Consider the following 72,089-nt stretch of genomic DNA (forward strand, 5'->3'; position numbering starts at 1 on the left):
CAAACCACAAACTCCCACAAAAAGCGATCCGTGTGCAGTATGTATATGGTCTGCAAGAACGGATGGTGTTTATGCAGTTCATCCTCGTTTATAAGACCAGTAGTTTGACTTCCGGTACATTTTGGTAGTGTTGACTAACATTAAGGCAGTATTGCAACTTGATAATTGACCTTTTGACAACTAAACAACTTTATTATTACAGAGTCGTTGATACAATATGGATATTCTTTTGAGAGCATGCTATAGATCTCATTCGTTTAAAATGTCTTAAGCAAGCTTACAACTTATCTAAATCCGCAATTATTGTAAACGTGCATGTATAATACTTGTATTATAGTTTCAGACAAAATATACTAAGCAGCATACGAAACAGTGTCTATACTATTAATTTCCTATTCATTTCGAGGGTTGCGTTCAACATAAGTAGTAACGATCTATAGCTAATGATCAGACATGTGTACATTTAACACTAATACCGATCGTGTGATTGATGCCCTACAGGCTTTTAATTATATCAGCTTACTCCTAGCTTCACGTTAATAGCATGAGAAATAGTATTGCTTTAATATAAAGCAAGTGTCTTACTCCACAGGAAAATACTAGTGTATCTTATTTGTATCCTGTTTAAATTTAAATGCAAAGTAAAACCTTGTCATTATGTTTTAATGGTAAATCCATGTATTGTTTCGATTGTATTTGCTTAAAAGATGAATACTACACATACATATATTCAACAAATTGCATACAGATGCGAATATTGTATATTATAATATAGTCTACCTCGGTGATAATTGGCACCACCACATACAACACCAGTGCCGTGACGAGCAACACCAACGCTACAGCACGTGCTCGGAACAACGTACACATTTGTTTGATCTTTGTTGGGTGACAAATTGTAATGAACGTCTCAACTGTTATGCACACCACATACCTGAAATATCAATTCAATCTTAATGCAATTCTTAATTAGAAACAATGTGCTAACAGTGATTTAATTTTCAAATATATGACCGAAAGTGTATTGCTCATTGTGGTATGTATAAATAAAAAGCAAACAAGCTATTTGCTTATTGAAATTATGTTAATATCAAATTTGTGTGTTTGTGTTGTGTAGTGCGTCACACAAATCTCCTTGGCATCTCCTGAAAAGACCGCATCACAACCAAAGAAGTCCGAAACAGAATCAGGAATTCCATCGGACCTAACCGAGAATCACCATGACAACATGAAAACGTATGTTGCATGGGCATGTCTCCCGATCATCGAGGCTTGCAAAGACAGTGGTACTAGGTACATTAAATGAAGAGAGGCAGACACAAGTGACGATGGGACGACAACATCACATAATTGACCGGATTACGGCTTAGCGAAGTATTGAGACCATGCTATAGACGGGAGGAATGGAGAGAGTATTTTGCTAAATTACCTGGTGTGGCCCAACGGTCGTCAACAGTGCGGGTTAAATAAAGTAAAGTTGGTTAAAGTGCAAACTGTATAAGTTTATTCATAACTTTACATTCACATGTTTACAAATAAAGACAGTAAGACTTTAAAATATGACTGTACAATCGTATTGGTCATATATTTGTTTTTGATATGTACTTGCATGTATGTATAATGATAGTATCATCATGTTACAAAAGATCGAATAAATTGTTGCAAGCACACACAACTTGCTTTAGTCTAAACATGTAGAAGAAGTGCGTAATACCATTCTAGATTTATTACATTTAATGTGATAATGTACTTATAATTTATAGTTTTAAAGACGCAATCAAGTTGTTAACATAAGTGCTGTAGAATGCGAGCCATATATCTTTTATCAAAGCTTCGCAAAATATCAGTGAAGCTTTTTGTTCGCGGTTTGCAAATTGTTATTAAGCATTAAACAAGACAATTGCATTTTATTGGATGCTATGCGATTGTTTGATTCTCTGACTAAATTTTCAATTAATGATCTATTTTCTAATACGCTCATGTGCTTCACCTCAATACTTTATTTAATTGATAATGGTGGGAAAAAAGATAGTAAGAATGAATCATTTGCCTTTCAAAGTCGTTGACCTCGGTTAAAATCTGTGATGAATGTTTACTGTTTGTGTTCTATGCATTGACTAGAATCTAATTTTACTGTTTGTGTTCTATGCATTGACTAGAATCTAATTTATTTGTCGATACTGTTAGACTTGTAAGTAAGAAGTATTTTTCTGTGTGACTGGAATCAATAACTATTCAATAAACATTGATACATGTTATGCAGTTCGAAAGAAATAAAACAATATTACAACAATATGTTTCCAAAATGTAAAACAACATTATCTGATGCAACTTTTTATTCGCGTCAGACTAGCTTAATAAAATGCACGTACTAGATCGCCGGCCCGTATAGGCAGGGTGAGGTAACCAAAACGTAAATGAATAATTGTTTTATACTCAGTTCAGAAAAGAGATCTTACCATATGGACAGGAATCCAAAGACGTATGTGAGATACACGTTGATGCGGCACACGGCGGGATGGTGATTTACGGGGTATCCAAGCGACTCAATCCATACCAGTAATAGGCTTATAAGCATCCCAGTATCCGCCGCCAGCACGGACGTTAGAAAAACACTGGATGATACTTTGCGCATCTGCTTGTCATACAGTATCAGGTATATGGACGTTAAGTTTCCGGCAAGTCCAACGAAAACTATTATTGAAAGCACATATTCATACATGAACTTGTACACCGTCCAGCTGCCTGTCTGATACGACGAATTTAGGTCCTTATTGGAGTAGCTGAAGTTGCTCGCGTTCATGATGAGGATATGATATTTCATATGAACCGGGTGCAGCTCGGTCGGTATATGACTGGCTAGAATATTGCTGAAATTGAAATACTGTACAATAGAAAATATACAACGAAGCTCTTCACTAGTCTATTCGTTTCATTTAAATCATTTTAAGTGGACAATCAAATACCTCATTCATAAATTTGTATCATATTCAATTGTATGCATGTCTTTATCAAATACAGACGTAAAACGGCAAGCGTATCAAACTAAATGCGTACAGTTATTTTCAGTAAATTAACAAAAGTACCAAGCATATAACAAAGCCCATGAGTGAATATATTGTCCCCGCTGTTTAGTCAATTAGTTCGGAAATTACGGAGCGAATCGTAAAAGAACACCGTCTTGGAGGTAGATTGAATAATTGTGGTTTCATGGCATGCGTTGAGTGCATTGATTGTTCAAAGTATAATTATTCGTTTAATAACGAAATGACTCGGAACATTTTAACACACTCCCAAAATGGTTTCCTCCACGGAAATATTAAATTGAAGCAGACCAAGTATAATGAGTTGGAATATACAGCTTGTGAACATAATAAGAACCACACATTTAACGGAATTCGCATGTATACAGTTTGTATAAACAACAAGTGACAAACCAGTCACGCTAGCAAAAGTTGCCTGTTGGCATTCTTAAGAGCTTAATTATTTTTATTAAGAACAATTGACCAAATATAAATAAACAATAAGGAAGCTAACACAATAAAGAAAAATTGGATTAACAAATTGGATTGAAAATTTAAAGTATTTAAGATTTACATCAGCATTAACATTTAAAATTATTAACCTTTAAATAAATAACGACAGCAACATAATTCAAATTGAAGAGCATTAAACGAGAATACTTTCAATTGAATATACATGTACATTTATTTATGACAAGCTTTGATAAAAAACATAAACTTCAGTGACGCAAATGCATTTTGCTGATGTCACTGAAATTATTGTGATACTTATATTGTAAACATGTTTTGTTTATATAAATAATACTGGTCACATGCATGCATTCGCACAAAGTTTTGGTCATATAATATATCATTTTAATTAATGACATAAAATATTTGAGGCAGAATTCCGTTAAGTATGTCTATTTACCACACACAATTAATATGGTCTCAATTTCCTTAATAATGTTGTGTACTTTTAAAGTGAAAACAACAACATATCCTTTTCATCACAGATAAGTGCAAAACATGTTCACACACTTATTTATCAAAAATAAATACAACAAAGCTGAATTGATGCTTGAACCATCAAATGAATCCTTAATAATGACAAAAAGCGCAAATCATCACTCTGATGTGTCACTTATTTGTAAAGCAGTTACAGAATATACATCGTTCAGTGTCGAATTCAAGTTGACACTGTAAAAATAATCTTCAGATAGTTAGTTCAATTGTCTATATTACAAACATATATCAACCGCACAAAGACACAATCTGCGAAGTCAAGACATTTTGACTAAAATGTACAATCTGCGATAATACAGCTTTGCACCGCACATGATTTTGCCTTGAAGCAATCCCAACTCGTATATATATATATATATATATATATATATATATATATATATATATATATATATATATATATATATATATATATATATATATATATATATATATTATTAATATATATGAACCATTACTGCTTTTATAAGAAATGGTTATTAAATAATAGTTGTATTTGTGGAGTATGCTACTTGTCGCTGCTATATGTTACATAATATATTTTATATAACACCCACTGCTTTTTGGTGAAGTACATTTCATTGTTACGAAACGTTCGGAATTTACATTTGTTTTCCATACACGTATACTGATTTTTTAATTACATGAAAAAGTTTAACTGTATAGAAAAGTTGCAAGTATAAACATTGATAAACAAATGTGTTTATATTTTAACATCAATGCAATTAAAAGTGTATGGTGAGTTGTTGTTAAGGAAGCAATGCTTAAGATAGCCCCTAGTCTAGCAAGTTTAACAATTGTTATGATATCGCTTAAACATTACCTCATACAAACATTACAATATACACATTATACTAGAAAAAAATGGTTAATATATCGATCTATTAATTTATTTGACTCTAGTCAAACGTTATAATTATGTACACGTTATATGTATATATGCATGGTGTTACAAGATTGAATTTAAGTTGTTATGCATATCTTAAGGAGGACATAACTAGCAAACAATTACACGTTGTGTTTTCCACAACGGTACCTGCAAAATTGAATGTTTATAGCTTTCAAGAAGAGCAGTGTTTGTCAATTTCCAAAGTTTAACAAAACGCGCGTTGATAGTAACAAGAAGATGAATACATTTTAATTATACAATTTAATAAATTTTGAATTCACACAAGTATGTATGGTTCAAGATCAGTTTTGTTCTCAATAACGCTATAAAAACAAAGACATTTGCATGAAAAATAAGTGCAAAGATTGGTTTCATTAAAAAACCTTTAAATGGGATTCAATTCTTATCTTTATTTAAAATTAATACCTGTATTAGTAGAGCTTTGGAGGTCAGTGAATATGCTATCAAATGTCCATCTATTGTAATTATACTGTTGTTTCAAATAATATACAAACGAAATAAAGTATCATTTTTGCACACCAATGTGTATTCTAGTGTACCAAAAATTATTTGGATTCTTGTTAAATCTCGTACCTAGGCAAACGTTATTGTCCAGTAAAAACTCCATACTTAATTCCGAACGTGTAAGCTCTTCAGTGAAAGATATCAACGAAATACTATGTACGCCTCCTTTCTGAATAACTAGTTACCAGTAACAAGAGCAGCAAACCAATGCGTTCCTAAGACCCGCTGTGCTTGTAATATTCCTATCACATTTACGGCTTTTCCAATACGCTCGTCTCTTTAACTTAAGCCGATTGAAATAATAAGCACGGCATCTTGTGAATATTTCAACATGCAGAGGTTAACGATTTGAGACAGTCTATATAAATATTATTTAATGTATTTAATATAAGAATTAAGTTATGTTGTTTGAACGAATTAAACTGTAATCACGTTTATTTTCGAAGAAATTTCTGAAACATTGCATCAAATTAACCATTCAATTCACACGGATATTTCATCTTTAAGTATTTTTAAGTTTTCTGTAAAACATTTGTGTTTGCTTAAACGTGTTTTAAGTCATTCACAATCCGCATGTAAGAGATGGCCATATTACTTTGAAAATTGTTTTATAACTCGTAATTTATCAAGCTTTGTATTCAGGCGTTTCCGCTGTTCAACTTAATTAAGGACCAAGCATTAAATGAATAAAACACAAACTGCACATATCTACATAATTTGTGTCAGCATAGCACGTGAATATGTTAGCAAATAATAAATATGTACCCATATGCAAATTAGATGTGTCTAAGACACTGATTAACCACATGAATTTAGACACACACACATGTATAAGACATTTAAACAGTAAATCGTTTCGCACAAAAAACGTCTGTATGTATGCTCATAACTCAAAAGGAGTACAATTGTGTCATAATATAATTAATCGTAATATTCTTGAGTTAACTTAAATTTAGACAAACACACATGTATAACGCACATTAACAGTAATGCCTTGCGCACAAAAACGTATGCATGCCCATAACATGCAAAATAACATGAATACAATGCTTTCATAATATAATTCATAGTTGTTTTGTTGAATCAATTTTAGCTTATTTCATTATAATCACAAATACATATAATTCGTACAAAACAACTTATAACTTAAGGTTTAAGTGGCTGGTGTATGTTTTCTTTTAATTAGTTTATGCGGTCTTACAACTCCTGAGACTGCATACCATGTTTTTCAGCATGCCTTACTAATACAATAGCTGCAAAAGGTTCACCACAATTTGGTAAAGCTATAGCTGCAAACCCGGCTATATATATATGTTTTATGAAATATATATGTCATTGTAATATGGTCAACCTGGATCGTCAATAAGTGATATGTAAATGTTGCTCAGCTGTACAACCTTTCACTGAAAATACACTGTTAATTTTAGTATTGGTAGAAAATGGATAATAAGAGAGTAAGTACAGTGTTTTACGTATAATATTCTGGGCCGAAATTTAAGAAATAATAAATTAAATCGTTTTAAAGACAACTACTTTTACCTTTATTGGAAGCAGGCACATGAGTAAATTGCGTCGAATACTACTTATTATAGCAACGACGGACCTCGATTTCAAACTTTAAAACTCAATATGTAATGAAACTTAGTGTATTTTATCTGTGCAAAATACATTATTTCTTTTGCGGAAAATATTGAAATAAAGAAATTGTATACTTATTCTGCTGACAGATCAATTATAAATGATTGCATCATTCCCGCTAAAATTTAAATTATGCCGCTTGAAAATTTAAGCAGAGCTTGATGTGACGCATTCATTTGACATTTCAATATGTAATTCCAGTTGAGATTTGTTCTATTGTGAAAACAACAAGTATATAGAGAATGTATCAAGCCACTTATTACGTTGTCTATCAAGTTTATAGCGACTAAAGATGTTTGCATCTGAAGATCACTACAACGATTGCTTTTTACAAACAGTCTCCTCTCCCTTCGGACCACACAAGAAGCTCCGGAGGCCGCCATATTTGCGCATGCCAAGACAAGTCGAACACACTCGTAGCGTTAAGCAACCATCTTTATGTCACATCTTACTTAAGGTGCATTTGATTAAACAATAACTTACGATAAGCAAACTACGGACGCTTGCGACTATACTGCGAGTTCATCCTACGATCTTGTGATAAAAGGCTTCCTTCTTACCATTGGCCATTGTATTATAATTATGTATGTATGCATCTATTGTTGTATTCAGTCCGTGGCATGTATGTACAAAATATAAATGCCCAATGTATGTACAAAATATAAATGCCCAAATAAAATAACACATGTAATTGACAAGTAGTTGAAAAAAAACAATTGTGTAAAATGTGCAAGGCACTGGGAGATATATAGCAAAGATCAAAATATGTCATAAAGACCTCGATAATACTGGGATTACTTCGTTCATCTGTTACTTTGAAGATACGACCCTTATTTAATTAAGTAAATGTTGCTTAATGTATACAATCACAAATTTATTTCAGTTTAACTTTCAATATGCATGTGACATATATATATATATATATATATATATATATATATATTACTGCACACTTTCATAGTGTACTTAAATAATATTTGAATATATCGGAAAGTCAAATGTCACAACCATATTTATAATCTCATAATCTCATAAGGAATAATACGATAGAAACAATTTGATTATAACTAAGTTGTTGTTAATGCAGGCGCGAGTATTAATGAGGTCACCACATGCTGGCGGAATGCGATAGTAATAGTAATGCCATATGTCATCGGTAGCATTCTTATTTACATAAAAAAGCACTTCAAAAAATAAGTATGTTATTCAATTTGTTATTTTTGGTTTCAAACCATTCAACAATTAATGTCAAGTAAGAACATCACAACTATTAATAGGTGTGTATGTTTGCACTTTCGTATATAACTATAAACGAGTCATTCACTACATAAAGTCATAATAACAATGTATTAGTATGTTATTTTAACACAAGCATAATTATTTTATTCAAACATAAATATAAAACAAAATTCTATTGATCTTAGTTTAGCTAAGTTTCAATATCAGCTAAAACTGTAATGTTTTTTAATTTGATACTTGATAAAAACAAATGTGTTTTTTCCATTTCATATTACGTGATGTATTGTGATCCTAATTATTTTAAAAATATTATTTTAATTAAACACGCGTGTTTCATTTATATTTAGATAGCTATCTTGACTTTTAATTGTGGTTAAATGCCCTATTTAAGAATAGGCAAAAGCATTCGACAGACGTATTCAAATTATTTTCATTCGTTCTTATACATTTAAGGAACATGCTCCCAAATTATTATTTTCCAACAAGTCTTATAATATATGTTAAACAAATCTACAAGGTTTAAGAAAGACTTAACCAATTACAATAACAAACAAAAGTTAAGATAAGGATATTAACTTACCCCCCCCCCCCCCCCCATGTAAATCCCAGACTTCCTGCAGCAATCGCTACGCGTGCTTTTGTGTTCCAGTACACATTATCAACGCTATGTCAGTTATAAATGTATGTTTCCAAATAATCAAAAAAAAACAATCATCACAAACGCTTCATAATTTAACCTATTTTGAGAAATTGATATCCATCTATGGAACAATAATGTTATTATCGTTCATATTCAAGAGTTTATGTTGCTTGTTTTCAAATATTGAATACCTTCTTGTTTTATACATATTGTTTTAGTCACAATTTTGCAAAACCCATTATTAAATACTTGAATCTCCGTCTTTATGTTTTCATAGTTATTAAGAGTAACCAACATTTCGAGCCAATAATGTCAGCAAATATATATATTAAAATCGCTTAAAAAGAAATATACATTTTTGTTAATTAAATATGCGTTTAGTCACATTAATTAACTATTTGTAGAATGTATGACATTTATACTAAATAACCAACTACCGGAGCGTTGCCATGAGACGTAGACTTTCATTTTGGAAATATTTTCAAGATTTGTAAAACGCATTTTATGATAACAAATCGACATCGCAACCATACATATGTGATCATGAGGATTTTTTTTATTTTGCTGAGAGCATTACGTTTGTTTACGGTTGTATTTTATCTAGTTCCTATCACTTTTCATGAAGACGGTTACGCAAATAACTGTATGAAATGAAAGTTAAAGAGGTTTGTAGCGATTTTGGTTGACTTGAGGTATGATTATGATAAATGCACATATTTCCTCTATAATCAGATGGTTTACACACACATTTCGTCTCAAGTTCAACGGATAACTAAATGCATACTAACACACTTTAAATGTTATATGTGTTTGATGACACTGTATGGATTTATTATATGTATAAAACCAGCATCAAATACGATATGCCATGCATTATGTCATCATACTAAGAACTAAAGATACACATAATCACACGTTTAAATATCTTAGCTTTTCTTTATCAGAACGATTATTCTTTCTTTGTGTATTTAACTAAACAATTCATTTATATAACCTGAAAGTGCATTTATAAATCTCATAACAGGTGGATTGCATTTCTAAATTTCTAGAGATAATTACCCTTTAAATTATTAAGGAGAATACAATCATAAGAAATGCATGTCATATCAATATTTATAACTAAGTACACTAAAACCATATTGGCACGAACGCAAGCAGTTTAATAGCATAAATGGCTTTTTTTCAGATGCATATACAGCAGGTCACCATCAATCATGAAGATTTATTGTTGCCACGCTGCAAAAGCAAGATGCTCACGGAGAGCGGGTGTTATTGTTTTCCCTGGTTTATGTCTGTAGAGGCGTTAGTTGTCAATATAACAATGCACAAGCGATGTTCTTCCGATGTATCTGTTACCGGTGTTTGATTTATTATAGTTTTTGTGAGAGATTTGGTTTTTCGAAGCGCAAACTTAAATTAAAAACGAATGAGACAAACAATAGGTTCCGAGAGAGTATTTTGTGTCTCAAAATAAATACGGAAAACAGAAAACACCACCAAATGGATTCTGGAAGCTACACTTTTCTCTGCTTATAGCACGGTATGGATTTGTTCACATGTGTTGCTTTTTGAATATCAAACCAATACCAAACAGAGATGAAGTCATGTATCGCCTAAAGTCGAAATGAATTTAATTTAAGGTGAAACATTCTACAAATATTTTATATGAGTAATGGGTTGGTACACACACTAATCAAGTATTTTCTGTTTGAAGTACATCATCTCAAATAGTGGAATGTTCCCTTTAGCGCAATATTGCACTTTGTTCTACAATATACTATCGTCAATTCACTAAAGTGCTTTTAAGCTAACATATTCAGCGACTTAGCCAAGAGAAAATTAAGGGGCATTTAAAAGAGTCATCTCCAGTTATCTCGACAAATAGAAATATTGATAAAAAGCCTTGACGGATTACCGTTTAAGTTGACCATTAATGGAAGTCGTATCTATGTATATATCTATATATATATATATATATATGTTTATATGTTTATCCTATGTGTAGCTTTAGAAATGACAAGAAACTCACTTATAAATAATGTTACTCAATAAGAGAATAACTACTTCTCAGATAGTCGTAATGATCATGATGATATTGTGTCTCTATTATTTTGGTCATTGTGTAGTTGTATGTTTTTGAACAGAAAATGTGTGTTTACATTTATTTCACAAAACACGTTGATTTGGTATTGCTTAATAAATCAGGTTGTATTAATAATAATGATCACCACCGATTTTGTACTGAATACTGTGTTTTTTAGTATTGTGACTAAACTTGCAAGACATTTATTAATTGGAAGAAAAAAAAATAACGCCGAAACAATGGCTAATAGTTAAATACCAGCTACATGAACACTTGTCGAGTGTTTCCATTGTTAACGTGTGATATATAAAATAAAAAACATTCAATTGAATGTACATTAATTTTACTGACGCTTTGTGTTTCGAATTTGCAAATGCCATAAATGTGTAAGCATCTGGTTACCAGTTCATATTTAAGAAAACAAATAATCATGATTTTTTTATCATAATTTTAGTAATCTGACACTGTTGCTTCTTTGGCTTCTTACATTTCTTGCTTACCTACAATTAGTAACAGGAACGCCATAAAAGCAATGTTCATATTGATTAGTTATTTGAGCAGATTTTTAATAAAATCTGTCTCGTATCCAGTCACTGCAGTGCTATGTAATGCATTATTTCTATACTTTCCTACAAACGATAAAACCTAAGAAACAATATTGTAACTCAAACTGCTGAAATGTGTGGGTAATATGCTGGTGATAAAGCTCTGACATTTTAATAAATATTAGCTTATGATAGGACTGAAGAAAACAAGCTTGCAAAATATATGACTAAAACCAAAACATGTAGTCGTAGTGACTAGTTTGGAAATTTCATTTTGAAGTTGTTTTGTCTATCGATAAATGAACAATATTTTAATTTTCTTATAATACAATCAAGTCGGTTGTCTCAGTATGTATTTAAAACTGTGTATTGTCTCTTAATGTTTTTAAGTTTGCTTGCCTATGGATATTGTAAAGTTTGTTTTTGGATATTTTTAAGTGTGTTTGTTTCTGGATGTTATTTAATGTGTTTTTCTCTGAATACAGTGCCCGATGCCATAACGCGCCAAGTGTTTAAGAGTGTTTCGACAGTCGCATTTTTGCTGTTAATTGTATTTCTGGTTAAATGAGAATTACCTTTTTGGTTTTAAATGTATGCTTTCATCACAATTTTCCATACAAAAACCTTTTCCGGCATAACGGTTATCTTATATATTGGCCATAAAATCAATGCGTCAGATGTAATTGTTCATTTGAATTTAGGGGCAAGGAACTTGCGCCTATGGAACAATGGACTTATTACATTTATGAGCAATTTAGTAAGTGTTCTTAAATGATGGATTCTGGAATAGTTCTAAATTAGAAAACAATAGTCTTAGAACACTAAATTAAAAGCAGTCTGCATTATAGACACTGATTCTGGAAATGTACACGCTCCACATTCCTTGATATTCGGTTACATTGGTGCAGGCAATTAGAGTGTTCTTAGAACAAACAAAATGTATTGTATACGCTGTCCATAATATACAGACGTTTTTGAGGCTTTAAACTGGTTTCAACACATGTCTAACGAAAGCCTCATCATGAAAAGGTTGCATGCGTTAAACAGGTTTGGTTTAAACCTATTTATTTTAGCTCGATTGCACAGAAAGCCTAAGGCTTATTTGAAGTGGCCTCGAGTCCGTTCCATGTGACTAGTAAATTTCAGCAATGTAAGCATCATTTGTTGAATTGTACTTGAAATAAAATAATACAATAAAGTAAACAGCTGTAACATTTACAGCACAACGATAATGATTCATTGATGAAATACGAGTGTGAGAATTTTTTTTTAAATATACATATATATGTGACGATCCTTTTTTGTATTATTAAGACGTGTTTATTCAGTATTATGATCACTCACAAGTTATCAACATATAGACAGACGAAATAAATTAAAAGTGTGTTTTAAATTAAAGCCGTGTCTAGCATTCTCAATCCTAATTTCGACGACGACACATCTGAAGTTAATGACAATAAAATTATTGATGCCAAATGCAATCAACTTTAAAAAACAAAAGTGCAGTTAACAATATCCTATAGTTATGAAATGTATTGACCAATATGTTTACACCGATCTATAGAAATACCGAAATTGGGCCGAAAACGCCTATTTATATAAGTATTTTTTTTGCCGAATGAGTCTGTTATTGGGACCGAATGAGCCTTATTCCACCGTTGCCGAAAAAGCCATGTGCCGAATATTCCGAATGCCAGAGGACGTTTTTATGATTATATATACAAATTATGTATTTTTTTTAAGTTTCCCTTCGTATTTATTATTGCAAAATTGCATACACCATGGACAAAACAACTGTAGAACCCATGGGTGTGAACGCCAAAGTACCTCTAAATGATATTAAATGCAAAATGAAAATCACTGGCTTAGAAGTTTCAGAAACGAAGATTGTACAAACTTTCCAATGAAACGTCCACGTTAAGCTGTTGACCCTTGGGACAGCGCAATTTGTACCTCATTACTTGATTTAAGGAATAGTTTTACAGACTCCTGAAGATGATGCTAGGCCTGTGGGGTTTCATATAAAGGTCTTTGGTTCAATGTTTGCAGTGTGTAAGTATTTGTAGAAATATTAACTCCTGACGCCTGATCAGTTTTTTAACAAACAGTTTCGTAGCATATCATGTTTAGACGTCATTTGTAAAATCAATATTTTTGCCTCCTGACCTAATTATGCATCAAACTGGAAACGTTTGGAAGATAACAACCCAATGAACATTTATGTAAGAAAGTTTCGACATCTGCCCAGCGTTTCAGATGAAGGTGTCGTTTAAAAAATAATTTGTCGAACGCACGCACGTCAAGAACTTTAATGACGGACGAACGACGGACAAATACAATGTGTTCATATCACATTTGTTTATTCGGAATGGTGCTAGACAAAAAATTATTTATGTCGAAGAAGAAAATCTCAAAAATAATTTCCGGTTTTAATTTTTATTATATCCACAAACGTCACATACATTGCGAGTCAATACCATAATTTTACAGGAGAGACTATTGTGTGCACGCAAGTGCAGATGTGCTGTGTAAATTATGTCAAGTAATCTCCTGAATCCAACTAGGGTGGATATAAAAACCATATGCTGGCGATCGGTTTTCTATGTCGGTTATCATTGGATCACGCTTTTGGTGTCAACGTTAAGGGAGGTACATATTTTCTTGGAATTGAATCGCATCGTTTGTAAACGAATCATCGGTTAGAGTTTATTTTAAGTCATGTACTTTAGTTATAATTGCCTCGCTGTTAAACACGTGACATTATCCCATTTATAGGAAAAATGATTTTCGTTTGAATACGATTGTTACTTAATGCTGAACAAACGCGATTACAATCAGTAAAGTAGTGCGCTTATGTAAGGAGGCAGATACAATTGAGGCAGTGATTAATCTTCATTGTATTTGCTGAAGAAATTGCGTAATGCATCAACGACACCAATAACCAATGAATAATTATTGTGTTCTGCCGAAATATTCATCATAGATAACGCACAACTATAATTGCCTTGTCCTTTTTTTAACCGAGATAGTCCCTTCTAGTTTTGAGAGTCTATGAAGATGTAACGTTATCATTAATATAAATAATTACAAATGAGTATCTGTGGTATGTGTTGAATATAATAGAAAAACAATGAAAACCCATAACTGTTATAAAGAGGCATTGCCAACAATATGTTTGTCTAATAGAAATGATTGCTAAAATAGGCATTACAATACAAGATGATAAATACTACGTGTATGTTACAGGCCAGCCAATCACTTTTACAGACACTTTCCAGAAGTTTGATGAATAACTTACAAGACCCTTTATAATACAGATCTAAAGATAAAAAATAAGCCATGCTATGGTGAACTTAAGTAAATTATTACTTTTTCAACTGCTAAGATAAAGATTAACAATATAGAAACCGATGTTTTCTGAACTAAAGCCGTGCTACCAATGGGGATACGTTGAATAATCAAAATACAGATTTATTGTTCAACCATAGTTTTCAATTTCCTGTCATAGTTGTATATTAGTTGAACAGAAATTACGTTGCATAAAGCAGTAGGTATCGACACCAGGCTTTTAATAAATGTGCCGTGGAGGATATAAAGAATAAAAAACAGCAGTTGGACACAATGTTGAAAAATATGAAACATATAACAACAACAGAAATTGCACATGTCGCCAAGGAATCGAAACTACAGGCGGAGAAAACGGATCTAAAATGCCGTAGTATGCGGGACAATCTTCTGTTTTGTAGAATCCCTGAAGAAAAAAAAAGAAAACTGTGAAAACAAAATTTTGGATTTTATTGTCACAAAACTACATATAGAAAATGCAAAAGAAGCCATTAAGATTCACAGGGCACACAGAGTGGGAGCTTTCAGACAAGACAAGGTGAGACCCATTGTGGCTAAGATTGCTTTTAACCCGAATAAGGAAAGGGTGCGGAAGGCAGCCAATCAGCTAAAAGGAACCCCGTTTGGGATCGCCGAACAATATCCTCCGGAAATAATGGAGAAACGAAGAAAGCTGGTTCCGATTATGAGGGCGGCACGATCAGAGGGCAAAGAAGCCTATATTAAGGTCGACATGTTGTTCATCAACAAACAGCTGTACGTTGAATAGGACAAGAGTGAGAGTGCCATAAAAGTTATCTCTTGGAATATTGAAGGGCTATCGTCTACAAAGAGCAGTGACAGCAAACTTTCGTCATTTTTGGCTTAACATGACATTATAAGTTTAATAGAGACCTGGACTAACACAAATTCAACAATTGACTTTAAAGGTTACAGCAATCCTATACACTCGTACAGTATACGCAAAGGTGTTTCTTTAGAAAGAAATACCATAGACTGTTTATTATGGCTTAAAATAGATAAAAAAAAACATTTCAATATTGAAAATGATATATATTTAGCTGTTATGTATATTTTACCTGAAAATTCATCAACGCATGATATGTATGATGTTAACATTTTTCAACTGTTAGAATCCGATATTAATTTTTTTAATAGTAATGGAATAGTATTTATCACTGGGGACGCAAATGCTAGAACCGGTCATAAAGCCGATTTTATTGACAACGACAGAAGCTTAGGTGACTTTGATTTATTTGAAATAGATAGAAATGAAAATTCACATTATGGTAAAAATTGTCTTCCTCTTCCTCCAATATTGCTTGTGTGTTTAAGCAGTCCTCATTACCAGTATATTTACACAGCTCAGTACATGCATGATTGTTTTGTCGACATGTTCACCTTCTTGCACATTTGCTGATACCACAGCTACATTATACTAGCTGTGCTAGAGTGTCAGTTGCAGCAATAGAATCAAAAGACAAAACAGGCCACACTTCATTATCAGACACTTCCCAACCACACTTCAATAGGTCTAAGTGTGCCCGCAATATGCGTTGATTCCAAGTTCTATATGTTGGTGGAATTTTATCAATACTTGTAACAGATGATAATCCAAGAAATGTTGTCCAACGTATTTCACCAGGACTCACGTTTGAACTGCTAAAAGAGCACAATTACCTCATACATTCATTCACTACATCAGATGATGGTAAATCACCCTCTCCGAGTCGAGCTAATACATCGAGAGCTTCATCAGAACAACCCAAAAGACATTTTAGTGCAGTTTTCTTGCCTACTCCGTGGATATGGCCCGTTGTGTCTGAACCGGTGAGTGTATGCATAGCTGGTAATGCTTTCGCTTTCTACCTATTGCGTTGTAAATGTTGGTTATAGAAATTTATCTCCTCGAGTCATTATGGTCAGTCAACATCCTTGGTTATGTCCCTAATATATCATGTCTTCTCAGTAAAAGAACCAACCAATCTGTGTCTTGGCTGAAGAAATCAACAGAGAATCCAGTTTGTACGATTTCTACTGCATGAATGATCAGGAGCGTGTCTGCCTCTTCCTGTGTACTTACTGGTGTAGTTTGATTAAATTCATTATTGTTTGACCAAACACCTTCCCTTGTTACTGTCACTATTATTGTTACTATTATAGTCATTAAGTTATTGTTCAACTTGTCTACATTATTATCTTGTCTTGGTTCATCCGACGTATTTAACTGGTGATGCTTTTTGGAGGATGTAGCTGTAATGCCAATCATGGTGTCTTTTACTTCTGAAATATTTGCCAACTCTGTTGCAGCAAGGCAGTATTTGAGCAGTGTGATAGGCTTAGTTGTGATTCCTGATATACCATCACCACCCTTTATTTTCTTATTCTGGTGTTCCTGTGCCTGACCAAGTCCTATAGAGGTAAATGGAATTGTATTCTGGGAGCTGTATGCAAAGTACCCCCACCAATAGGCTGATCTATATCTCTGTCTCTGTTTCCTTCGATTCGTACGACCTAGCAACAAATTCTAGTATGTTCTGTGCATAATATAAACGGTTAAACGCGAAGAAGTACGTGTATAGCCTTTCTAATAATGCTAAAACAGAAACAGTTGTTTATCTATAATGGACCTTTGAAATGCTAATAATGGCATAACTTGGCGGATATGTAACCTCTGTAGTAAGCATACATAGGCTGCTGTTCATTTTCTTTATCAAAATCTGCCAACTGATTGTCTAGGTTAATGGATTCAATTGTTATGTTCAGATCTTGGTGAGCTTTCTTTATTTCTTCATGTGAACCAGACTGCAAAACACACTAAAGATTGCTGAAGTCGGCAATTAATGCATCATATACTTTGTTGCGGCTTTCAAAGAAAGCTGACAGCCACAGGTCTGTAAATACTTGAAGTGTTGTCTTATGGGCTTCCATAGCCCTGTTATTGTGGTTTCCGTTGATGATTTGATTACAAACCACATCACTATAGAGTCCACTCTTCACCCACAGGTCATCGATACCACTGTTTTGCTATAGTCTTCCCAAGACAACGCTCAGCACACAAACTTGTGTGGAATGGCCCAGGGGCCAACCACCATTTTCCACCATAGTGATGGGGATCAATTTATTCTAGTTTTAATGCTCTATTATACAGATCCATATCAAAGGTAACTATTACTTTGCCTGAATCAGGGCATGCTATCTTATTAAGGTCATACAAGTTCTCTAGAACAGTCACTAAGGTTTTCAAACCTCTTGCACTAGAGTTAATGGTGGGTAATGCATAGTCCCTTGTCATTGATACTTGTGTTCAAGTCTCGAGATGTTATCAAAGAGTTGTATGCCCTCCATACTGGGATTGTTGTTCTGTTTTGGTCGTATCAACACGTCTATCTCCATTGTCAATCTGGCAAACCAGGCATAATGAGTAATCAGTTCTGGTACGTTTATCCGGTGGTGGAGAATCCATAATTATTCTCTGAAATATACATAGAATATTTAAAATCTTAGATACATTGACACATTTCATTCTTGTTTAATCAATGAAGTGCTATACAAAACTGTTCGTTTGAATTTAATGATAAATATAGCGGGAAAAGATAACATATCCCAGAACAGGTACCCAACATACCACTACAACACTTTAATTTTTTGGCCATGATGCATTTACAAAGAAAACAATATCATGAACTTTTGAATAAATGCTTTGCAAATTGTTATTCAAGGAGAATAATATAAAATCAATCCAATAAATTACCCTGGAATTATGTAAATGAGAAAAACAAAATGCTGTTTGCTAATTATATTTGGAAAATGTAATTGCGGAATATAACAAAGGGAAACAACTATGTATATTTTTATTGTATGAAAGCAACAATGGAAGAAACATATATATTTAACAAAAGTACTACCTTTGGATATAGATCTAATTTGAGAGCATGTTTCAAAAATAAATTTAACAAAATTAAGAGGAACTGAAGTAAAGACTTACCTTTCTTTGAAAGTTCTTTAAGCCTTTGACTCATCTTGTGCCAATTTTACTCATACAGATACTTCTTAAAGATGTTATGGCAATTGTTTTCATGTACGAATAATGCATTTTGACATCTACTTATATATACATTCTTAAAAGGGATACATATTCCAAATCAAACAATGGATAATAAAACCATGAGGAATTTATCATGATTTATAATGTATTAAGCCATTATCCGCACCTCGATCCCAACTTCCGAGATTACAGTCTGCTTTATATTATATCTTGTATAATGAGTTGTAACTTATGCCCCGTACACATCTATCTAGATATGTTAGTCTAGTTTCTTTGGTTCCAATAGTATCTAACCCTCCAAAGTATCAGAAATAAGCTTGAAAAATATCTTCGCTGTTTTTTTTTCCTTTAAAATGTTATGATTTTGTAATCATCAAATATTGATTTATATGCAAATGAGTACATTCAAATGTTTCATTTATAGAAATAATGTACGATATTATATTTAAGGAATCATTTTGACACCATTATGGTCATTTTATACCCATAAATGTCCAAGTAATGAGAAAGTTTCTTCCGTGCTACCATTTTCCGTGGCGGCCATTTTTAAATCCAAGATGGCCGCCAAAATATTGACATGAAAATTTGAGTTTGATAAAATTATTGAACTTAAAGGGTCATATAATGAAATAAACACAGTTTAAGAAAATCTAGGAAAAGTAAAATCTTTGACCTAAAAATTAACCATCTAAAACGGACTATAGTATGAAGTTATAACTGTTTTGTAATCATCTTTTTATTGCAGGTAAAAGCGTTATTTTAAATGACGCACGTTTCTGATATTAATCAATAATCTTAATATTGTGTAACTTATTCTTATCATACTAATAAAACATATCCCTCATGCATTTAAAAGCAACAGCATGCGCACTATTTTAAAGACCGGATCACCATATTGGTGCAATGTCTGTGTAGGTAAAACATGTCGTTTACATATATTTAAGGCTCAACATATAACTGAAGGCAACATCATGGAGACTGTCATAAACATCATTTTTCTCCAATATGCTATACACGTTGCTTGTGGTAACGTCTCATTCTTCCCCGTTTTTTTTAAAGTTTCCGTTGCTTTAGTTATGTAATGGCAATGATATAACGTGATTCAATATATAAACAAATGTTAAAACGTTTGTGAGATTACATATTATAACGTGTACATATTTCTCATAATTAAGTAGACCCCAGTTATTATCCAACGTAGATTGCGCGCCAAAGGACACTTAATGATAAATATGCATATGTGAGAAGTAAGTGTCGATTGTATTCGAAATACAAACATATATGATATGTCGAGACGGAATGAAGCACATCATATTGTATACATACACGTTTGTCATTTTAAGTTATACATCTTCATTACGAATGTATTCTAATTTGTTCATGTCAATTCAAAACATACAGTAATTTTTAAGAAGTGTTACCAATATAATAGCTAATCGATAATACTGAATGATGTCGCAATTTTTCAAATACACAAAAAACAATATTTAAACTATAATAAATATATTTAAGTTGTATTTCATTTCTAAAACAAATATTCATTTCGTTTACACCAGCAGTTTAATTGAACTGCTCAAAACACGTTATACAATATCATCCTGAACGATTGAAAGAGTGGACACGGGTACCGAAAACGGGACATAGCCATATTTTGGTTACGTGCTGACATAATTTTTAACAAAGGATTAACAAGCTCAACAATGTATATCTGATTAACACAAATTATCCATTTAGATGAAAGCATTATTCACGCTGCGTATGCATGACGAAGAACAAACACATTAATGAAAGCTAGTTGTACAGCGGCAAACATATATTGTACTCTCTATTATCAGAGATGTGTTTTTATTTAAATTCACTATCATGCAATAAAACACAACAGTATCAAGTGCTACAGTATCCATCATCGTTTCCGTGCAAACAAATGCGCGAACGAATCATTGACGGCCTGCTCAAATGATGTAAATCTGATAAACAACCATGAACATGCAAGTGAACCATTACAATTAATTATATATAATGAGCGGAATGGTAAAATACAATCAGCTGCATTCGCTGGATGTTTTGTCTGATGATGCGGGATTTCAATGATAATAATTGGACACGCGCGATAGCGGTCGGACACAAGGAAGCTATTAAAGCATTTACAACACAATATTGGTATCATGAACGTGTGATTTGGCATTGTAATGATTATACATAAGTTGTAACCAAGAGTGCATTAACACAAATTATAAGATTCAAAGAGCAATACAAATCGACATTAATTTCAGAAATATCTATCAACAATACCAATAATATAATAATAAGTATATTCTACGTATACTTATAGTACTAATGATGATAATAATAACAATACTATTACTCCGAATGATAATTCTTCTACTACGACTGTAACTTATACTAATACTACTCCTATCACTACGACTACTAGTATTAGGATTTCATGAACATTTTCCGTGGATTTAATTTGTTGCGGCAGTAACTCGCCCTACTAAAAGCCATAAAACTACAGCCGTCTTGTTTTAGGTCCTCGTAAATAGTGCACTAATAAAAGGCCATGGTCAAACATAATGAAAAAGCAGACAAGCTTTCGAGGACTAGTGGATCAAGTAAACGTATGATTCTTTAAATGCAAATCAGTGGAAAAATTTCGTTCAAAGAGATTTCTAAAACGGATTACGGATAAATGATTACCAGCCGTAATATAGGTTTAATCAGTACCCTAAAGGCATTGTCTGGTCGTCATCTTGGCCATCAAACGCACGTCAAGTCATGTACACATTTTGCAAATTCGACGATTATTAGATCTCAGCGTTTCACCTCGATGGTCAGCATTTGAAAGAGAACCTGTTTTCGTTTTAAAAAACTGGGCATGTTTAATCGTGCATTAGTAATTACACGTACATGCATATGTCTGGAGCAACACCATTGTATACTATATTATTACTTATAAAGCACATTTTAATTGTATCGTTTTGTTATTACTTGTTTAACTACGAATTTCATGGGCATATTGTTACTTACATGAGTATATATATATATTGTTTTTTCCCATTATCAATGTGAGATTGATAGTGAAGTTAACATATTTTACATTCAAATACAATGTACATTTTTGTATATTAAATCAAAATACTGTTTAAAGCGTTATTATTTTTGCCGGCGTATTTCGGCTTAAAATGATTATTGTTTATCGTATAGTAGGGTTTCACTCGTATCTACCCAAACTATTTTAATAAACCTAAACGAGGTCGCGGTGTATTGAATATTTTAAAAGACACGTGATTTTGTTTCCGGCTTAAATCGAACGTAAAATACATGATTGCAATAGTAATGTTTTTTTTTTATTTTCATCTCAGTTTAGATAATTTCAATATACGCTAACAATGTAATGTTTTTTAATTTGATCCTTTAAATTAATTTGTTAATGTCATTTACTATTACGTAACGTTTAGTGATTCTAATTATTTTTTAATTTTACTTTTAACTCAACACAATTATTGCTTTTATATTCAGATAACTATCTTGACCTTTCAAGGTGGTTAGATGCCTCGTTTAATAAAAGGCAAAAACATTCGACGTACGCATTCAAATTATATACATTCGTTCTAATACATTTAAGGGACTTGCTCACACATTATGCATTTCAAACAAATCTTATTTTATTATATTTAACAAATATATAAGGTTTGGGATAGACTTAACCAATTACAATAACAAACAAAAGTAAGAATATTAAGTGCCCCCGGATGTAAATCTGAGACATCTTGCAGCAATCGCTATGCGTGCTAATGTGTTAAAGTACACATTATTAACGTTATGTCAGTTATGAATGTATTTGTTTTAAATTATCGAAGACATACGCTTCATTATTTAACCTTTTTCGAACGATTGATATCCATTTATGGAACAATAATGTTTAAATTGTTCATATTCAAGTGTTTAATTTTAATAACGTACACCTTCTTGTTTTTATACATATTTTGTTAGTCACTATTTTACGAACCCACTTATTAAATACTTAGATCTCCGTCTATATGTTTTCATAGTTATTAAGAGTACCCAACATTTCGAGCTATGATTGTCAACGCATATATATTAAACTGCTTCAACAGAAATATGCATTTGGGTTAATTAAATATGTGTTACGTTCAATGAATGAACTATTTTTAGTATGTATTATATTAACACTAAATAATCTACTACTGTAGCTATAACATGGGACGTAGACTTTCATTATGGCAATCTGTTATGTAAAACGTCTTTCACAATAACAAGCCGACATTGCAAACAAACATATGTATGACCCCCGACGTTTCTAATATTTTGATGCGATCGCTGCGTTGCTTAAGAATGTATTTTCTCTAGTTACTATCATTCGCATGGAGAGAGTTACGAAGATGACGGTATGTTACAGTGCACTTAATCATTGTGGTCCATTCAAAAGTAGTGCCTATTTCTAAAGGGTTCCTTTTCTCTTCTTGAATAAAAGCCATTTAACAATGTGAGGCGTGTATTTTGTGGTTATTTGTAATATCCTGTTATGTATCTGGAGTTTTTTGATGCCTTGGATTGGACGCTTATTTAAAATACGAATTATTGTTGTTGGCGGGGTGGTGTTTTCTATTGTGTGGGGCATAAGTCGAAATTAGGCTTTCGAAACACGTTTTTCTATGGTGGGTGGCTTCGACAGCGATTTACTTTATTAGAATTTGTGATACGGTATGTTTTGATAGCAATTATTGAAAGACAGATCAATCTTTAAAATGATACCAGGTTCGGAAAAATTGATACGTCTGAAAGGCAAGAAAAATGCGTTAAACGTTGTCAGTTTTGTAATGGAACCCTATGGGAGTCGGAATGAGTGTAATACAACATGTATGAAATAAACGTTTAAGATTTTTTAGCGATTTTGGTTGACTTGAGGTATGATTTTGATACAAAGCACATATTTCCGCTATAATCAGCAATCTCTTGCACGACGGTCCCATTACATTCACCTCTGTGTTGGGCTCAGAACGGACTATTGTTATGAAAGCGTCTCATTCATGTCATGATCATTTCAAGCGTTTATCATTGAGGTTACAGTATACTAAACAATCTCTTGCACGACGGTTACATTGCATTAACTGCATTAAAGAAAACCATCTCATACCATGATATCTTATATCAGTCTTAATTCATTATTATATAAAATTGATATGTTTTTTTATGTTAAGAACCAACATACATACACACGTCGAAGCAATTCCTAACGTCACTCAATACAAAAGTATGTTCAATTGTTTACATTTGTGAAGTGCATGGAATGATTCCATCTGCGTAAATGAGCGATAAAATAGTTCCAAAGAGTTGCATTAAAACTCGCAAGTTTTTGCACGAATTATCGTACATTTAAAAGTCATATTTCTTAATTTAATGCATGCGATCTTAAATATCCACTCAAATATACATTGAATGCGTTTGTTCGGTTTTAGCTATTTGGTAGACAAAATGGCGTGCTGAGCCTTACGCAGAGTTGTATGTGATAGCAAGGAACGACAACTCTGCGTGGAGATTGTATAATCAGATGATTTACACACACACATTTGTCTCAAGTTCAACGGATAACTAAATGCATACTACTACACATCAAATGTTATATATGTTTGATGACACTGTATGAATGTATTATATGTATAAAACCCGCATCAAATACGATATGCCATGCATGATGTCAACATACTAAGAACAATAGAAACACATAAGTACACGTTTGAATATCTTAGTATCTGCTTGTATTTATCAGAACGATTATTCTTTATGTGTGTATTTAACCTAACAATTCTTTTATATAACATGACATTGCATTTATAAATCTCCTAACAGATGAATTGCAGGATCACATTTCTAGAGATAATTATCATTTACATTATGAAGGAGAATACAATCATGAGCACATAAAACATATTTCGGAACGAATATAAGCAGTTTAATTACATTCATGGATTTTTTGCAGATGCATATACAGCAGTTCACAATCAATCATAAATATTTATTGTTTCAAGGCTGCAAAAGCAAAATTTTCCCAGAGAGCTGGTGTTTTGTTGGCCCTGGTTCATGTCTAATGAGGCGTCAGTTTTCAATATAACAATACACAAGCGATGTGTTTTCCGACGTATATGTTACCGGTGTTTGATTAATTATAGTTTGTGCGAGAGATTTGGTATTTTGGAGCGCAACCTTAATTTAAAAACGAATAAATAAGTGACAAACAATAGGTTCCGAGAAAGTATTTAGTGTCTCAAAATAAATACGGAAAACAAAAACACCGCCAATGGATTCTGCAAGCTACACTATACTCTGCATAGCACGATATGGATTTGTCTTTCATTAGTAGCTTTTGTGAATATAAAACCGATACCAAACAGAAATGAAGACATGTATCGATACAATTCTGAAATACTCTACAAATATTTGATATGAGTCAGATCCGAAGATTGTAAAAGCTTTTCAATAAAACGTCTACGTTACGCTGTTAACTTCTGGGGACAAAGGCAATTTGTACCTCTTTTACATAAAATACGCTGTGCTCACATCACATTTGTTTATTCGGAACGGTGCTAAACAAAACATATTTATGTCGACGAAGTAAATCCCAAAAATAATGTCCGATTTTAATTTCTATTATATCCACAGACGTCACATACATTGCAAGTCACTACCATAATTTGTCCACGCAAGTGCAGATCTGTTGTGTCGATTATGTCAACTGATCTCCTGAATCCAACTATGGCATATATAAAAAACATGTTCTGTTGATTGGTTTTCTATAGCGGTTAGCATTGTATCGCTTTTGTTGTCACAGCACAAAGTGCGTACACGTTTGCGTGAAATCCGATCGAATTGGGTGTAAACAAATTATCAGTTTAAGCTTATTTTTGTCAGGCATTTTAATCATAGTTGTCATGCTGTTAAACAAGTGACACTATCGCATGTATAAGAAATATGATTTTCTTTTGAATACGATTGTAAATTAATTCTGAACAATAGTATTTACAATCAGATTAGTAGTGAACCTATGAAAGCAGACGGCTACAATTGAGGCAGTGATTAATGACAATTACATTTGCTGAAGCATTGTGCAATACATCAACGACACCAATAGCCTATGAATAATCATTTTGCTCTGCAGAAATATTCATCAAAGATAACGCAGATCTATAATTACCATGAGCACATTTTCACTAAGATAATCCCTTCCAATTTTAAAAGTCAATTAAGAAGTAACGTTATCATAAATATAGCTAATTATATTGGATTTTTGGGCAATATGATTTATCTGTGGTATGTGTAAAATATATAGGAAAACAATGACACCCAATAAACGTTATAAAAGTAGTACTGCCAACAATATGTGTTCCTCCATACAATGATTGTTAACAATTGGCATTACACTACAGGATAATAAATACTACATGTATGTACCAGGCCAGACACTGACTTTAACGGACGAACACTTTAATGTTTAATGAATAACTTAGCATTCTTGTTTTTTATAAAAACATTCAGCTAAACATAAATGATGCCATTCTATACGTAATTGAAGTATTACTTATTGAACAGTTTAGATAGTTAGAGTGCAACAATAGAAAAACCGATTTGTTTTCCGAATTGAAGCCGTTCGACCAATGGATATAATAAAAATAAAAACAAATTGAAAGTGTGTTCAAATATTTGTTTTAATTGTATACTAGTTGAAAACAAATTGTTTCACATTAAGAAATGTGTATTGAAACAAGACTTTAAATAGCTGGCGTGCTCCACAGTTCATGACATAGTGTCACATCAATTTGAAACGACATCATTTAAAGTTGTAAAATGTCGAATAGAACTATTTCGCGATTGTCAAAAAAAACAACATACGTATATAAATATAGTAAGTTGCCTAGCATATCAAATCATGTGTATTGAAACCGATCGTAAACGGCTCGAGATAATTAATGTCATCACAGGAATACAATAAATGTCTTATTACTGAATTAATGCGTGGAATAGGTGATGTCATTAAAGGAAATAAGGCTATGCGGTAATCTTTACTTAAGACACTGCACTCGTCGCATAATACCATCCCATCCCCGTATTTGAACATGTTATCCAGTTTATCAGTTGTGATCATCGATGAACTCATTGAAGATGCATATTGAATGTAGAGCGCTACATAATTATCTTGATTTCCCTTTAATTCGCAGCGTTTCGCAATTTTTAAAGATGAGTTATATTTATTAAGCATGAAGTAACTGTTCAAAGTTAATCTGTATCATATTTTAATCTTAAAAATAAATGTGTTCGCCATACAATTCAATCAAATTGTAATCTCTTGCCATATCAGTGTTATGAGATTGTAAGTTCTCTTTCAGCTCTATTGTTTCACAGCATAATAGTTGAAGAATAGACGCATTGATTATTGTCGTTTTAGCATTATTTAGGTCATGTGCTCACGTAGCAGTAAAATAGTGTGACAGAAAATTAAAACGGCTGTTCTTGGATTGAACAAATCAGTATCAATTAAAAAACGTTATTTTTGGATAACAAGTTTGTAATTTCAAAAGCAATATAGGTAACATTCCTGGGTAATGAATCATCTGATGTACCCAGCGATTATATACAAATAACATCTTATTTAACTTATTGGCTGCTTGGTGATCTTCAGATAGATTTTTGACGTTATATAATATGGTACAAACCAGTTGAAAAATTCATTTTTGTTTATATTTGAGCCGTGTTCAGAGACAACTAATAGGAAAAGTTTAATTTAATGTCAGCCTTCACTGGATTTTCGTTTAGAAGTTACCTTATTTAAACAATTTGATGAATGCGGAAAATATTGTCTTCGATTTATCCGAGGTGACACATTACTCAAATTCATCACGCATAGTTTTATGAGAACGAAGCCAAATAATTGTAATACACTGTGAACAAATAAACGTTAATAGCTAACATTTGAAATATGGAACGTTTATGTGAGGAATTAAGCATTGGTGAATTTACAGTATGTGGTATATTCACCCATATGGGTAGGAATATGCTCATTTGACTTAACAAAAACACAAACACAAACACACACAAAATTAGTTGAACAAAAGGAAACATTAACACATTATCGATGTGTTAATATACATATTCATTCTATATGATTCTCATTTAAAATATTAAAATGCCTTTTCACTTGGGTTTATCATGGTTCCGTTAGTAGGCACATAACATTGTCATAATACGCTAAAATGTATGGCATCGTTCTCTATATAAATAACAGTCATCGTGATGATAAAATCAACAAAAATGATGCTGATTGTTATAATCATCATTCGGGGATTGTATTAGATCAGCTGCTGCTGCTGTTGATGATGATTAAGAAGAAGAATATGTACATGTCATAAGCTTATTATTATGTAACATAGAGTAATATTGTTCAAAGGATTTTTAAGTATTATTATTCGTATATAATATTAGTAGAACATATGAAAGGCAGGACAACCCTTCCTAAGTTTGATTACTTTCGGTAGCACACAACAGACCAGACTGGAGGAGGATTACTATATCGTCGTTCCTTATGTCCCCCAAATGGACGGACGGTCAAGAGAATGATGATGCTGATGAGTAGATTACACTAGCACACATTAAAAATATCATTACAACTAAGGTTCGTATCAAAGATCTTAAACGTTCATGTTCAAAATAATAAACCAACGGATCAATTTTTCTTTGGTAGATGCTAGACATTTAGCGCCGTTGGGGTATACAAAACCAGTATTAATGGTAAAGCCCATAAGCAAAGTTGAATAACCTGTATGCTTGTCGATTATTTTATGTTCTTAATCTATCGGTGATGTTCTTCTGAATAATTTATGAAAACGATATCAAATGGATTCGTGTTAGCACAATTTATATATGAAGTTGAATAATTAAGTTTTAATTTACTTTTATATTTTATATCAATACTCTTACAACTATGTACACATTGTTCATATATAATTATTGGTATGGATTTTACCTTTCATATAGAACATACAAGATTTGAAAAGAATGACGATCAAATAAGACTGTCAGCAAAACCTTGCATTTATACCAAAGGATGCACGCAGCATTTTGGTTTCTATTTTTCAAAAAATACTGTTTCACAGTAAAAAACGGTCAGTGTATGCGAAATCACTGTATGTCTGTTCTGATTTGCAAATAAACAACCAGTTAAATATATTTTACAAAAAATAGCAAGTTAACAACAATACATTAAATATTATAAAATAAAGATAATTGTAGACATTTGCGACCCGCACAATGAACAATAAGAAAAAGGTAACAGTCAACAGAATGTACATAAAACCTTCTTTAACGTCAGTAATGTAATTTGAGTGGAATCGATATCATAAAAAGTAAGGCAATAGTTTTTCCGCGATAATTAAAAAAATCATTTCCGGGGATTTATTGTTTCCTTGTCATATATACGCTTGTATTAACCGCATGTATCGATGATAACATAATACCAAGTAAATGATCTGGTCACTTAATTAATGAACAATCATCAAACGAGGTTTGTCTTGGTCGTTATTAATCTTACTTAAGCCTGACTTAATATCGGTTTTGACATAATAAAATGGTTAAATGTAAGGTATTAAGACGAATTATCGGCGTACACGAACTGAGGCATTGAATGAGATAATTTTTTGCTATACAACGTCTTCTTATTTTGTATGTTATGTTCTGGTATATAAGCTATGTAACTGAAGTCTAGCCTTAAGACAAAAGGCATCAAAATTAATGAAATATAACATAAATTTCCACAATTTGCCTACGACTCTTCTTTAAGTCAAGTTTGTATTGGTACATCGGCACAATGCCTTGGACCATTGACAAATTCAAATTAATATATTATGGTCCAAGTGCATAAGTACAATACAAAAACATACATAATTATATACATAAACAACTATTTAAGGTATTCAAACATCATTTATAAAAGTAAATGAATTGACATTTATGTAAGAATAAATAAGTAGTAATTAACAATATATTAACGATTCCATACAATATTAATTTAAGAAGCAGCAAATGCTTCTATTTTTTTATCAAGGGGGTGTCATTGCCTCAATAATGAATATGGCAACATTGTTAAATACTGTAGTATTTTGACAATATAGTTTATTTTTAAATTTGACTAAGTTTGGCCAGATCTTTATAGATTGAGCAAGTATGAAAGAAGTGATATACCGATTCAACAGTGTTTGCGTTATTTAGTTTACATTTTCGTTCAACTCTGGGTATGTTATTATATCTACAAATCTCTATTTCTAATTTATTAGCGCTAACTCTAAATCTGGATAACTGTTGTATATTATTTCTATTATTAATGCAAACTTGATATTTTTATAAGCGAATTGAGTCCTCAACATTCTGTTGAACTCAAATTTCGGTTGGTTATTAATTGTATCGTGCCAATTTTGTATGAACTGATCTTTTATTCTCTGGTTAATTTCATAAGAATAATTTCAGTTGCCATTTAAATTATTGTAACCATGCCCAAATTGAGCTTATTGGTGTTTTACAAATGCACACCACATATTTGTGTTATTTTTATTATTCTCATTGTAAAGATAACATTGTTCGTTATAGACAGTGTGCATCAGACAGTCCAATGGATGTCTTTGCTGCAATCTCTCCATGAAACTTTAGATGCTTAGTCATACTGGGCATATAATTCAGGGTTCATAGTTATTTCAGTCAAGAAGGTAAGCGGTTTGGAAAGCTCTCAAACCGGTTTAAACCCGCATTGGCTTTACACTGACTTTTTTGAATAGATGATCTCCGTTTTAATAAGTTCGTGTTTATATTTGGGGTTCTGTTATTAAAGTAGTGGATAAAACAATTATTATTATACCTTAATGTAGTTTCTTGAATAAAATTGTTTTCAATATTTTAAAGTCAATACATAAGTTGTGTGTGTATTGTGTGGATGCTTTAGAACGTATTTAAATAAGAAATAATATCTAATGTTTGTTTGTTCAGAAGCTGTACACTGTAGACATACGGATAGACAGGTAAAATTTCATTAGGATATAAAGAAGTGAAACTCCAGCTGCTGAAGCAGTATTGCATTTTCATCACATACAATTAGTTGGTCCTTTATTTAAGACAAGAAACCAACTGCCAAACAGTACACAATAGCACAATACAAAACAACATAAACACATATAAGAATAAGGCTGGGGTAAACGCCTTGGAACAGTCAATGCAAAACATTGGGGTTTTAAACCGGTTTTAGAGCGCTCAACCTCACACTTGGCCCAGCAATATTCATGATACATATAAGTGTCAATAAAATTAAACCCCATAGCATTGCAACTAAAATAAAACAATAATAAAAGGGAATTAATACACATTCAATTTAATTACCATTCAATTACTCAATGGTAAGAAAGAGACCAGAGCAACAGAGTTACAACTCTGTAATGATGAATGATAAAATAAAACAAAGAATAAGTGCCCTTCTCTTTAGAAAGAAAAAGATTAAATAATATAGCATCATAAAGTTAATATTTCAGATCATCATCGCGCAAATACAGGAAGAGCAGCAATAATGGGTGTGAAAGATCCAAATTGCATAGCTTGGTTGTTTATGTGACTGCTAAAAAATAAATCAAACAAGAAACGCACGTCAGAGAGAAAAAAATATAATAAAATTGAACGCTATAAACCTGATGACCTATGCATGAAGATTAAAACAGTGAAAGCGTGTCGTATAAAGCAATATAGAAGCGATGACGTCACAAAAAATCAATGCAGCCAAGAACAGTGAAAGAGTATCGTATGACGCAATTGAGAAGCGATGACATGATGCCGTGAAAAAAATCCAGGGGCAGTCCTGTAAAATAAAATATAAAAATATTAATGGGGTAGAACTGTAAAATTCAATTACCAATAAAACCAGCTTAGGTGATTAAATATTTAAGAATCAAACATATAAAATGGTCATTCCATTAATTATTCCAAATTTTAAGAGAAGAAAGATATAGTGAATCGAAAACAAACAAGCATGTGTTTTTAAGTATGTTAGCATCATATCCTTTTGATAAGAATGAATTAATTAAACTGAAAATTTTAATATAAACATTTTCTTTCAGATATTTTAATTTGCGAACACGCTTCGAAACATCTCCATAAAATGATGGTTGGGAAATTATATTAGTTAAATGCCATTTGAAAGAAACATTATACTTTGAAATTAAATCACCATACTTTGAGTAAAATTTAGCGAATGTACTTCTTAGGTTATGATACAATAAACCTTCTTTTAACAATTTCTTCGTTAATATACGATTACCATCATAAAATCTTTAATACACGAACATGCTCTGGAATAACGTACCAACTAAAGTACAGATGTAAATACCTATTAGATACCATAATATATACATATCAGAAGACCTTTTAAATGAGAAATGATTAGAAACCATGAGCAAACGGAAACGCAAACACAAATTTATATTATTGTATAAAATGAAATTCAACCATTGTCCCAAACTGCATGTATCCTCTATTGCCTCCGAAAGTTAGTTCACGTAACAATTACTCTCTAAAACATTCGCATCTACAAACAATTGAATCTCGAGCATCACTCTATTCATATTATTTCGTACCATCTTTTGTTTCTGAATGAGATCATCTTCCCAACGACGTGTGAAACATGCTGAAACGCTCCATTTCTTCAAACACATAATTAACAGTGATCGACAGTGTGTTTACAAACAAATCTGTAGATGCTTCACTTTCATGATAGTGTTTATATGCTAGTATAGATGAACAATATATTTCTGTATAGTGACAGCTTAAAATCTTATTCCTATATAATTTTAATATATTTCCAATACAAGCGACACTAGAACACCTCAAGTGTGTTGTTTTTATTCGATTAACGCGTCACATTTTAGCATTTATGTTCCCAATAGTTTAATCCAATTTATTTAAGCTCGATTGCAAAAGAAGTACTTACTTCTTATTTGAAATGCTCTCGAGTCCATTTCATGGCCCTAGAACCAGTACTTGGTGTCTTTGGGGGAAATCAAAAGAACGCCCCACAGTGTGTACCGAACCCGTAACCTCCCGGTCGTAAGGCGGACATCATGTGCATTACACCACGGCGACTATGTTTCCGTTGCCTAAAGTCGTTATAATCGCAAGTTTGGTTTCTGATAAATTCTGGGGTAAGGTTCGAAGCTTGCCGTCAAACTGGATTTGAATCCAGTACTTTTTATTAGCCTTTATAAAACGGTGATCCTAGCTTGTGTTTATATTTTTATGTTTAAAGTTGGTGTTATTTTATGAAAAATGTGGACAATGACTCATCTTCTGCTTGAGATTCTAGAGGTTTATTGCTAGCTTTATTGTGACTTATACGACGTCGGAGTTGGATCCCATTATTAAATACTTTGAAATGGTAAAAATAGACGTGTTTAGCACTGCTGAGCCCATTATTACTTTCTGAAAATAAACGTAATCACAGTGCATCGTTGTTTGTAGTATTGAGTACTTGGTCCTTAATGGTTCGAGTTTCCCAAACCGAGTCACAACGAAAACATTAAGAATAAGTATGCATTTCTAGATCACAATTTATTAAGCAAGGCTATAACGGTTTTTCAATTTATTTTAGTGAGTATGCCTTAATAGTGTTTAGTTTTTATAGTTTCTTAATTTGAATGGGTGTGGTGGTTTGTGTATTCTTATTACTTATTACTTAAAGACTATGAAGCTTACTATATTTATTTGCTGTTAATTTAAACATATTCTGGATAGGAGTTTTGTCATTGTTTGCCCTAAATATGTTACTAAAAGTAATGCAAGTAAATTGTATCGCCCCATAGTGTCACTGAACGCAAGTTGATTCACTTATTTATGACTTACATTGTTTATAACGCATTTAAATCGTTTGTATAAGCCAATGGATATACATCCATTATTATGTTCTATCAAGGAAAGGGATGAAAACTGATTATATTTGTGCTATGGAAATATAAATATTTGATTCCACATGTCAATGTGATTCAATGAGCTCAGTGCTTGGCTATGCATACATATTATGCTTATATTTCGGGCATGCAATCATGCAATACAAATTGTTCTAGACGTGAATGTGTATGAGAATAGAACGAACGTAGCTTGTTTGATATGGAAAGGACAAGATCGCATACTGATAATGATAACAATAATTATGCTATTGGCATGTATCAAATACATGCCATTCAATTATATTGTTGTTTAGTGTTAGGAACATCATCAATCACAAGTGACATTATCGCATGTACATGTATAAGAAATATGATTTTCTTTTGAATACGATTGTAAATTAATTCTTAACAAAAGTATGTACAATCAGGTTAGTAGTGAACCTATGAAAGCAGGCGGCTACAATTTAGGCAGTGATTAATGAAAATTACATTTGCTGAAGCATTGTGTAATGCATCAACGACACCAATAGCCTATGAATAATCATTTTGCTCTGCAGAAATATTCATCAAAGATAACGCAGAACTATAATTACCCTGAGCACATTTTCACTAAGATAACCCCTTCCAATTTTAAAAGTCAATTAAGAAGTAACGTTATCATAGATATAGATAATTATATTGGATTTTTGGGCAATATGGTTTATCTGTGGTATGTGTAAAATATATAGGAAAACAATGACACCCAATAAACGTTATAAAGATAGCACTGCCAACAATATGTGTTCCTCCATACAATGATTGTTAACAATTGGCATTACACTACAGGATAATAAATACTACATGTATGTAACAGGCCAGACACTGACTTTTACGGACGATCACTTTAATGTTTAATGAATAACTTAGCATTCTTGTTTTTTATAAAAACATTCAGCTGAACATAAATGATGCCATTCTATACGTAATTGAAGTATTACTTATTGAACAGTTTAGATAGTAAGCGTGCAACAATAGAAAACCCGATTTGTTTTCCGAATTTAAGCCGTTCGACCAATTGATGTAATAAAAACAAAACAAATTGAAAGTGTGTTCAAATATTTGTTTTAGTTGTATACTAGTTGAAAACAAATTGTTTCACATTAAGAAATTTGTATCGAAACAAGACTTTAAATAGCTGGCGTGCTCCACAGTTCATGACATAGTCTCACATCAATTTGAACGACATCATTTAAAGTTGTAAAATGTCGAATAGAACTATTTCGCGATTGTAAAAAAAAACAACATACGTATATAAATATAGAAAGTTGCCTAGCGTATCAAATCTTGTGTATTGAAACCGATCGTAAAACGGCTTGAGATAATTAATGTCATCACAGGTTACAATAAATGTCTTATTACTGAATTAATGCGTGGAATATGTGATGTCATTAAAGGAAATAAGGCTATGCGGAAATCTTTACTTAAGACACTGTACTCGTCGCATAATACCATCCCATCCCCGTGTATGAAAATGTTATCCAGTTTATCAGTTGTGATCATCGATGAACTCATTGAAGATGCATATTGAATGTAGAGCGCTACATGGTTATCTGGATTTCCCTTTGATTCGCAGCGTTTCGCAATTTTTAAAGATGAGTTATATGTATAAAGCATGAAGTAACTGTTCAAAGTTAATCTGTATCATATTTAAATCTTAAAAATAAATGTGTTCGCCGTACAATTCAATCAAATTGTAATTTCTTGCCATATCAGTGTTATGAGATTTCTAGTTCTCTTTCAGCTCTAGTGTTTCACAGCATAATAGTTGAAGAACACACTGTTTATAACGCATTTAAATCGTTTGTATACTGCCAATTAATATACATCCTTTATTATGTTCTATCAAGGAAAGGGATGAAAACTGATAATATTTCTGCTATGGAAAATATAAATGTTTGATTCCACATGTCAATGTGATTCAATGAGCTCAGTGCTTGGCTATGAATACATATTAAGCTTATATTTCGGGCATGCAATCATACAATACAAATTGTTCTAGACGTGAATTTGTATGAGACATAGAACGAACGTAACTCGTTTGATATGGAAAGGATCGCATACTAATAATGATAAAAATAATTATGCTATTGTCATGTGTCAAATACATGCCATTCAATTATATTGTTGTTAAGTGTTATGACCATCATGAATCGTGTTATGTAAATACATAAATTAATCATGTATTGACCGTTAAATAATATCTTACATGCCTTCAGTTCAAACTGTATATTAAAATAATAATCGTGGATTTATGTTTCTTTGTCGATATATTGAAACAATGTCATTAGCGTCCTATCATGATTTTATAAGAATTAAAAGCCATACCGTGTGCACACCTTTACAAGTAAATGTGGTCTTTTTTTAATTGCGTAACGCAGTCGCTGACTGATATAAATCTTAATCTTCACGTACTTTAAATGTGTTTTTTGTAGATTGATATGTTAATATGCACATGATAAAACATATTCAATTCAAATTCAAACTTGCTTTCGATAGGACTCACGTGTGATTCTCTGTAACAAACACTTGACATATTTATGTTCGTATCGTTTATAAGAAATATAATTCACACATTTAATACATATAGTTCCCAGGTCTATTTAAATGACACGATCCTAGCATTTATCCAGTATTTGTTTAGTCATAAAGAAAGTAAAGTCGAAAGCACACGACATGAAACCCCATGAAAAATATCAATATCCAATCAAAAGTCGTCTGTGTTTGACATAATGATAGTGATGTTGCATTTGTTTATTAAATGACGTATGCTTTTGCAATATATGTTCTATCAGCCCAATTTATGGTTTTACATTATTTTACTTTCATGAAAAGCCCACCGGTATCGACACGCCTGAGTATGCCTTTGGAAAATCCGTGAGATTTTATGCCTCGCCAACAATACAGAACGCATAATGTGCATGTGTAAATACATATTAATTACAAGTGATTCCCGTTCGGTTTCATTCTATTTAAGCGTTTATGTTATATGTACTTGTCTTGGAAACAGTATGTGTGTTGCTTTGACATCTACAAAATACAGGCAGTTAAGACAGTTGATACTCTTAGATGGGATGAGTAATGCATTAAATAAACAAGCAATCAATTCATGAACATGATATGTTATGTTTATTTAGTGAGTTAACAATAATTTGTGGACGTTATGTAAGCTTTAATGAGTGAAGCAATAAGCTTATATATTTAAACTATGGATATCGCTATTGGCCTTTCATGTTATTGTTTTCGATATACATGGGCGCACATACAATAAACATTATCAGATATATGATTTAGGGTGTTTTCTGCAAACCCAATTTGTTTCCAAGAATCAAATTGCTATAACGTGTAACAATAAGATACCTATCAATAAACTTATGAAGTAGAACAGTATCAAGAGATATGCATGTCATAGCTATATTTATAGCTCACTAAAATTATCCAGGCAAAAAAAAGTATTATAACATATATGTCTCGTTCAGATGTATATACATAAGGGCGTCATAAATCTGGACAATTTAATGCTTGACCGCTGCGAAAGAAAATTAATCTCACAGACCTTTAATTATTGCTCTGGTCCTTGTTCATGTCTTAAGGGGCGTTAGTTGTCAATATGAAAATACACAACAGCCGTTTTTCAGGCAAAGCTATTACCGGTGTGTAATTAAGTATAGTTTGTGTGAGAGATGTGGCATTTTGGATCGAAACCTTAGACTCAAAACGAGTACATAAGTGACAAAAATAGGTTCAAAGACATACACACTAAAAATGAAAACACCGATTATGTATGATGGATCTTGGAAGGTTCAGTTTCTTTGCTTATAGCACGATATGGATTTCTTTACATACGTAGCTTTAAAATGAGTAACCTACAGATAAACATGGGGTTACGAGTTTAAGTTATTTCACACTCATAATCAAACTGCCGTGACGGATTACCGTCTAAGAGGACCATATACTGATATTGAAATGCATATGCAACAGTAAGTTTCAAATATGAACAATCTGCACCTTGCTGTTTATTTACTAATTGGTGTGTTGCTTTATGTGCGACAAGTGCAACTGAATAAACATTATCACAAGAGCACTACTTCTCCATTAAATATGAATTTTGATCATCCACTTAACTATATTTAAAAGAAATAGTAAAAGCCTTCTCTTACATACAACATTCTCACAGCAACCATATATTTTTTATAATTCATAAACCAAATTGTTGTTATTTTGACGCATGTGTATCTATTATTGCTTTATTGTTATTTTGACAATGAGCTGTATATGCTTAAGTCGTAAATAAACGAGATGTTCTTTTCTGTATTTTGCATTGCCATAAGCAGAATGGAAAACTGTCTTTTACGCACTAGTTGAAATTCTCAATAAAATAAATGGAAAAACGAAGTTATTTGAAAAAAGCACCACGTACCTGTGAGTTAACATCCATTAACGGTTTATAAGGAAACCCACCAAGTCATGTGATCATGCAGCCTAGGTTCTATCGACCACAGAGAAAGTAAAAGTTACAACAGCGAAGGTATGTATTTGTTTAAAAATACTCGTTTCTTCTTTGTGTATGGGTTTTACCGTGACTTGATTAATTGGCAAAATAAATAACAGTGATACAAAAGAAGGACGGTTAACACTATAAGTGAGAAAAAAATGTATCAAAACACGTAATCACGCTCATACGTATTTAACGTGTTAAAGTAATCGTAAATATAACCACATCTTTATGCGTATAATGAACTCGATACACAGTTTCGCTGAGCGACTACGTGTTAATGTTTTTCAAAGCATAACATTAAACAAGATGTGTTTTTGAAAATATTAAATATATAACCTTTCTCTAAAAATGAAGGTAAGATATTACCGTTTCTAAATAAATAAACGGAAACAATTCGTTTTGTTTTTCAGTTGTTAGTCGCTTATTTACCACACGAAACGGTTGTTGTGAAGTGTTTTGCATATTTATGTCAGCAATTATTTATTCATTTTGTACTTTCTATGCAAATACTCAGTACCCATAACTTGGCATGTGCACTTTTATACGAATATAGAAGGTTGTATTTGCAAAAAATAAGACAATTACAAATATTCATTGAATACATGTATATATATGTAATCGTATCTTCACACTGCACATTTATACATAGATATACATTTCACTATATCAGATACAAATATTTTGGTCTTCACAAGACATATTATGTGTTATCGTTAGTTTCTTTGCCCCCCCCCCCACCCGGTAGGGTGGTAAATAGCAGTTGAACTGTTCGTCAGTCTGTCCGTCAGTCAGTCTGTCCGTTCAAAAACTTTAATATTGCCCATAACTTTTGCAATATTAAAGATAGCAACTTGATATTTGGCAAGCATGTGTATCTCATAAAGCTGCACATTTTGAGTGGTGAAAAGTCAAGGTCATCTTTCAAGGTCAAAGTTCAAATGTATGGCTTCAAAGCGGCGCAGTAGGGGGCGTTGTGTTTCTGACAAACACATCTCTTGTTTAAGATTGTTCTCTATTTTACATTACTAGTTCATTCAGACGCAGATTTTATTCCTTAAATTCAAATTTAGCCGTTCTATTCCGTTGTAAAGAAAACAAACTAAACACACATTTTTATAGATAATAATCAGAGTTTGTTATTAATAGCAAACGGTCAGATGTCGATAGCCTTTTCTGGCTTACAGAGACGAATTCAATACATGCATAATTCTCAACGCGCACTGACCATGATATTATTAGTGTAAAAGATCACGTGTGTTTCATTTCATTTTAAGTATCACACGGTTATCATTTGATACACGCTTTTCAGCTGTGAGCCATACAATGACTTGTCGGCGAACTTCGATTTTCTTCTATTGTCTATATACTTGTAATTAATTTTGGTCCATATAATTCGAGAAACAAAACGTACAATCCATCTCGTGTAATTCATGTTGAGCATACCTGCTTTCCGAAAACGTATGATATAATTGACGTTCATGTTCATGTGTTGAACCTAGATAAGTGCTTATTACAAAGTATACACTTTCTTTTATACCTAATGATAAAATAAGACATTTCTGCAGTGAAATAACAGCAGTGAAACTAACCCAATTGTTATTTTCACCGCTGAAAATAACACATTTTCGAAACTACTTTTTCTAGTTTCAGATTTTCATATCAAGATTTACTTCCCTTGTTTGACCTACTTAATATATATTTTTTATGATCACCAGTGAATGAAAATCGGTAATCCACCGAATCCAACACATTTTCTTTTTATTTTATGCTTTTTTTCACCGTCGATTTACATTGTAAAAGAATTTAACTGGAGAATTTAGCTGGAATAATTCGGAGGATGATGCAAACACTAATTACGTCATTTTGTGTATTGAAATGTATTAAGGCACACCACGGGAGAAAGCGTAACTATTCAGCGGAAGGGAAACAGCTGTTAATTATTTTCTTGACAAGGGGGGCATAAAAGAAACTGAACATTTGTTCATGTCAGTGTAAGATCGTTTGCTATTTCACAAGTGATCATAGAAATATAATATTTTCACTCGTGGCAAACAGCTGTTAATTATTTTTTTGAAAAAGGGGCATAAATGAAACTAATACTTTTGTTCATGTCAGTGTAAGATCGTTTGTTATTTCACGAGTGATCATAGAAATATAATATTTTTACTCGTGGCTGCGCCACTCGTGAAAATATAGTTTTATGATCACTCGTGAAATAACAAACGATCGTACACTGATATGAACAAATATCCTCTATGTTTTGCGAAAAAAAATGATTTTTTTTAAATAACAGACATGACTGTAAGAAAATATGTGGCCAATCCAGTAGTCCTTATCCTTAGGATCTTTTAATTTATGATATTTTTTGCAAGTAGAAATCATTCAAAATAACCAAGTTAAGTTAAACAACAGCAATATTTGGGCATCTAGTAACACGGGGTTAACAATTCTAGTTATATGTAGCATTTTTGCAAACAGCATGTTTAAGCAGATAATACACACTTACACATGACGCACTAGCTACAATCATACACGTAACAAAACACACAACAACGTGACGTTATTTGAACTTGCTATAAGTAAACGTTTGTCACTGAGAAAATTTTAATATATGTTAAATTAGTTCAATCGTCAATTTGGACGTATTACACATTTGAATTAGGGGTTTATTTAATATGATAATTAACCTATTGTTTGACAACAATTTTCTATCTCTGCCTTTGACAGAATATTCATGATTGAGCTTATAGTCGAATTGTTTTGTTAGAGATTTAAATTCTGTTACTTCTGTTAAACACATTTTGTCCTATAAACCTCTTGTTCTCACACTTCTAGCTGTATTAGCGTAGATGAGTAGTTCCAGTTTTAACCTTTTTTAATATTCCATGAAATGTTGAGAAAAATATTGGCCGCAGGCTCGAATAGATTGAATTCTTATTTGAGATAAATCCCCTCAAACATTTGCTACCTATCTGTTACAGGATTAATCAAAAACAGGCTTTCACATGACTTTTCTTTTTATTTTACTTACTGATAGTATTTAAAAATGCTTGTTCTAATGTAAAGAAGTTGTTGACCCACAGATCTAATAATAAAAAATGCAAACCTTTTACCACTTTCATTCCCAAAAGAACGTAGATAAGGTTATTTTTTGAATGCCCATCTTATGTATTTGAAGTACAATCCTTTATACCATTGTACTCAAATGCCGCAGACAGAATATAAAATGATGTCCCTGTATCAGTTTAAAAAAAAAATGCCAAAGAATGGTTGTATATATCTGGAATCTGTTTACTGAATGTGCTTATATATATACATGCACAATTAAAAACCATTATTTTTTATTGTAAAAAGTGAACGCAAGTTATACATTATACTTTTATCTGAGATGATAATTGGCGATTGCATTTATTAATGATAGCGTCTGATACAGTGAATTTCCGTACGACCTTGGCGGTATACAACTGACGAACATATTTATTTTAGATACTTTCGAAAGAACATGCTAGTGTTGAAAAATATTTAATATTTTCATAATGATACCGTTGAAATCGTTATGTTTGATTAGAGGTCGCAACTAAAAGTTTACATTTGCCAAATACGCTGGTCTGTACGGCGGCGTTTATCTCCATTGTAAACAAGGTCCTATGTAGCATAAAACGTATTGAAGACAATATGGTATGTTTCAAAACTGAAGACATTGTTTCTTTTGCGGCATGATAGTTTATACAGCAAACTCCTGTCTTATACATTAACATGTTACTGAGACACGACTTCCCTTAAAATATTTTTTTACATAACGTTTTTATTGTTCTTTTGTGAAGGAACGCGACATTGACCGGAAATGGCTTTGGATTTCATTCTGATAAATATTTCCGTTCTAGCAAAATTCACTCCTAATTGCGAAATTTATACAATATACTTGATTAAAATGCGTTTCGAACGGGAGGTGAACATGACGATAGGAAAAGTTGTTTTGTTGTGCTCACATCCTTATTTAGTGAAATAATATTCTAAAATACGTGTATGTTAACGCCTAAAAGGCAGCCGTTCATCTGTTTTTTATGGTAAATCGCTATTGTTGTTTCAAATTGGAAATAGTTTCGCTTTTTTTTTGTCGAGCAAGCTGTATATAGCATTTCTACTGGTCGAGTGAATGTACATGAGTGTGACGAGCTTTTCCAGACAATTTCTGTGTCTTTCATCGTGCACTATTAAAATAGAAAACCACACACGTTCACCATCTTAAGACTCTTAAAGGTCGACTTATGCGGGAAAACAGATTATCTTAGCAGTAACTTGGTCATGTAATTTTTAATTTAAATTAATACTCGTAATCAGGGAATATTTCGCAAAATATGTCGTAAAATAAAGTGAACCCATAAACATCAGTGTTCCTTATACAATTACAACGCTAAATGAAGTATGGTAACATAGATTTAACGAGATATAAAATGCTCGTTTTATTGTGTGTTACATATTATATGCCTTTTAAATTTACCGCAACGATATCTATTTATACGACACACGAACACTAACATCGTACATGAACATGTGTTGAATATCTGTCACACTATCAACACAACGTTTCATGTTGTTACTTGTTAAATCTATGTTACCAGACCATATCTTTCTTTAAAAGTTTGGCTATTGCTATAAGGAACATTGTGTTTTTATGTGTTAGCTTTGTTTTGTTTTTAGATAGTGTACGAAATATTCGTTTATTTTGAGATTTCATGGGCTTTAAAAACATTGGCTCAAATAATAACCACTGAAGCGAAAACATGTTGCTTGTATCACCTGTCGTTCTTTCTCAAAGGCCAAAGTCGTACATAGAGGTCAAGTTCAAATTGTTGATAAAACAGCTCATTTAAAGATAACATCATCATACATAATGCACTTGAAACGTTTCTTTACCCAATGCATGCCGCGGGAAGACTATTTGTCCCATGTAACATTCAACTACCTACACAACAGGTCGCAGTAAGGTAAAAGTTCAAATTTGGTCATGAAATAGCTTGTCTTTAATGTCACTTCACATTTTCACCACGCAAAATGTTCTAAACATGTTCGCTATGTCGAGGCCGCGCGTTATGTTTAAAAACTGTCGCCCTGCCTTAAAGGTCAATTTCACAATTTAATATAAAGTCTTAAATGTTGTCATTAAACACATGTATTGACTGTAGCATCGTCTTCTAACATATGAGCCGCTAAGAAGATACTTTCTTAAAACGAAAAAAGCGGAAATAGACGTCTCCGACTAGCCTGTGCGGACATCGATAACACCAATGATTATTACTGTTATTCTTTATTCAAATAACAATTCAATCAATAATACCTTTTTTTAATAAATATAATGTAGCTGTAATGATAACTCTATGTTTTACATCCTCTCCTGTTCAAAGTCTTGCGCTATATATGTTTAAAGCACAATGAAGCATCGAGTATGTGGCCCCTAGATTGTGTAGTCTGTGCGTCGCCACTAGACCACGAATACAAAACATGATTATAGACAAGTGTGATCAGCCAGGTCACACCTCTTTATGCATTACATAAAGGTCTTTGTCATTATTTATAGCATCTCGTCATTGAATTTGTCTTAAACAAAAGCATTATAATAAAGACTGCGTTTAGTCTGTGAAAGCCTGCAGTAAAATGCAACTAGTTGTTGCGCTTAGGAAATTCCAATCAATTCAATCCCATGGTATAATTAATTAGGCGAACCAGCATGGCGGTGTAATGTGTACTTATATCCCAAATAGTAAGTCGTGGCGATACTTAAACGGGTATAAATGAATAACATGTGTTCATTAAAATAGTATCATATTAAGTTTGTACACTCAAGCGACCACGGAGATAGTAAGTGTCCTCCGTTACTGCGCTATTTTTCTGCCCGAAGCAGAACAAATATCATCCGCACTGTGTATTGTAATGCCGCTTAGTTTTAAAACTAAGTCTATTACATAGATGTGGTTTAATAGTCTACAGAGTACAATTATTAGCATGATAAGCATAATTATGACCTAACCGTTACAAAGAGTATGAGTTATCAAGTGTTCATATCATCTAAATGATACAATTAGGTTTTTCAATAAGTGTGTACGAATTTAGAATCGAACATTGTTTTGCTGAAACCTTAAACTAGTTTGTGAAACATGCTTCATTTTTTCTTCACATAAGCTTAATTTGAAAACAAAAACGTATGATCAGTTAGCAATAATGGCAAGCTTTAAAGGAATATGAAATTGTTCATAAAACAGCAACAGAAAATGCATTATGTCTCTACCAAAGGGTCCAAACTAGTGCTCAAATTGTCAGCTGAGTACATTCATTTTTAATATTGCAATCTGTATTAATATTACTGCAGTTTGCTTGACGTATATACAACACCAGCCACATTCGATTTTAAATATCATACAACTTTGGAAAATGGTTTTATTTAAATCTTAATAGAAACAACTAGAAATGCGTCCCAAACATCGATGTCCTCAACACATGTTTGAGCACAGACTAACTTAATATTCGACAGTGGAGAAAAAAGTCCATAATTCAATGAATTCCTTTCTGCGCAATAGTCGGTAAATTAGAGTCTTATAACAGTGCAAGTTGAAACGAGAGTAATCGCGCAGTTAAAAATGGAGAAAAAAACAACATTTGATGAATATTTACATATTTCTTATGTGGCAAAATGGACACATGCCCATTATTCTGCCGAAATTCGATGCAGCAAAATGTGTTGCGTTAAAATTATGTACAAAATCAGGTCATTCAACTATAAAATCTACAGCGAGGTCTACTCATTACTAAAAAAGGCGTTTAATACTCATTTGTTGACTTAAACGATATACTATCGTTGACTTAAACGATGTAATATGTACAAGTCTTGAATAAAATGTCTGTCTGTCTGTCTTAATATTCCATAGTAAAACAAACAACAAATAGCAACATTTATAACAGAAAAAATTCCGTTGTTCATGTTTATCTTAAAATGGTCATTAGACAGTGGAAGTTTGGACAAGATCCCTCCTGAAGCTTGTTTTGAAAACAAGCTTTATAACGTACGAGAGTGGAGTAATACGCACATAGGTACTTACGTACGAACGAACTTCGTGATGTACTGAAATAATTTCCTTATTTTTACCCAATGTAAAAATGGTCGCAATAAGGTCATACGACAACGAATGAACAAATACGTAACGTTGATACGTTGGGCATCCTAGAACAAAACATAGCATGGTGGATATCAGGATGAATAAACAGACCATGTAACTTATGCATTTTGTTTTTTTTTATTTTACGTTTGCCTTATTATGTGAATCGCATGCACTTAAGCAGATACATTGAAAATAAATGATTGGTGCCGAGATGGAGAAAGTTTATTCGGTGAGGCTTAGAAAAAGAAAATAGGGCGAGCTTTAGCGAGCCCTATTTTTCTTTTTCGGGCCGAACCGGATTAACTTTCTCCATCTCGGCACAAACCATGTATTCTATGTATCCTGCTTCATGCCATTGACACATTTGATCAAAGACAAATGATAAATTGACATAACAATATAATTATTCTTGTCGAGCCTACTAAATGTACATAACATTCCAGAAGACCGAATAACTACCGATTGTGTCACGTAAAAAATAGTTCCACTAAACTGTTTATTTTTATACATTCTTATTGACAAAATAAGAAGAAATAAAAAACGAATCGAGATTGTGATATTTGTCTTGATTAAAAAAGAAAAAACAACATGCAGCAGCAAAACAAAAACTAAATTTTATTAAGATCTACCTTAATGACAACTTTAATCCATTGCTTAAAACAATACATTTACGAAATCGTAATCCGGCCGTAGCGAATTATTTTATTCCTATTGAAGTTAACAATTATGAATGACAAACACACAATCCGAAATACGTTTATGATTCGTTCGATGCTTTAACAATACTTTTAAAAAATACTGTTAAAACCACCATGTCAAAATCAGTGGCATAGCTGCTATTAGGCACAGCAGGCCCGGGCCTACAAATTTTTTCTACATGTAAATATACTTGTCTCCCTTTCAACACTACTGTAAGTTGTAATCGATTATCGTCGGATTTTTTTAGAAACATTCAGAATGATGTTTATGACCGCGGAAAATTAAAATGGAACACTTGCCCCCGTATCCCGATCTATTGACTGAATTCGGGTCGGTTCGGTCCCTTGATGCCGAACAAAAACATGCCATTATAGACATGCAGACAGTATTATTGGAAAGAATTCACATGGTTTGACTTGTAAATAAGTGGTGTGTTACACTTTTGAATGTTTCTCTGTTCCATATTGTTTTAAAATTTTGTTTTCTGGTGTAAAGATAATGCAGTAAAATTTAGTTATCTGACATTGAGATAAAACAGTAAAATATCCAAAAAAAACAGGCCAAAGTCTTTTATTTTCTTATCTCATTATTTGTCTAGATATGCTTTAAATCTCTACACAGGCGTTATAGGATTTAAAAAAATTTAGGGGAGAATACCCCAGGACCCCCCGTTTTTAAGTATTACATCCGGGCCTACAGCTAAAAATGCTAGCTACGCCCCTGAAAATGGTTGTCCCTAAAATCCTGAGAGAAACTAGATAGTATGTTTCGTCTGAGAAATTACCTCACACTTGATACGTCATAAATTGCGTAATCAAGTAAATGAAAATGTTAATGCTGGTTAGGTAATATATTTTAAAGAGGAAAAAAGGATGATATATACTAACGCGAAAGCATTCATGATGCGTCCCAATACATTTTAAAGGTCAAATATTAGAACATATTAATCGTCACAGCGTGCGTAGGAATATACTACTTCCTGTTGACCGGATATAGGACAATTTTTTCGACTCTGCTTTATTTGGTCAATGTTTGCAACACAGGCAGGATAAATAAATATATGAAACTTCATACAACATTATTGCTTTTAATAATCCTGGTTAATAAATATATGCGGTATATTTATCTTAATTAAAAGTTGTTTAATGTTACCATTTGTATCCTACGTTAATATAGGGCTTAACTTTTTATTTTTTATGTTGATTTAATTACAATAAATAATGAGGCAATAATTCATGTAGCTATACACCACATAAGCAAGTAGCAAAAACAAAGTGTTTGTGATGTATATTATCTATCCAGTCTTAATTAAATCCAACAGAAACATTTGACCGTGGACTGTTTTCACTATTTCCATTTTCAATTTATTCTAACGTTCGTATATACTATGCTTATTTTGATTACCTGCTTAAGCACTTTTTGTGTCATTAGAAACTCAATTAACAACAAACCATGTATATCCATTATAGTCGTAATCCTGTGTTTGTTTGTGTCTCATGAACAAATAAAAAATAAAGCCAATCTATTTCATTTTATTGTCATCTATGTCTTCACACAAACGTTTGTGAACAGTTCCTAGAAATCTTCCAGCCACACGTAAAACATCTTTACCAGACGTATTTTCATCGTCATGATCATCGTCTTCATCTACTACTTCGGCAACAATATCTCTTAAACATCCGATTCCTGTTCTTAATAAACGACTCTTAAGGGATGCTCTCGGACGAACTGAATCCTTATCGCTCGCATTACATTCGGGCAAATATGTCGTATCGTTATTTGCACAATGTGCATTGATCATACATGTATCCGTGTTGTAAATGTTCGCATCTGAATCCGAAGTGCATGAACTTGCACGTGCTTCTGTTCGGCTATAATTATAATCCTCTCTCGAGTATATCACCTGAACGTCCACGTATGCAGGTTTTGCACACTCTCCTCCTAATGTGCTATTATTATAAACGTTTATCGGCTGTTTGGACTTTGTGTTCAAGTTTTCTGATGTTGAATATGCTTTATTTTGAGGCATTGAAAACCAAGTCTCGATTGCCGATTCTAAACCAGTAAATGCAACTCTCTCCATCCAAGATACACAATTATCTGGTTTATTTATGTACTCTCTTTTAACGATTTCAACTAAATTTTGAAGGTTATCGGGAAACCTCCTGGCTATGGAATCAAACGCATCATTTTCGCAGTCATTGTCATTCGTAACCACAGACGACCACAGTCTGTATAACATTGCCAGTGATATTCTCTACTAAAGTTTGTTGATTTTCCGCACGTACAAAATCTCTTATTTTGTCTTTCGACACAGGGTACACATCAGGTGTTGGTGGATCTTCTACAAAATTCAACAAGTAAGCATATGGAGCCTTTCGAATTTCAATAACCATGTTCAGCGTTTTTACGACTAAATCCTCGCGACATCCACTTATAAGGTTTTCTTTCCGTACGAAGTATCCAGGTAGAAAACGGTCCAATAAACATGTGATCATGAAGTCTAAAGCTTTTGATACACAATTCAAAAAGTTTCTTTCCGACCAAAACTCGTCATCCGTTTCTTCTCTGATCCAAAAAAGCACAGTCTTCCAATGATATGAAGTTAGTACAGGTGGTTCGTTGCGCAGGAACGATTTCTGATATGCTTTCAAAGTCCTCCAGCATAAAAGCTGTATCTCTGAAAACTGCTTTGCTAAGGCGAGTTCACACTGTGAAAATGACAGCCTGAAACAATCATCGTATTCATCGGCTTCCGATGAATGATCTTCGTTTTTTCTGTCGCCATTTAGTTCCGGATACAACGGTCGCTTTGCAACAATTTGACAGCCTATGTGTACGACGTCTTGTACTAATTCATTTGTTGGCCATCTCCGAGCTCGTGTGATCCATTCCTCCGCCACCCTTGGCCAGCCGCGAACAGAAAATGCAGGAACCATATCAGCAGTCATGAGCTTTGGAAGTTCAATTGTTTCCCCAACTATTTGTAATGATTCAGCTATATCATAATGTATCGGTACTGTAAACGGCTCTGGTTCGTGTCTTTCCTGTCTTTTGAAACATTCTTTTTTGGTCTCATAACCATCCGTCAAATGGACCATTTTTATTACAGCACTGGCAACACATTCGACTAAATTTAAAAATGACGCTTGCGACTGAGAATCTGGGAAATCATGTGGATCTTCTTTAAGAGCGAGTGCTTCGAGTGAGTCCAGTGCATTGTGAATGAGTTTCATACCAACTTTAAATTTTCCAATACGTATGTCTGGAACTTGATTGATTTGTACGGCAGTTAACGCAGATTCTCCATCTAGCGCCGCCACTTCAAAACCAACGGCGGATTCACGAAAGGTGTTATATATTCTCCCGCAATCGGAAATACCGGGCCGCGTAGCGATACTGATGTAAAACCTCAAAAGGCCATATAATCGGTGTTCTAAATTCTTCAGAACGTTCACTGGGAGGTACACATCATCGATTAAACGTTTCCGTTTCAAGAATTTTTCATGCTCCTCAATGCCCCAAACTCGCGCATATGCGGGAAAACGGCTGTCGTATTCCAATAAGTCCTCGTCTAGTACAACTGCCTTCGATATAAGTAAGATATCAACATCCCCACCGTCACCGGGGACATTGACTTTTGATCCATCTTGGGAACTGCCCACTGGTACAAGCTCTTCAACATCAAAGAACTGAAAATACGTTTCACAAACTCGCAACAGAAATGTAAGAAACTAATGGCATAAATCAAAACAAGATTAAAATAATGAATTAGACAATAGCAGCGGAACTACTGCTTATATCTTAATGAGCAATGGAAGGGATTTAAAAGCTCCCTTTCGGTATCATTGGTCATCAGAGTGAAGTAATTACCATCCCCCCTCCCACTCGGAGTGGACTTACTGTTCGTGTGTCAATCTTTCAGTAAATTTCTGTATCATATGATGGCCCATACAGTAACTAAGCAATGCTGATGATCTTCGATGTTTGGAAAAAAAACACGTATTGAAAATGAACACGTTATGTCACTATTTTTGAGGCTGCTATGTCTACAATAATAAGTGAAAAACTGTCCCAAAATCAGGATCCTTAAATACCTCAAAAGGAGCTAAGGCTACATATAGATTGATTAAGCTTGCTGTGAATACTAAGTCATAATGAAAATGTGTATGATATTTTACAAAAATGGTCATATACAAATGTTTGTGGGTATTGTCAGAAAAACGTGAAAACTGTTAAATAAACATGAACCCTTTCATAGTTCAAAATGTTCTTCAGCTGACATAGTGACACAGCAGGTGGATTGAGAGCAGTATATGAAATTGGCACGTAATTTCAGTTGTTTACATAGGCGAATACTTGTGAATGCTAAGGTAACAGCAACATGTGACAAATAAACCTGGATCATTGGAAAACTCAGAAAGTACGTAAGCTTATGTGATTAAACTCGTTATGTGGATTAAGGGTCGGATGGGAAATATAATAATATTTTAGTTATGCTATTAGCTAAATTGTTGTGTTGCAATTGGATAGAGGGTCATATGAAGAAGTGCATGTTATTTCATGGTTATTGTATTAAAAACACCACAATTTCGCTCGCTATAATCCTGCAATAACAAAAAGTATTTTGTAAACTTTTCTAGAGTTAGAAACAGCTAAAAATCTAACATTAAATATGTTATCCTCGAAAAATCATAAGCGGTGCCGTATCAATTACTCAAAATTTAATGATAAGCCATTCACACCATCTGTAAATGTTGCAAAACAAAGATACTTCGTAAGTATAACAGTGAAATAAAAACTTAATTATATGAACTCGCTTGTTTTGAAAAGCTTCATAAATCCAATAACTATTAACATTCTTTAATACTTACTTTTAAAAATGCATTGAAGATTCTGACATTTGAAAGTAATGATGTTATGCGTGAGTCCAAAGTGGAATCAATCTGACCAGCAAGCTGGAACAGTTCAGTCGAATCTTCATTGACCCTTTGCTCTTCACTTGTAGATTCCATTTGTACATATCCTAATATACACAATGATTTAGGTGACTGTTATTGAGAATAGTATTTCAACATGTACATTAATGTTATCTTAACGTTTAAGACAGCACAGTGTCATATATATCCAATTATGGTATCAAACTTCCAGACATCATGTCAAGCCTGTTGAACTGATTGATAATTCTCTTAAACATTTAAGAACATCAATACAAACAATTAAAGAGCGCACTCGTTTCTTTCACATTTACAATAGTATTTTCCTGTTTTGTTTAAAATTTACTTACAGGAAGTGTTAACCGGTTTAAAAATATACCACTGATAAACCGGTCAACAATATGCGCACAGATAAAATCGACCGTTATCTAGTAACATCATGCGACATTCCAAATTGCAAGGCTCATATCTGCCCTACATTTATAATCAGTATCGAAGTCTACACACTAACATGTATTTGTTAAATAACGTTAGTTCGACATTTGAAAAAGGACGAAGCCATACAGTGTATGTTGCGTTGAAATGGTTTCTCCAATAAATAAATGACAATACAATTTTTCAAGATAACGACCTCGTGGTTCGTAACGACATAAACATACTAGGTACGTCCTGCTATCGACATAGCTAATTCGTGGGACCGATATCATTAACACATAGTTTGCAATGACATAATTTACCAATTGCAATTTACTTTAATCTGATGGATTTGTATGTATGGAAATCATGTAAGTCTACCTTGAATCCCTCATTTTGAAACGTGCGACTTACAACGTGTATTCTGAGTTGCTTATTGTGTGAAATAGGAAGTTATGCTCAATTGTTGATTGTCGGCTCGGGTACATCTTAAATATACCCCGGGTGTTCTTAAGTATACTGAAATGTACCCCGGGTACGGAAAATATACTTACACCTACCCGGCAAATTAAGACTATACCAGAGTTTTATTTCCGCCCCTAATCCGACATCCTCAAACGCGCTACGGAATATGAAACTAAATGTTCATGGAACAAAACCTGCCTCAACATGCGTTTTTGGTAGGAGTTTCGATAATATTGAGGTCATTTTACAGAATATTAACATAAATATGAACATAATTAATTTTGAAAAACAATAAGTAAAAAAACGACCAATTCAGCGTTAGAATCACCAGTGCTTTTCAATATATTTTCAGTAACCGGAGTACATTTAAGTATAAATGTACTTAAGAGTACCCAGGAAACATGTGCGTTGTCCCCGAGCCGCCAATGAACAATCGACCGGAAATTAGTGTTTTTGTACATGTACACGTGTTTCTTGCCTTGTGAAATTGTTTTTTATACTCACTGTTTGGGAATTTGAACATTGACAAGAAATGAAAGATTCAATGCATAATAAATGCTTTCTCTTCTATCCTTGAAGCTGAAACTTCACGTAATGCATATTTGGTAACGACGTAAAATTTAACATACATGCTGCTGAACAAATGTGTGTCGCTCGTTGAAAGGTTTGTTGTTAAATATTGTAATAATTTGAGTCCTTCCTGTTCTTGTAGTTAGCAAATCTAATACGTATATTTTGTATGCAATCATAATGTATATGACGGCTTATGGTCTGTTGTTTACGTTGAGATTGCACCCAAATTGTAATTTCGTTGTGTTTCTTTTTAGCCCTGATTATTGTTTATATTAGGTATTTATACTTATAGGCATGTTCTAGTATCAATACACAAGGAGCAGTTGTCGGTTAAAAGCGTAACAATGAGAATTTTAAAGTGGGGAACAAGCTGAACAAGGAAAATTGTGAATTGGCGTTAATACTTTTAAATCAGCTTGAAATAGCCTGAACTACCAAATATAAACCACTGTGCAAGGTTGACATGACTATTTCTTATTTGTGTTATAGATTTAGATGTTAATGTATTAATCAAAATGTAAAAGTGTCTAACAAAGTAAAATAACATTAAGAAGTTAAGTATACAACGTTAAGACAGGAAAATAACCACGCAAATATGGTATCAAGAGTTATAACTCTTGTGCTCTGTACCTAACTTCTATGAAATATATTTTACGTATGAAGTTTGAAAGTTGTGTTATTGACAAGCCACCAGAAGGCTGCATGAACAGCAACGAGATTCAAAACAAGCTTCTATTTAAAACCCACTTACATGTTTCGTTAGCTTGAGTAAAATATCAACACAATTTTAAGAAGTAAAGAACCACTTGGTTCGTGTGTTTTATATTGGTATAATACATGAAATGTTCGCGTTTTCTATAAAAATGGATTTTCGGACAAAGTCCTTTTTCTTCTTTTCCATTAAGTTCAAGAGCATCGACGCACTTTAAATTTTTAAGCAGTCCTGTGTCCTTGGTGATCGAAAGAACGCATCACAGTGGGGATAGAACTCGCGACCGCCCTTTCGCTAGGCGGACACCACAACCACTACGCCAATTCGTTCTGACTATTTTTAACAGCAAGCAAACACATAACATTAAACGTAATGAAAACACTGTTATGTGCATAGACATTAACATGGCTGCGTTTTAGTTATTTGATATTTAAAATTCAGTTTAGTTACCTTTTTGTGCCATAATGATAAGAATTACAAATGTGCGGGGCATTTAAACTCACAGTTATTAACTAGTCCACAATGAAGTATGAACCTTTGTATACAGTAACATATATTTTAGGTCATGGTAAACCTTAAAGATGTAATCACAAGCCCTATGGATGAGGTTATAACGTTTTGAAAGAAAACCACATCGGCAGTTAGACGAATCGAGGCGTAAATTTCGAGCGTGAAAAATCATTAGGATTTCAGGTTAGAAACTAGTATGCCAATTTAGTGAAAGAACATGGCTTGATCTGATTCCTTACATACAAACATTCAAATTCATGCCAAACGACATATTAGAAAATGTAGTTCTATGCATCATGCCCTTAATCTGATAACCTGTTATCTTCCTGTCAATACTTCCGGTGTGCGCATTCTGTTAAACCGGTTAAACTGTTAAAGTTACATTCCACTTCATCATTGTGTTTCCATCATTGGTTGCAGGTATAGAATATATGTAAAGAATTCGTTTTCTTCTTCTTATATTATGCAATTTAGTAATCGCATCCAAACATCTGTACTTAATTTCTGTATCCTTTGTGTTATGTCAGCATTTTAGTTATTCATTTAATATTTCCAAACGTGGACAATAACAGCCATTACGTAATTACGTTACACACAGATGTATGAAATGTAGATTCGTTAAAAGTTAAACAATAAAATAATATTTTATAAATCGGTGGACAAAAGTAATGTAAAATGCAATTATTCTCAATATTCTTACTAGAGGAAATAGTATCCGCATTTGTTTAACGGGTATGTTTCCTTAAATTGTATACATAAATATCAAAATATATAAAAGTATTATAAAATATGTTTCAAATAGCTAATAAACTGTGCAAATAATTATGTGCCGTCCTTACACAGACAATTTGTGCCGACCACAAGTATCGTATGCGCAGTTTAATTTTATGATAAACATGATATACAGGCCCAGTGAAATAACGAATTATAAATCTTAACATTCGTCATTACATATATGTTTAAATGTCCTAGGGAACCACCGGTCGCATATATAACACATAGTCTATTTTTCTCCTTCATTATTTCTTTTGCAACATGATTACAGCTGTACGTTTCGTTTTGGTTACTTTACATTTACATTTGCTCCCGCCCCTGCGTCATTTAATGGCCCTATTCCACTACGAAAATAAGCTCACGACTCGCTACGATTTCTCACATTTATTGAATCGGGACGACTCGTGACAGTCTGCGATTAAAGCACTAAACGCCATATCGTCATTTAAGTTTTGTAAGTTTGATAAAGACGAAGACACAGTTCTTTTTGTTTTCTTACTATATAAAAACTACAGACAAAGTGTGAAGTAAGGCTAGAAATTAAACCAGTTTAATCACCTATATACTTTGCATTTTCCGTTGATATGCTCTGATCTCACTACCACTAGTGTTAAATGTATTTCATAATAGTTATAATACCAATAGCTGACGATAACAAGAGCCATTGTCCTGAAAAGGTTTCTGGAATTTCATTAATATCATACTAAATGCATGCTTCAGAAATTTGGTACTTGAAACGTTTACTGTCATATTACACAAACATTAAAACAAATAAAAAACAAAAGTATACCCTAAAAATCGCCAGACAATACAGAACATATTGAAGTAAAGATTGGATAATCTCAACGCTATTGCAGAGTTGTTATGTCCGGGGTTTTTTCAGTAATCGCCAAGATTTGTAAAGCATACAAACTTTGTGATATGTATTGTTTGTTTATTTGAAGTCAGGCACTTTAATCAGTATAGCCTTGCTGTTTAACACGTTTAATTATTTCATGTTGTCAAATAATAACTCTGTTTTACGAGACAATCGTACTTAGGATAAATTCATTATGTTTGTCTTATTGATAACACCAATGCATCATGCCAGATACAATTAAGACAGTGATTTAAGCAAATTGCATTAATTGTATCGTTAGGAAATGTATCAACGACACAGACAAGAAATGAATAAGTATTGCCTTAAGCAGAACTATTCATCAAAGATAACGCTAACCATTACCATCTGCACATTTTCACTGAAATAATTCCTGCTAATTTTGAAGTCGGTTAAGAAGAAATGCTACCATAAATATGGCTAATAAAATAGAATGACTCATCATTTATAAACGGTTTATTTATGGTATGTATTATATATAAGGAAACAATGAAATTCTTTCAATATCATACATAGAGCGCTCCCAACAATGTTTCTTGCTTCAAGTAAATAATTGTCAATAGTTGGCTTTACAAGACAGGATAATAATTCAACAATATGTTATAAAGAACAAAAGCTGAGTTATAGAGACACTCACTTGATAACCTTAGATTTCTCTTTATAATGAAAACTTTCCGATTAAACTTAATTAAGGATTAACTAAACTAAACTTTAAGGATTAGGTTAAAATAAATATCAAGTAATCGATATAATCTTTCAATCTTATAATCATAAGCATAAATACATGCGCCATACAATGCAACCATGTAGACATTTCTTGCAGTATCAGGGTTATGGGATTTTTAGTCATTTCTTATCTAGATGTATTCAAGAAACATAATATTTGAAGAAAAGACCTGTTTCATAAAGTCGTTTATGCAATTTTTAGTTCATCGGCCCTCGTAAGAGTGAACTAGTGTGACAGTAAATGAATGTCGCAGTTCTTTCATTTTAACAAACAAGCAGGAATTGTAACGTATTCTTTTTTTATAAAACGTGTCTGTATTTTCAAAAGTATGAAATGCGTTGGTAAAATGAAACATATGAAGCAGGGGTGGAGAAATCAAATGTCCGAGTTGCCCGATTCGTACATTTGCTTGTCTGGGCAACTGATTTTTTTCAATTAAGTTGTCCGTGGACAACAAGTTTTTAAAAGTCGCGTCCAGGTATACAAAAATACATTGTATTAAAGCCGTAATTAATTTTTACAAAACCGGATGTTGACATGCGATTACATTGTCAGTGCTATTTGCGGAGCAATCAAGCTAAAATACATGCACTTTCCTGAGCAGTGATCTCCCTTATTCTAAAAGAGACTGGGAGCATGCCGCATTTTCAACATTCGGCCCGACTGTTAGACAGTGTACAGACTGGTTTCTTTATTTTTACAATCAGACGGAAATACAAAGTAGCAATCTAAGATAATCAAAACACGGTCTACCTTGTTATTTAAGACGACTTTAATGGTAAAGATGAAACTTTTTTTTAATCTTCAACATCGGACCAGAAACCCGAAGATTTGAGCAGCCCACCTCCCAAAAAACTACGAAAGATTATGATAAAAAATATGATCTAAGTAAACGCACCAGAACTTTTAAAGAAACTTGGCTAACAGATTTTCAATGGTTACCAGTTTATATAATCAAATTGCTACCAGTAGCGTAGCCTCAGTCTGATGAGGTCCACATAATGGACTAGTTTAATTTGTTAAGATTACAATGTATAACACTAGCTTCGCAAGATTTAAAGTTTGAGAAAGTCTTTATATTGTTTATAATATACTGCTATAATGAATGTACCATTGAAATACAATTATAAACAAAACAAGCAAATCATACTCATTTTTATATATTCCACATTATTTAACATTAATCAATAAATGCGTTTAAAATTTATATAGACATTAACGGAAAAGTGTAGTTCAGCAACGGACAAGTTAAATTTCCTAAGTGGTTGTCCGTGGACAAGTATAGATTTTTGAGATTTCGCCACCCCTGAATATGAAGTATAAATTTATATACAATACAATGGCGGCTTTATTCGGTTATGGTAGTAAAACTGTAAACACATTTTAATATATATGATATAATTGTATTTATGTGGAGTTTTTTGTTAATACAATCCTGAAGATTGGGAAATATTCATTCTTTTTACTAACGATAGAACAAACAGTGCGGCAAATGATTAAGGCGGAACGTGTCGTTCCTGATCAATATTGGATGACAATTTACGCACATTCATTTAATTCTTTCAAATCGTTGTTCATAATTATATATGGTTCATGTTCATTCGCGTATGAGTGTTTTTACCGTATTACATAAATGCGACACAGATATTTAAATTGCAAATATTCATATTTTATACTCATGTTCTTTCTAAGTTTCTTGTTGATTACATTTTTGAAACTATCATTTGTTCTGTTTTCAAAGGGAGTTGTAACGTTAACCATAACGTTAAGTGCAAGAAAAAACAAGGACGATAGTTAAAATCGAGCTGAGTTGGGCTCGTTGAAGATGTTTGCGGAGGATATTCGTTATAATGTGATTTTGGTGATACAGTGATCGTGATGTTAGTAACGACGACGATGTGGATAATTATGAGGTTGCTTCTGCTGCTGGCGATGATGATTAATTGATGAATGTAATAATGATAGTAATAAGACTGCTGCTAATGATGATAATACAAACATATTAATGTTTTATGATTTTTCTGATGTAAAAATTGTGCAAACTTAAAATAATATAATAATTCTAGTCAAAATGATAATATAGTCGACACAATTGTTGTTGATTATTCTAATGATAGTTCGGTGATGGAAATAGTTGCGAATGTTGATTATTATTAAAATACTGATATTGATCATTAACACGTTTTAAACTATTGTGAAGCACCGAGTACTATGAGCACAGGATTATTAAGGATTATTTTAATATTATTAGTAGAGAACACCACCGCCCATTATCAAGGTCATAAACACTGAGTCTGGCATCCAATCTGAAAAAAATTCCTTTTAAAAGTAATAAACCAAAGAATCAACTTTTCTTTGATGGATACTGGACATTGAGCGCCACCAGGGGACTCAATACACAGCATTTACTGCAAAACCCATTAGCACAGGTTCGATGACCTGTACGCTTGTCTGTTATTTTATGTTCCTTATACTCTCGTTGATGTTTGTCTGTATACTTCAACGAACAGATTTTCGAATGCATTCGTTTTAGCACAAATTATATTGAAAGTAAGAAATTAAATGATTATGTATAAATTGACTTTAATGATATAAAACAGGACACATTGAAAATAAACTAATTATTCATATATAATTATTGTAATTGAATTGCACTTACATATCGAACATAAAGGATTCTAAACGAATGGCGATAAATTTATTCAATTCTATCATCAAATCGTTACATTTCTATTATATGGTGAACTTAGTATTTTGGTTTTCTATTAAATGTGTTTTTACTGTAACCACGGTTGCGCGATAAGTGTTTGTCTGTTTGGATATTCAAATAAAAACGGTTAAATCCATTTATAAAAATTACGAAAAAAAATTGAATTTAATGATGTTAATAGAATTCATTAAAACAGATTGTGTCCCCAAAAAATAAACAAAAAGAAAAATATGTAAGCCCGCAAATGTACAAAAACCTTCCTAGCCCGTGATTTTGACGACAATAATGCCCAAACAACACTTGATATATCAATACTATTGAAGGTATTCGTTTCGCAAAGAGGTTCGTTTTTTTAAATGATAAATATCTTCAGCATGAATATGGAGGGGATTCATGACATAAAAAACGTTTTGTTATCGATCTGAATTAATTACCTATGATTGCTGTTTTCCTTTTATCATCGCTTGTATTACCAGCATTTCTCGATGTTAGCATTTACCAAGTTTCCGATCCTGCCACTGGATCCTCTTTAATCATGTTTTTACAATTTACCTATAAGGCATGGCAATAAAAGCATAGGAATATTATATAAGATGATGTACACCACGTACACTCTCTTCACAAAATATACAAGAAACGATCCTACAATACATGGCCCTCGTTTATAATTTGGATAACATTTCTGACAAAACCGTTTAAGAAATACAATTCACGATTAACGAGCCAAATATCCTCGATTCTTTACTTATAGAAATAAGAAGCAAAACAATGTCATACAGTTCCTTAATGGAAAAATCGACTAGCAATCGTAAAAAGCAACTTTAACTTCAATGCAAACAAATATATTAAACTGAACTTAAAAGCATACATAAAGATAAATTAAAACGGTCCGTTGTTAGGTCGAAAGTTTAGTGGAAAAAAAAATAAAAAATCGAACATATTGTGTAATCTTAAAAAGACAAAAAATATGGCCATTATGATTAATTTTAATGTAATTATATTTAATAATCATTATGAATTTTTTGCGCTGAAAATTCAAATTATTTTGTTTAATAAATAGAAGTACTCCAAATATCAAGTGATCAGTTACATTAATTAAAGGGACAAATCACAATCAATAAGTCTTACATATTTCTTTAAAATAATGCCCATCGTTATTAATCTGACTGTATAATGGTTTATTATCGGTTCTGACATTATACAATGGGTTAGTGTATGGCATAAAGACGGATTTTCCGCGGTCACGCAATGTGGCTTTCAATTATATGTTTTGCCTTTACAACATGGTTGCAAATAAGGACATCAGTTTTTGCATGTTAACAGTGTACTAACTATGTACTAATTAAACTACGGTCTAATCTTAAGATGAAGGGAATCACATGTTATGAAATAGAATATGCATTTCACCAATTTGCCGACGATTCTCCTTTAATCTTGGATATCTCTGCTGCATCTCTCAACGAATCTTGAGATGTTGTTTCATATGGCATATTCTAATCAGGATTTAAAAAGGTACTTAAGTCAAGTTACTTTTGTCATTATAAAAAAGTCGGAATAGGCAAAATAAGATTTGCTTTTTGAAAAGTCAACTTTTCCGGTGATACATTTTCGAGTAATTTTCGGGCCTAATCCAACACATAATGCGTTGGTATAAATCAAAGAACGTGTTTTTGTTATTTATTCAGGAATGGTTAGCCATGAGTGAGCATAACTATTTTAAGAATACCATATGCTGAACGAGGTCTAAATATAAATTTTCTTTTTTTATTAAGTACTAACGGATCCGTAGCAGTAATCACTTAAATGGAAAATGCATAAACATTGTTAATAGAACGATTGATTTTCAAAATCTCAGCACTTGCGGCATTCATTATCATGAAAACGTAATTAACAATATACAAAATAAATTTCGAGAAGCTGCATTGAAATTATTTGCTAAATTGTGTTAAAAAATATTCAAAATCTAAGTTTGACACACACTAAAATTTCTTTTAAAGGCTTCTTATTTACATTGCAAAACTAACATTGTCTCGACGGAATAGGAGACTAGTCAACATAATGTTTTGTAATGTGTATATGTTACGAATTTGTTCCGAACTGTTTTCTGGATGTTGTAATTTCTTTCGTCTGTATTATGCTCTTAATTAAGCTACGACGTGTACATACATTTTTCCTTAACAAATAACGACTGTTTTGATAAACGTTTTATTATTATTGTAAAACGAATCAAATTAAACCCACATTGGAAATCAGCATATTCGTACTTGATCCTTCATTGAAAAGTGATCCATGTCAATACTTTGTAAACGACTACTGCTTATATTGTTAAGTAAAAGATATTGATGGTAAAATAAATAAAAAGTATTATAATTGACATATATATATTGTGCTAATAGACCTTCATTTCATTGTTGGTTTTTATATGTATATTTGATTAACATTGGTTTAAGACAACGTTTATTATTAACATCGCGAAAAATAAGCACTTCTTGATAAATATAAACCTAATTTCAATATGCGTGCCAAATTACAGATCGATCTTTCACGTAGAAATGCTTGAAAATGCATTTTATGATAACGCCTGGTAAGCCATCTGGCTTTCGCGGTCGGCGCTTTGATTTATAAAAGGCGATCAGGAGCAAAAAGACTGCCCTAAATAATAACAATCAGTCAAAATATTGGAACATTGTTACAAGCTACCTCCATAAAGAAGTAAACGACCATAAAAACGGGTTTTGAGGTCCTTTCAGCAAAAATTGTTGCGATTTGAGATGCTCAATGCATGTTTTTTTACGAATTTTTATTATTTTTCTCTGAAAAAGCATTTTTTTTCGTAAAAACTCACAATGCTCCTTAAACTCATGAAACAAACGCATTTATTCCGTGAAAATTGCCAAAAAGCGTAATACCCCACCCCAAAAAAAAATGTGATTTTATGTAAAATACAGCCCCTTCGTGAATGGGCCTGGTGTAGGTTTAGGTCACAATATACTAAATAGTTCCCTATATAATTCAATGTAAAAGCGACATCTTTAAGCGAAAATAAACGCAACGTTTTGCACATAGAGACCCCATAACCATACATTTTCTTAAAGGCCATTCTAAGCGGAGTCGATTTGTGCAATAAATAAATATGTCATGCACGAACCAAAAAAGAACTTGTCAAAAGTCAAAATCGACTGTTTTTGCAACTTTGTTTCCAGCCGTTTTATAGTGAATTGTAACCTTTTTCAGTGCAATGTTTTACTTTAGTCTATCAGTTTATCATATTTCAGGGATTTAGTAGTGAGCACCTATTCATGCCCTACTACTTTCTCAAAAAGATAAAGCAAGAAGAATAGTTTAAAGTGTACAACATGCCTTCGAACAAACTATGATATTTTTTTAGAGAGTACAGCACTACATGAAACGGTTATTTAGTATACTGTAACCTTTAGGCACTCGGTTGGTTTGTGATTATTTCTTAGGTAGTCTTTATACTGGTTAAAACCCGCTCTACTTTGCACTAACCGTTCTAAAGAGGTGTTCCCCGTTTCAATCAGTTTATGTTTATATTTGGTGTTCTGTTATTCAAGTACTGGGTAAGAGCAATAATTAATATCTTGATATAGTTTATGGGGTAGAATCATTTGCTATATTACTATTTCACAAATTGTATTTGCAAAGTGCGGATGCTTTAAAACGTTTTCCTGTATTCAATTATGTCAAATGCATGTATTAAGCAGCTGTTCGCATAAAGTACATTAGAAAGTAGTAAGAACTATGTTTTGTTATGTTTATAAAATATATTTACGATCGTTCTTACAGTACATTTGCTTAAATGCACTATGGATACATGGCTAGTCTTCGAGTTTAGCGTCATGTTTGGCTATTCATGTTTGAATTGTCTTGCCGCATTTGACTAAAATATCGAGGGTATGAGGTTCGGCGGTCACACAACTCGGTGTAAAATTCAGTTCTTCGTATTGCTTTTTCGAAAGCGGCGATCCTAGTGTAAATGGTTTGATGTGTTTAGTTGGTGTTCTTTTGTAAAATTAGTTGATAAAGCCAACAATTGTTTTCTAATAGAGCATGGTAATTTAATTGTTTGCTGTACGGCTTGGAGTGGGATCCTAAAATAAAATATATTGAACAAGTTAACTACATATTATTTAAGAAATACTGAGCCCAATATAACTTATTTAAATGGAAAGTAATTTTATGAATTATTTTATTGCAGCATCCATGACACTGGCTCCTTAATGGCTCAATTTTTCCTAACAGTGCAATACCAAAATACATTTCTGAATAAGTAACCAGCGTAATTTCTTAAACATGGATATAGTGCTGTCTCAATATAGTGTAGTAGGTTTCCCTGCATAGTGTTAGATACACACTGTGCATTTATTTACAGCTTCTTAATTTGAATATATTTTTTGTGTGTACTTGTATTGCTTATTATTCACATAAAACGAATGTTACTATATTCAGTTGTTTTCAAGTTAATTTACGAGAACATGCAATTTATTTATGTCATAATTCGCTCTAAATGTGATCATAAAATGTATCAAAGTCAAGTGTATCGCTCCATATTGTCACTGAAAGCATATTGATGCATTTATTCATGACACACTTTGTTTATAACGCATTTCAATCGTGTCGATACTGCCAATAAAAGTACATCCTTTATGAAGTTCAATCAAGAAAGAGGATTGAAATGTATATATTTCTGCCATATAAGGTATACATGTTTGACAACATCTGTCAACGTGGTTTAAGGTGCTCAGTGCTAGAGTATGAATACAGATTATGCTTGTATTTCGTATTCGCAATCAAACACACAACGATTTTCATGACGTTAATTTATATCAGTCAAGTACGAACGTAGATCGAAGTGTATATTATGGACAAGATAGCATACTCATATTGATATCAATACTTATGCTACGACCATGGGTCAAGTATTTAAATTACATCTACTATTGGTTTATATTATAACTAACCTTATGTATGGCATGATTGCAAAGACATACATTACCCATGTATTTACCATCAAACTGTCTTATAAATAAACTAGACTATTGCCAAGCAATATATGTCCCCTACCGGCTCCACCATTGTCAGAAATTCCACCATAGTCAGATTTGTTTTATATTTGTTGCCATAGCAACCATAATTTTGACGTAGGAACAAAATGAAATGACGAGCATAATGTCCATATTGCCATCTATCCATGTTTCAAGTTTCATGAAAAATATTAAGAACGTTCAAAGTTATCGCAGGATCCAGAAAAGTGTGACTGACTGACAGACAGACCATAAAAAACCATAAAAAACCATAAGTTCCTTCCGGTGAAACCGGTAGGAGACAATAATACTGGAGTCTTGTTTCATTTTCAATAAACTTGAACAGTTTCATTAGCTTCAGTTATGAGAATTAAAAACCGAAGCGCGTATACACGAAATCACTTGAATATTCAAGTCGATTTTATTTCTCCCTGGCTGACATGCGTTGTTATGTATTTTAAATGTGGTCTAAAGTATCGAGATATGTTCAGAGTCAAATAATAATGCATAGTCAAATATATAGCACATCTGATTTGTATATTAATCATATCTGATTGTCTGTAATAATTAGGCCTTTGATTTCTACAACACAACTATCCCCGAAAGCTTAAGCACTTACAACGTTAAATATACACCCTCGGGTTTGAATGATATTGCAATTATGTGGCGTCCATTAGCAAGACATAAACATGCAAACACGATAGTAGATTTCACATAATTAGTAAACATAAGTTCACATATATTTAATTATGTAACTATCCCAACATATATCCGGTTATTTATTCAGTCGTTAAGAAAGTATTTTCTCTATCAATCGTCATGCTACCCTGTAAAAAATATCAATGAATTGTTGAATGTGTTCGACATTACGATATTACAGTTTCATTTTTTTTATTTAACGCAGTTACATTTCGTAAACAATATATGTTCTATTAGCCCACGTTATGGAATTACATTATTGAACTTTCATGAAAGGAATACAGGACTTGAAACGACAAATTGTGCCTCCGGGAAATTACTCAGATTTTATACCTTGCATAACACAATGATGAACAAATAATTTACACAGGCGAATACCTATTTATTACCAATTATACCCGTTCGGCTCCATCTATTTACGCGTTAACATTTCGAGTAAACAGTCCTTTTTCACTTAGACGTCTACGTGATGAAGGCAGCCATGATGGATTATACTCAAAGATGGAAGTGAGTAATGCATAAACCAACGATAGGTCGCTTCATTGGCCACTTTTATTTGTTTTCACAGCCGATATGTTTCACATAACCTAAACAATGATTGCAATAAGCTTTAATGCACTATTTTATGATATTTCATTACATGAATGACCAGTAAAATAATGCTGTGTTTTAAAATGCACAATACTTGTATGCATGAGTTCTAATCCCATTATAGACGTGGAACTTAATACTATAACTATTTAATAAATCAATCTGTTCATACATGATGACAAATAACCATTCCTTCGCGATATTTATGCGAAGAAACTGAAATCATTTCATCCAATTATATAGAAAACATATGATATGTAGATAAACCGTCGTTGCGAGCCGTATCGTTTATTTGTAAAATTAAAATAGCAAGTATGGTGTGCATTAATGTCTGTTTATGCACCGTGACCAATTATTAATACCTAGACAAGACGAAGTCCATGCAACAAATAATGCCTACCAAACATTGTCGCAGACATATTATATTGCCTTATAACAAGTCTTTATATTCCTGCAAGTAAGGAATGTCAAGATTAATACACAATATGTTGCTCTTATTTCTGATTAGTCGGTTTTCCTTATCCGATTATTAGAAAGGTAGAAGGCATCTTTTTATTTCGGAGCAAAACATCTTAACGTTCAAACTGTTTATGTTCAAGTCATGGAAAGTGTAATTCAAACTGTAATTGTAATCGATATCGCGTGTATTAGTTGTGTTTCTGGCAAGTTAAAGTAATTACAATACATATGTTCTAGTTGCACTCTTGTTTTTTGTTCTCGTTCTTGATGGCAGAGCGGAGGCTCGGGAGATTATGCTGAGGCGCTATTGGGTTTGTCATTTCAGGGGGGGGGGGGGGTTGCAACCCTTGCTGTAGCAAAGAAGACCGATGCGTGGCAGTCCTTATTGCACGTCACGCGCACAAGGGGACTTGCAGTCAGGGGAATAGGAAGACTCGGCGCGCGCTTTTTGCAAGCTTCTCTTTCAAGTTGCATGAAAAAGTATACTAACCTCGGCTTCCGCGACGCCTCTTTTTGTTGACTGTCGCCAAGCGGTGTGATCTAGGATCAAGGTCCCCCAGGTGTGTGTCAGGATGCCGCAGGCTTTGAAATTCCCCATTGCAGTCGTCCTTGTACCTGAGGGCTGGTCGATCAACAGTTCGCCTGCCAATGGCAAACTGGCCATGCATCACGTCATTTGATAGGCGTCCACCCTCCAATCGGCGCTCGTGACCAAGTCACCGGATGCGTCGTTGAGATAGAAGGGCGAACATGCTCGGAATTCAGGATGTCGCTGTGCGGGATACGATCCCTCCACTTGGTCTTCAGAATGCGCTTAAGGCATGGCATGTGAAAAGGTTTTGAGGCGGCGTTCATGTCACATGAGGGTGGTTCATGTTTCGCTATCATACAGCAGGGTGGTGTGGACATATTGTTTTTAGTTTATATTCCTAGATCCTTGTCCCAGATCAATGGCATTACCCTATTTAGTATTTATTGGTTCGTGATATCTAACTGGGCAAAGTTGAAACAATTTAAACGTTGCGCAAATTTGGTGAGGAGGAATGCGTGTTTTTGAAAAATCACAATGAAAATATCAAAATGATATTGTAATCATTAGCGACCTCTCTCATGTTTTATACATTCGTAAGAAAAGTCATTTTGTACGAATTCGTTGTCATTCGAACATCCGTAAAATGAGCTGAGTGTCCTTCCTTTGACATGCGGGATTTAAAATAAACATTGCAGACAATAATTAGCCGCTACTAAAACATCTTTATTACAATCCTATTTCACTATCTTGGTTTAACATGCGTAATGAAATGCAATAAAACGGATGATAAAGCAGATAAAATCGACTTAAATAATTAATTACACGAGGATTTTGTAAACCAACAATATTTGATAAAGCACGAATGTCTGTGTTCTTTCAATGGGAATTGTAATGTATTAAAGAGGACTGCAACTTATGTAAAATATTATATTATTCTAATAAGCCTACAGTATGTTGCAGTTTTATACGACGAATGTATGGAAGTGTTTCAATAATTAATAGGAATTGTTACGACACATAATTAGGGGCAGACTATAGGAGCGAAAATATTACCAGTTAAAAATAGCTACATTTATCCTTGCGAATCTCATTAAACGTGTTTTGATGCGTAGATAATATTCATTTGATGACACAATTATGAAATGCATATTATTCCGTTTAAGTGTTTTGAATAATAATAATAGATACAATATTAAAAAATCAACTACAACTTCTCTATATGTTGCAGCATGCCCATTCATCATTGTTTGCATAATTGAAATAGACTTAAACTTTAAGATTTTGGTCTCTGTCTTCTTCACTTCTTAATTCAATGGTATACGAATATTTCATCTTTACTTTGTCTATCCAATCAGTTTAAAAATATATTTATATACGTGAAAATAATTTTTGAATTCATGATAAACCGTTAAACAAAATAACCACATTTGACACAAACATGTCGTTCAATTGTTTGCAATTCATGTTTACCGACATAGGTTTATGTATGATGATGATTGGTTTGTTCTATTCCCTCATTATTGACACTAAAGACCTTAAACACATAAACATATTCGACTGAGTGTTTTGGCTGGCAATCCTACCTTTTAGACAAGGCGATATTCGCCAAAATCGTTACCGGATAGCTCTTTTGGTATATCTTCATCATCTTTTGGTTCATCTTCCTTATCTTTAATAACTGATACATTAACGAAACATCTAAAAAAATAGTACATTAGTCTTCCCTTTATGACTTCGATAGTCTAACCTTGACTGAAACTTGCCTTAGACCAAGAGTTCACTTTGCCGATGTGTTTCCTTCATACCATACGCCGTTTTAAAGGGATAGAACAAACAATGCCAATATAGGCATGTATATTAAAACTGATCCTTTTGTCGATGAGCGTCCGGACCTACCAGTATACTATATTGAATGATTATTTGTTGAATTACGTTTTAAGAGAAGACTATTTCACAAAAATTCTTAAACGCGTCTATATTACTAGCCGTGGGCACATGTATTGAAAACATAATTATCACATATGACGTTAATCTCGACATGAATAAATCACAGTTTAAGATCAAATTGGACTCTCTTATTTTACAGTATAATCTTTTCAGGATTATTTATGAACCTACCAATTTCACTGAAACTTCTGAATATGTTTTGCGCGCTTTATGCTTGCATCTTCATTAACAGTGTTAATCAGTGTCGTGACTGAACGTTTTTTTTCACCACCAAGTCCGGTTCTATTGTCCAGTGAACTGCTTATTCAACCTGAACAGAAAAGCTGGATCTAATTTTGAAAGGAACAAATAGAGATACACAGATAGGTACAACAATACATTACCACATTTTGTGTACAACTTTGATTCAAATGATTGCTGCGATAATAATATTGACAAAGTTCAACAGCTGATTGATCCGACGCCGTTAACGTGAAACAAAAAGACAAGGCTTCAAATTTAGACAGACATATGCAATCATGTAATAATAGCTCAGATCAGCGAAAAAAACACCACTTTCATAACCTTGCTAGCATAATACGCGACGGACATCACTAAATAATCGGCGTTTGGAAAATCATTTAAAACTTGACAAGTAAAATCAACGCATATGCATAAAATGTTTCCCCCTTTACTTCACAATTGTAATATATGTTTTCACCTCTTAATTTAGCAACTATCTTAAATGCCTTCTTTTGATCCATCGATGTTTTATGATTGTGAAGAGCTTTGTCATCGATTTCGTCATGAAATGAGCTTACTTTTAAAATATTTAATAAATGTGCTCAAACTCAACTCGCTATCGAAAGAAATAAAGTTTACAAGCTAATTCCATTTGTTGCTCAATATAAGGCGTAATGATATCAGCACGTTTTATAAATAGTACAAAAGAAATGCTGATTTTAAAAATATATATATTCGAGGATGTTAAGATTGCATCTCACCAGTAACCTCGAAATATTAAAAAACATATGTTTTACAGGCCACTCATATTTATTTGTGCCCATACAAAATGCATACAAACTATCGCAATATTGGATACAGAATTATGTAATGCAATGAAGTAGTATTACGCCATATATTCATGATTAAATTTGATGTTGATGAAAATTTAAATACTGCATATCCCATTGTGTCTGAAAATACAATTTTAAAGCATATACAAAAATTAAGTGTGAATAAGGCCACTGGTTTGGATGGCATTCCTGCTAGATTTGTTACGGATAGTGCTTCTTTCATATCTTGTCCTCTTGCTCATATTGTTAACTTGTCAATCATACAGGGTTCTGTTCCTGATGACCTCAAGTCAGCGAGAGTTATTCCCCTCTATAAGAAAAGTGTTAAGACTGAGGTTGAAAACTACAGACCGGTTTTGGTCTTAAGCATCATCTCAAAGATGTTTAAACGAGTAATTTATGACCAAGTTGAAGGCTATTTGAATGACAGAAAGCTTCTGTACAGCTATCAATCAGGATTTTGGCGCGGCTACTCTACAGACACCTGTCTTACCCATTTATCTGATTATATTCGTTTTAAGATGGATGAAGGTAAAATGGTTGGTATGGTATTGTTAGACCTACAAAAGGCCTTCGATACCGTCAATCATAGTATTTTAATCATGAAACTTGAGGCTATTGGTCTCCATAGTGACGCAGTCAGGTGGTTCACCTCCTATCTCTCCGATCGCCATCAGGTTGTTCACGTATCGGGTACTATGTCCTCCGAGGCCTCCATCTCTTGTGGTGTTCCTCAGGGCTCCATCTGAGGTCCCCTTTTATTTTTAATTTATGTGAGTGACATGGCTGCTGTGGTTGAAAATACAATTTTACTTTATGCTGATGATACTGGCATCCTGGTAGCTGGTAAACACATTTCAGAAATTGAATCCATTCTTTCTAGTGATCTCGAACTTATTAGTGAGTGGTTAGTTGACAATAAACTGTCCCTACATTTTGGTAAAACGGAGTTCATATTATTTGGCTCAAAGCCCAAACTAAGGTCAAATCCTCAGTTAAATGTCTCTTGCAATGGTGTGTCAATTACTCCATCAAGTTCTGTTAAGTACCTAGCTGCTATATTGGACCAGTGCCTGTTTTGCTAGGTAAGTTATTATAAAAGCAAACTCCAGGTTTAAGTTTCTATACAGAAAAAGTAAGTTCTTAAGATTGCACACAAGAAAACTCCTTGTCATGTCCCTTATACAGTACCACTTTGACTATGCTTGCTCCTTTTGGTACCCTGGTCTTAGTCAGTCACGTAAAAATAGGCTTCAAACTACACAAAACAAGTTGATTAGATTTGCTCTTAATATGGATAACAGATCCTATGTTGGTCAAGAACAGTTTTAAACTAAGGTTGGCTGCCTGTTTCAAAAAGAGTAGACCAGGTCATACTAAGTCATGTACATAAGGTTAAAAATGGCCTTGAACCAGAGTTCATTGGTGAGCATTTTAAGCCATTGTCTGGCGTGCATAATCGTTGTACTAGGTCCAATATGGTAGCTCAGCCAGAATCTGATCATTTTGCTAAAAATTTTACATTTGTAGACTCTGGTCTTTTATCCAAACCAAGAGTAGGTAGTTTTGGTTCTAAAACATTTACAAATAATGGTATCAGTTTATGGAACAATCTTCCACAAAACATCCGGGATGTACCTAAACGTAACCATTTCAAGGGTGCCATCAAAAAACAGTCTTTATAGATTTGTATAGTATAATTTTTAGTATGTATTGTATGTTCTTTTAAAAACTGTAATGAATTTTTAAGTCTTATGATCATTATGATGCAATGATCTCATATTTATTTATTTATTTATTTTCAAACTCTTAGTGTGCTACAAAGTGTGTTTATTAACTACATATGCAGTGTGATATTTTCTTAAGCAACTTCTGTGATATAATGAACATGTGATAATATTTGTCATAACTTAATCAGTAATATACTTGATATATTAAACAGTACATATTTTATACATATAAATTTATAAATATTTAATACATGACTGTATCATGGTTACTGCCACCAATATCAAGGACCACAATGGAAATAAGTGAAAATCATTTTTCTCTTTTTTGTGTTATCCTTGGTATTGTGTGTGCATTCAATGGTTTACTATGTATATTGCTGTGATAATAAATTTCATGTTGTCTGCATTATTTATTAACTATGTTATGTTCATATTTTTACCAAATAAAATCAATCAATCAATCAATCTATTGATTTAGATTTTACATTCATGTGGGATAAAACGACAGTAATCGTCCAATGTTTTCCTTTAAATAGTTTAAATATACAGTTTTTGAAAAGCTTTTTCCATGATTTTGCGATCCTTGATGTGCGATTTTTAGGTATGAAAATTTCATTAATATATCGAATTTGTTTCCAATAGATTAAGTTATTGTATATAACCTGAAGTAAACATGTCTGGTTGTAACAAAGCAAAGCATGGTAAATCTTACCTATCATGATTATAAATTCCGTATTGTGGTAATCGTAAGCAATGAATTTTTTGCTGTTTTTATGTCATTAGGTTCAAGTCGTGTCCTTCGTCGTAAATACCATTGACTATATAGCAGAAAAATCGTTAAAATCCACAAACCACAGTCGTATAATTTTGTCACTGAGCGCATTGATTCTAAATAGACGTAGAATAACGAGTGACTTCGTATACGATCGCAATAGGCCGTGGATATATGTTATACACACGGCAATACAATTCGGTTGGTGAAGT

The 72,089-nt window shown here is 32.9% G+C and overlaps 1 protein-coding gene across 2 annotated transcripts; it reads right to left on the bottom strand.

The window, feature by feature from the left end:
* Positions 1–47,419: 47,419 nt before the first annotated feature.
* On the bottom strand, positions 47,420–51,724 carry LOC127863711 (uncharacterized). Of its 2 annotated transcripts, XM_052403331.1 has the most exons (3): positions 51,223–51,724; positions 49,968–50,040; positions 47,420–49,935 (listed from the first exon to the last, which is right to left on the bottom strand). In XM_052403331.1, the coding sequence occupies exons 2-3, from the start codon at positions 50,031–50,033 to the stop codon at positions 48,553–48,555; spliced, it is 1,449 nt and encodes a 482-aa protein (XP_052259291.1). In that variant the 5' UTR covers positions 50,034–50,040; positions 51,223–51,724; the 3' UTR covers positions 47,420–48,552. The 2 variants fall into 2 exon arrangements, with proteins under 2 accessions (XP_052259291.1, XP_052259290.1); XM_052403330.1 differs by having other exon boundaries at positions 47,420–50,040; positions 51,223–51,722.
* Positions 51,725–72,089: the final 20,365 nt, after the last annotated feature.

The sequence above is a fragment of the Dreissena polymorpha genome, unplaced genomic scaffold, assembly GCF_020536995.1.
Source record: "Dreissena polymorpha isolate Duluth1 unplaced genomic scaffold, UMN_Dpol_1.0 chrUn029, whole genome shotgun sequence".
Taxonomy (NCBI): Eukaryota; Metazoa; Mollusca; class Bivalvia; order Myida; family Dreissenidae; genus Dreissena; species Dreissena polymorpha.

Bases quoted from the DNA above. Each gene is read 5' to 3' on its own strand.
- LOC127863711 (XM_052403330.1), bottom strand. From the start codon at position 51,363: ATGGAATCTACAAGTGAAGAGCAAAGGGTCAATGAAGATTCGACTGAA. The intron at 50,041-51,222 runs GTAAGTATTAAA...ACGTATTTTCAG, and splicing joins TCTTCAATGCATTTTTAAAA to TTCTTTGATGTTGAAGAGCT.